Below are 72,089 nucleotides of genomic sequence, written 5' to 3'. Positions count from 1 at the left end.
CAGGCATCTAATACAAATGTCTCTTTCTGAACCTCCACCTTCAAAATAAAAAAAAAAGGAGCAAAATCTACTGCTCCAAACTGCCCCATTTGAAGTATTAAGTACATGACCATATTGCATATTGTGTTCCTTTTGGGGAAATTCCATACATCTGAAATCAACTCATCAAATGGTTCCTCCATCACAGTCTGTTCCATGCTTCTATATCTCTGGATCTATTTTGTTCACCAGTTTATTTTGTTCATTAGATTCCACATATGAGTGAGATCATGTGATGCTTATCTTTCTCTGACAGAAGACCCATGTTAAACCATCTGATTTGGATAGGAAGTGTTCTGTTTGCTAAAGCCACAATGAACAGAAAGTCTTCTGCTCTGTTAAAGGAACCCTGCAGGGACGGGCTTCTGACAAAAGCAGCCATTCAGGCCCCATTTGTGGCTCCTGATGGTTTTGGGAAAAATGAAACAGAACCTCTTCATCACTCTCCAATCCAACTCTCATCTTCTCCTCACTCTTCTCTGGCTGACATATCTCTGAATGTGCTTAGAAATGCTCCCAATCCAGATGAAAGCTGGAGGACATAACAGATTTACTGTTATTTAAGATAGGTATCTTCACCTATCCCAAAGGAAGCTTATTTCTATTTCAACTTATCCTTATCGATAAGATTAATACTTGCACAGTAAATAGAAATAAAACACACTATATCTTCAAAAAGATAATAAATGTTCCAATGAAATCAGAGCAAATATATCCTCTGAAAAGACTAGTACAAAGAAAATGACATTTTCAAATGTTTAATTTGTATTTTTAACAAGATGTTGTGATACTGCATCTAAGAAACCAGAAAAGCCTTGGGCAAAGGGGGGAAAAAAGGAAAGAGGTGGGGAAAATCAATCCTTCCACAAGTATTTATTGCTTAGAGGCCATGTTGCAGGCACTGAGCTGGGTCCTGAGGACATGGTTGTGAATGAGGAAGACACACTTTCTGCCCTTAACAACGTTTGCATTCAGATGGTAAGCTACTCACCTAATCCCACTTAATTAAAATGAGTTAAAATGAACTGCAAATGTGCTTGGTACTTTGGAGGTGAAGTAGTACAAGGAAGTAGCACAGGTAACAGGAGGCTACTGACCTAATTTGTGGGATCAGAGGAAGGCTTTCCTGAATAAGTGGCATCTAAATGCAACGGAACTATCTAAATGAGTTGGAATTAGCCAGGCAAAACATGGGGGGAATATGAAGCAGGTAGAGGAAAAATCAAATGGGCAGCAGTAAAAATGAAGACAAAAATAGTATGTTCAAAGAACAAAGAGGCAAAGAGGAAAGAGTGATGGGGAAAAGATATAAGACTAGGCTGGGGAGGAAAGCAAGATCTAGCTCATCCAGGTCTACAAGGATTTTTAATTTTATCCTAAGCATAATGACAAACAATTGAAGAATTATAAGCAAGACAATGACATTACCACATTTGTTATTAGAATATCATTCTGGCAATTCTGTGGGCAATAGGTGGCAGAGGTTAGGAAGGCATTCACATCTAGATAAATTGAAGTCATTGGAATACTGAAATAATTAATGGGAATTATTGCTGATTAAATTCTGCAAAGGAGGAAAATAATGGTTAACTAAAATAAGTTATTTCAGTTGTAAGTGAAGTCATGGCATTCATCTCAGAATTCAGAAGAAAAAACAAAAAGGATGAATATAATGAGAGAAATAGTAGGAGGATAAGCCTAGAAGATCACAATAGGACATTTAAGACAAGAGTGGCCAATGGAACAGAAAAAAAAAAAAAAACTGAGCAAAAAATAATATAAGATGGTACGGTCACACAAAAAGGATTATTCAGTGATTAATTCAATGAGCTATGAAAACACATAGAACCTTAAATCCTCATTACTAAGTAAAAGAAGCCAGTCTGAAAAAGGTACATATTGTGTGATTCCAACAATAGTGCATTGTAGAAAATACAAAACTGCAGAGAGAGTGGAGTATCAGTGTTTACCAGGACTTCAGTAAGGATAAATACATGGAGCATGGGGCAATTTTAAGGCAGCAAAACTATTCTCTATGATACTATAATGGTGGGTGCATGTCATTCTACGTTTGTCAAAACCCATAAAACTGCACAATTCGCCGAAACCGGTTTGGCTCAGTGGATAGAGCGTCGGCCTGCGGACTGAGGGGTCCCAGGTTCGATTCCGGTCAAGGGCATGTACCTTGGTTGTGGGCACATCCCCAGTAGGAGGTGTGCAGGAGGCAGCTGATCGATGTTTCTCTCTCATCGATGTTTCTAGCTCTCTATCCCTCTCCCTTCCTCTCTGTAAAATATCAATAAAATATATTAAAAAAAAAAAACTGCACAATTCAAAGAAAGGACCCTAATATAAACCATGGATTTTAGTAAATAATGTATCAGTATAAGTTCATTAATTGTAAAAAAAAGTACCTACCACATTAATGAAAGATGTTAAAAGGCAAAAGTGTGTGAGGAAGTGTGAGGGGTATATGGGAACTCTCTGTACTTTCTGTGCAATTTTTCTATAAACCTAAAACTTCTCTAAAAAAATAAAATATAATACAAGAGAAATAATATAAGACAGCAGTTCAAAGCCAAAGAAAGGCCATCATTTGAAGATAAAAGTGTTTACTAAGTATCTGGCAAAATGCTTGGCCCTGAGTTTATGACAAAAAAGAAAGAAAAGCCAGACTGAAAAATGAGGTATCGGTGGGAACATAGTCAGCTAAAGGAGAAACAGAAGAAGCGCATAGAAGAAAAGCAGGAAAAAAAATAAAGGTGGCTATGGATCATCTATATTACCCTTTAAAGTTGGCAAACCTCAAGGGTTTCGAAATATATCCAGAATATTTTAAGGGAGAAAGTGGAGCCCACTTTAGAAAGACAGCATTTCTTTGGGTCTGGTCTATGTGGTACAACCGGGTGGGGGTGGGGAAGGGGGAAGGGGCATGATAGCAGGCAATATAAACGGAGCTGAAGAACTAAAGACCAAATAGTAAATCAAATCTATTGGGTAAAAGCAGTTGGTTAGGCTAGACCAGTGGTCGGCAAACTGCGGCTCACGAGCCACATGCGGCTCTTTGGCCCCTTGAGTGTGGCTCTTCCACAAAATACCACATGCGGGTGCCCATGTACAGTGCGATTGAAACTTCGTGGCCCATGCGCAGAAGTCGGTTTTCGGCTCTCAAAAGAAATTTCAATCGTTGTACTGTTGATATTTGGCTCTGTTGACTAATGATTTTAGTCATTAGTCAACAGAGCCAAATATCAACAGTACAACGATTGAAATTTCGACCAGTGGTCGGCAAACTCATTAGTCAACAGAGCCAAATATCAACATTACAACGACTGAAATTTCTTTTGAGAGTCAAATTTTTTAAACTTAAACTTCTTCTAACACCACTTTTCAAAATAGACTTGCCCAGGCCATGGTATTTTGTGGAAGAGCCACACTCAAGGGGCCAAAGAGCCGCATGTGGCTCACGAGCCACAGTTTGCCGACCACAGGGCTAGACAAAAGTGAAATGAAAAAAAGATAATACTTGGACTCAAATATATATTCTAGAAATCAGGATTCCTACCATGGGTAGATGGATCTGTTGTATGGTCCAAGCAGAGTGGTTAGAATTATCTGCTTTCAGCCATGAACTAATGTGTTTGGGACTTAAAGTAAGACCAGCAAACCTATTCCTTCTTACCTTCTTTTAAAATAATACTGTCAGAATGGCTATCATCAGCAAATCAACAAACGACAAGTGCTGGCGAGGATGCGGAGAAAAAGGAACCCTCGTGCACTGCTGGTGGGAAGGCAGACTGGTGCAGCCACTGTGGAGAACAGTATGGAGTTTCCTCAAAAAACTGAAAATGGAACTCCCATTTGACCCAGTAATCCCACTCCTAGGAATATATCCTAAGAAACTAGAAACACCAATCAGAAAAGATATATGCACCCTTATGTTCATAGCAGCACAATTTACAATAGCTAAGATTTGGAAACAGCCTAGGTGCCCATCAGCAGATGACTGGATTAGAAAACTATGGTACATCTACACAATGGAATACTATGCTGCCATAAAAAAAGAAGGAATTCTTACCATTTGCAGCAACCTGGATGGAATTGGAGAACATTATGCTAAGTGAAATAAGCCAGTCAATGAAAGAAAAATACCACATGATCTCACTCATTTGTGGATAATAAAAAACATTATAAACTGATGAACAAAAAGATAGATACAGAGGCAGTAAAGCATCAAACAGACTGTCAAATTATAGCGGGAAGGTTAGGGAGAGGTGGGGGAAATAAGAGATCAACCGAAGGACTTATATGCATGCATAAAAGAATAACCAACAGATGCAAAACATTGGGGGGTGAGGGCATGTATGGGAATCAGGTGGGGTGGGGGCAATGATAAGATATGTACACATATAATACCTTAATAAAAAAATAAATTAAAAAAATAATCCTTTTTGCTGCATTATTTTTTACTGTTCCTCCTCTGTTTTATTCTGGTTTAATTAGTTACCCCTGAGAGTTTGAGCTCTGACACTCATTCCTAGGAATAAGCCTTTCGTCTATTTCTTTATCTAAGACCAAATATTTCTCAGGCCTTGGAATACATTGCAAAGTATTTCTTCATGGTGCTGCTAGTGTTTTTCCACAATTAGAGGGACTGGAATATTTGAGGTTCTAGAATCTCTTTGCAATGTGTTGGCTGGGTCAAGAAAACTGGGCATTTTTTAACATCAAAACTTGAAAGAATTGAAATGTATGATGTGAGACATAGTATTCCATTGTGTAGATGTACCATAGTTTTCTGATCCAGTAATCTGCTGACGGGCACCTAGGCTCTTTCCAAATCTTAGCATTGGTGAGAAGAAAGAATCCCCATGAACAGAGGCAAAACAAACAAATTCATGTACCAGGATAGCAATTTTATTTCAGATATGGACTAAGACCTTAAACTTGTGTAGACCTAGTTTTTCTTGGATGAGTTGTCATTTTTCACTATGAGAAAGAAAGGAAACACTTCTTAGTATGACAGTTATCTTTTATTCCTAACAGGGATTCTGTATCAGTTAATAAAGGCAATTTTAAGGCAGAAAGAGGATCCAAATTTAATGAATGAATATACTTTACAATAAGACTAAAATAAGGTAGAGGTCAATAAATTCCCTAACAACTATTGCCTGCTTACATATTTTAGGCCAAGTTCAGTGGCCATAACATTGATTTTTATATAAATTCCAATTATTATTTCTGAGAGAGGAAAAAATGAGAAGGATACAAGGGCATCTATAACGCTGCACAAACTTCTCTTTGATGAAGCAACCCAAACAGAAGAATCATGAAGGTGGAGGAGAATAATTCTTGAGTCTGTTTTAGGTGAACAGCAAGTAAGAAAGGAAGATAAAGATCAAAGAAACCTTGGCATGGTGTTGAACCAACCATGTTTTTAATCTCTGATATTCACTGAACTTGGACAATTTGCTGAATCATAGCTCTGAAGTACTAAGGAGTATTACCTCTAGCCTCATATAATTGTTTCGGACATTATATGGAGTGATTAGAATATGTGACAGTTCTCATTCAATCCATTTGAGTGACACTGAAGGACAGCTAACCCAGTTTTAAAGAATAGATGGTTCATAAAGTGACCCTTATAAATATAATAATTAATCATATATTAAATAAGGCATACAATTTCAAGTCAACTGCCAATCCTTGGCTCAGTCAGGTTGGGACAAAGGAGTAAGTCTCAGGGCACAAAGCATGGCCATTAAAAAATTGGTCAGTCTAGCCAGGAATCTCTGAGGTATCTTGAAACTGAGCTGCCTCTACTGGCTTGTGACTGATTAATGCCAACAACTCTCTCTTTTGAGGAGATTCAATCTGAGATCTTCCTCTCACTGCTTATACTGCTCCTACTCTTCCTTCCACTACTGACCAAGGGGGTTTCCATAACAGTATCAAAGAAGAGGAATAATAGCACATCTGTTGAAAGATTGAAAGATTAGGTCACCATAGCATTGCTCTTATTCTGAAGGTCATTTGGACAATTATAAATCATAAATAACAAAACACTCCTCTGTGTGACCTTACTGTGAGGCTATTGAGAAGTATTCTTGCTTTTCTGCATATGTTTACAATAAGGTTCATTATAAATAATAAATAATATGAATATATCTGGCTTATGTTTCTTGAAACCACCTAATATATTAGTGTAGAATTTTCCAAACTCATTCCCTCAAAATTAAATAATATTAAACATGAAATATATTTAAATAAAATTAAACATTTTTACTGCAAGACTTATCAGAGTCTTTAATATAAGAAGGTGGATTGTGGGGGTGGTGACTTTATTAAATTAACATTTTTTTAGGTAGCACCCTGGCATGTCAAATAGTTCAATAAAAGACCACAGGGAAATGAAATAGAAGAGTCTATTATTCATAGGTATTGGAGGAAGTAACAATGTATACTGCAAAGATTTATATCTCAAGGAAGAGTGCAGACAGAGAGACAGGACCAGGGGCACATGCCTTTGTTAGGGTCTCTGAGTGAGTACTTTGGGGTTCCCAGGTTTAGGCCAGATTGATCAACTCAAACAAAAAAAAGAGTGAGATTTTGATAAGCTCCATGGGGAGCTTATCTAGGGGAGGCTTGCTCACATGGCTACTAGGGAAGTCCTATCAGGTGCTTACATTTGCCTGTGACTTTGGGGTGTCACCTAGGGCATTGCTTCCAGGAGCTAGTGTGGGTTCCAGGCCCCTGCAGGTAGGTTGGCCACAGAAACTGGATGTGGAGGTATCAGTACCTGGAGTAAAGTCTGAACAGTGACTTTTCTTTAGGTGAATGGCGCGTGCAGGGATTCATACTTGCTGATGATGGAGCCCTGCCATGTAGCATATTGTTATACTAATTTCTGGTATTTCCTATTTCAGGGAGCACTACTTGAACCCCGCCACAGCTACATTAAGTAATGTCAGTGAAACCAGAAGAAATTCTTCTAATTTTCTCTCTTATGATCAAAGAAGATAATGAAAATAGAGTCAGAAAAATCTTCAAACAACAAACTTCCTTTGGATTTTTCTGCTTTGGGTAAGTCTATCATTTTTTTAATGTCTTCATTTGGAGTGGTTATTTGGTACTAAGAATCATCAGGTAGCTTACCTGTTGTGGTGATTAAGGGATAAATGCACTGATCTAAACAAATGCAAAGTATGAACTCCTGTGCTATAGAATATGCCTGTTCTATAGAATATCCTTAAAAGATATTCAGTTTGATTCAGGAGAAGAGAAGGTGGCCACCTTCACTAATGTCCTTTGTGTTGTTTTGCTTTAATGAATAATTAATAATGGCCCTGATAAGTATATTGTTAAACATAAATTTTACCTTCCACGGCTGAAAGTCTTTTTAAATGAAAGGGCTTATTAGGCCATTGTGTTACCAAGCAAGGACTCTGCCTGACTTCCTAGAAGCCAATATGATGGCACCAGCTTTTGAGGAAAGAGAAGGTTTTTATTGCAAAGTTGACTTGCAAGGAGACAGAAAGTAAGAAGGCTCAAATCTGCATCCCCTACTGAGGGTTTTCAGTTGCATTTAAAGGGAAGGGGGGAAATGTGCATATTTTATGAGTACTTTGAATGGCACGTGCAGGGATGTTTGAATTTGGGGGTGTTTAGTATGTAGTCCCTCTATTCAGTTCTTCCTGATAACATTGAAAAGTTATTCCAAGGTGAATTATTTCTCTAGTGTGCTTGTCTGACTGCATGATTTGTGTCCTTGTTCTGTTATCTCTGAAAAACAATTCAGCATCTCATTAGAAATAGGACAAGGCAAGTGTGGATTGGTTCTGTGGTTACAATTGCTAGCATGACAAGACCAGGCATGAAGTCTAAACCAGCAGCAGGAGTGTGACAGGTGGAAAAGTCAACATTTCTGCTATACTGGCATTGGCAAGAGGTACGGGAAGGGGGTGGGGGTGATGTAAGCAGTTTTGAAAGAATTACATTGGCTATACACAAAGGGAGTGGGAGAAGGTAAAGTGAAGTGGGGGGCGGGGGGTGGGGGAAGGGGTCAGTTACTGGATAGGTGTGGAGCCTGCAAGGAAGCAGTGTCTGCTCCTGTGGATCGGCTGTGGGCAGCAGATTGGAAAGTTCATGTGTAAACAAGAAGTGGAGACTCCTGGGATTCTATCATGCCTGACTAGCCTCTTTTGTACAGTCAGAAGTATAGCCACGGTTAGGGTTTGGCCAGTGACAGGCTATGAAAAAATTCACAACTAAGAGGAGAGATGCAGAGAGGAAATTTATTTTACTTTACAAGGGAGGAAAGGGCCAATGCATTGCTAGTCAATACAGGGTGGGGAAGGAAGATTGGCCTGCACTTTTAAAGAGCTATTGCTAAGGGATAAGGAATGGAGGGGGTGTCTTGAAAAGTTACAGTTCCGTTAGCTTTCTTGGAGACAGCCAGGCAGATGTCCCAGGGAGGTGTCTTTATCAGCATCTTCCCAAGCCTGAAAAACTTGCTTAGAGCAAAGGTTACAAAGAGTTCAAAAGGGGGAGGCTTGAGTTTGAAGGGGAGGAGAAGGGGGGACTTTCTACTAACTAGAGACTCCTTGGCGTGAATTATCCCAGAGTTGTTAAAACCGCAGGGAGGAGGGGGATGCAAGAAATGCAACTTTGAAAGCTGTCTTATCTTGGCTCCTCTGTTCAAACCGGGGGACAACTATCTTGGGGTTTAATTACCAGGTGGTTCTTATAAATTGTGGAAAGTTCCACAACAAAGAAAAGGAGGGGCCTTTTTCTGTCCTTCTGCACCTGAAAACTAATCCTAAATTCCGACAGACATATAAGAATGTGAGTAGTCTTTTGTCAGTTGTCCCACTGCTATTAACAAGCTAAGTGTTCTGTGTCTCTCAATTTCTGCCCGCTATAATTTAATTTAGAACATCTCAGAAGTCTTTCTTGTCAATATCAAAACATCCAAATATATATTATATTGGTACATATATCCTTATTTTTCACATTGCAATTATATTGTATAAAAAAAGCCAGTTCATTTTCTTAAATAGGTAAATATGTCTCTTATAACTTGGCTTATTTGAGTCATTGGCCTTGATACGTTCTCCCTGCTTTGTGGACAAAAAGGAGAGCTATTTGAATTATTCTAAGTGAACAAGGTCTCCCGTAAATCCAGGATAGCCTGAGGCTCTGAGAGAAGCAGCAAGACTCTCTAAAAAAGGACTTTAAATTACTCAGTATGGATATACACTTTCCAGTTATATCTGAATAGTTTAAAATTGGTGTTACTAGAAACCGGACCTACCTCTTGGCGGGTATGCCTAGGACTGGCCAGCAGTGTGTGGGTACCTGACTTCCAGAACGAAAAATTTCACAAGTCCAGGTGAATTTTAGAGAATGTTTGTTAAAACTGGGAACAGTGGGAAAAGGAAGGGCCTAGGAAAACAGGAGAACTGAGCCTAGCCTGGGCTGCTTTGGCTCACTAAGAAGTCAGAGAAAAGGGGGCCTTGGGGACAGGATCAGGGGTTTTGCCCCCCAACAAACAGCTGCTGCCCATGCTGCTGAGTCACTTGCAAGCCTGGTGGGGTGCCTCAGAGTTTAGGAGATGCACCCCTGCAGGGGAAGAAGAGAGCATGCTCTCTGGAGGGAGAGTATGGCTGGAAGGGACCTTTCTTTGTTTTGAGGGTTTTTAAAGGCTGGAAGTTTAGAGGGGGTTTTAGGGGAGGATCTCAACAGAGTATTCATTCCTTTTATGCTGGTGTGCCAAAATGAGATTTATTCCTTTAACTACATCTGTCCTTGGGTGTGGTAGGCAAATGGCCCTAATTGGATTTCTGCTCTCTCTCTCTCTCTCTCTCTCTCTCTCTCTCTCTCTCTCTCTCTCTCTCCCTGAGTAGGTTGATTTAAGCTATTTATCCTCTGGTTGGGGAGAAGTGTAAACCATTTACTCTTAAGTGTCCTTGGTTTAGAGAAGATAGGATTTACTGATGGCTGCACACTGCTATTTTACTATCTATCTCAGTTTCCCTATTCCATTTACCAAGGAATTTTCCTAGCTTCTTACTATCCTGGCCTCTGGTCCTTTGGCTTACAGGTTTTTTGTCTTTTAAAAACTGATCATTTGACTCAGATAAATGATCCATATCTGTAAGTGATAATTTTCAGAATATTTCAGTAGTGAAAATTGGATAGAATCCTTTAAAAGTACATGAAACAAACACTCTTCTGTTAAATGGAAACAAAGGCTGTCATTCCTTAGAGGATCACAACTCCCTAGTTCTCTACTTTTACCCACATTAGAGTCTAACAAAATATTTATGCACAGGTGCAGGCTCAGGTAAAGAAGATTAACTACCCTGTGGGTTGGAAGAACTCCCCAGGTCAAAAGTTTCATCTTAAAAAACCAAGATTATCTTTTATGAAACTTAAAGGACTTTCACAATCGTTGGTTAAATATATAATAAATAAAATTTTGCTACCAGTCAGAACATATTTCTTATAAAAGCAAATGTGAAAAAATTTCAAAGAGCAAATCTATCCTCATTTGTGTGCATTTTCTGTAAGACTAAAAGATATGTCTATTGCTCTAACTTTGCCAGCAATTTTTTTTTTTTTAAGGAAAAGTATCATGTATCCTTTTTTTTCTAGTTGTTGGGGAGGAAAAATGTCCTGTACCCTCTGGGTTCTTCTGGCTGGTCTATTAATCAAATTGACATGAGAAATATTAGGAGGAAAAAGACAAATTAAAGCTGAATAATATGTATACCTCTTATATGCATGGAAGAGACCCAGGAATTGAGTAACTCATCAAAATGGTGGAAACCACCACCTAAAATACCATCCACAGCTAAAGGCCAAAGAAGAAGATGGGGATGAAGAGTCAGTTAGAGGAAGTTTCTAAGAAAAGCACAGTAAACAAGAGTGAGATTGTTACAAACTGCCTCTGCCCATTGCTGCCCCGTGGGAAGAGGGCAGAGGAACCTTGAAGGTAGAGGAAAGTTTTTACTTCCCTTTTTTCTGAAAAGGTTTTTTAAATGCAAATATATTTCTCAATTACAGTTGACATACAACACTGTATTAGGTTCACATGTACAACCTAGTGATTAGACATGTATACAAAGTGATCACCTCAAAAAGTCTAGTACCCACCTGACACCATACATAATTGTTACAATATTATTGACTATATTTCCTATGTTGCATTTGACATCCCTGTGATGATTTTTATAACAGTAGTAGTTATTAATCCCTTTCATTTTTTTTTTACCCATCCACTAATCTCCCCTCCCATCTGTCAACCATCAGTTTGTACTTGCTATCTATGTTTATTTCTGTTTTGTTGTTGTTGTTGTTTTGTTTTAGATTATACATAAAAGTGGAACTGTAGGGTATTTGTCTTTCTCAGTATGACTCAGTATTTCACTTGGCATAATATCCTCTAGGTTCATCCCTGTTATCTCAAATGGCAAGATGTCATTCTTGTATGGCTGAGTAATATTCCATTGTGTATATGTCCCACATTTTTCTATCCATTCATCTATCCATGGACACATAGGTTGATTCCATATTTTGGTTATCTATACTAATAAAAGGGTAATATGCTAATTTGACCGGATGTCTTCCGGACATCCGTCCTGACAAAGCCGGGCCCAGGAGAAGCCACCCGTGGTCCTGGGAGAAGCTGTCCATGGTTCCAGGTGCCTGCGGCTGGCCCAGGCAAAGTCGCCCATGGTCCCGGGTGCCTGTGGCCGGCCCCAGCTGAGCTGCCGGGGTTCCCAGAGCTGCCTGGGGTCCTGGGTGCCTGCGGCCAGCTTAGGCCAAACCGCCAGTGTCCTGGGTGCCTGTGACTGGCCAGAGGAAGGGAAGCCCAGGTCCCGGGTGCCTGTGGCCGGTCAGAGGGAGAGAATCGGGGGTCCCAGGTGCAGGGGCCAAGGTAGAGGTGGTTAGGGGCTATCAGGCAGGCAGGGGAGCAGTTAGGGGTGATCAGGCCAGCAGGCAGAGGAGTTAGGTGCAATCAGACAGGCAGGCAGGCAAGCAGTTAGGAGCCAGCAGTCCCGGATTGTGAGAGGGATGTCCGACTGCCAGTTTTAGGCCCAATCACAGGATCAGGCCTAAACTGGAAGTTGGACATCCCATGAGGGTTCCTGGATTGGAGAGGGTACAGGCAGGGCTGAAAGGACTCTCCTCCGACCCCCGTGCATGAATTTCATACACTGGGCCTTAGTCTATATATATAAAAGCCTAAGCAACCAGCTGACTGGCTAATAGCTATGATGCTCACTGATCACCAGGGGGCAAATGCTCAATGCAGGAGTGGAAACCATAAGCATAAGACATGGAACAGACTGATGAATCTCAGAGGGAAAGGGGGAGAGGGGAGGGCGGGAAGAGATTAACCAAAGATCTTATATGCCTACTAGAGGCCAGGTGCACAAATCCTCGGCCTGGCCTGTGTCCTCTCACAATCCGGGACCCCTCAGGGGATATCGGAAAGCCAGTTTTGTCCCGATTCCCACAGACCAGGCTGAGGGAATCCCACCACTGCACGAATCCAGGCACCGGGCTTCTAGTTGTAAATAATGCTGCAGTGAACATAGGTTGATACATCTTTTCATATTAGTGGTGTGGGTGTTTTTTATGCTGATAAAGTATATGCTTTTTTTTTTTTACTGGTTTTTAGAGAGAAGGAGAGGGAGAGAGAGAAATATGGATGTATGAGAGAAATGGCAACAGTTGCCACCTGTATGTGCCCCACCAGGTATTAAACCCAAAACCTGGGCATGTGCCCTGACTGGGAATTGAACCTGGAAACTTTTGGTGCATGGATTGGTGCTCCAACTGAGTTACACTGGCCAGGGCTCAAATTAGTGTTTTGAATTTCTTCAGACAAATAACCAGAAGTAAAACTGCTAAATCACATAGTAGTTCTATTATTCATTTTTTGAAGACCTCTATATGTTTTCTACAGTGGCTGCATCAATTACAGTTCTGACAATGCACAAGAGTTCCCTTTCTCTACATCCTCACCCACACATGTTGTTTGTTGATTTATTGATGATAGCTATACAGACAGGTGTGAGGTAATATCTCATTGTGGTTTTAATTTGCATTTCCCTGGTGATTAGTGATGTTGAGCATCTTTTCATATGTTTATTGGCCCTTTTTAATTCCTCTTTGGAGAAATGACTATTCATGTCTCTGCCCATTTTTTTAAGGTGGATTATTTGTTGTTTTTTTGTTTGTGTTAAGTTCTATGAGTTCCTTATATATATTTTTTGTATTAACCTCTTATTGGATATATCATTGGTGAGTTTCTTCTTTCATTCAGTAGGATCTATTTTCTTTTTGTTGATGCTTTCCTTTGCTGTGCAAAAAGTTTTTATTTTTTATTTTGTTTTCCTTGCATGGGGAGACAGATCCAAAAATAATATTACTAAGAGTGATATCAAAGAGTTTACTGTATATGTTTTCTGCTCAGTGTTTTATAGTTCCAGGTCTTACATTTAAGTCCCTAATCCATTTTGAGTTTATTTTTATATAACAAGTGGTCTTAGTTTCCTTTTTTGCACATATCTGTTTCCCCAATACCATTTATTAAATAGACTGTCTTTACCCCATTGTATACTGTATACGTGACTCCTCTGTTGTAGATTAATTGACCATATAGGTGTGAGTTAATTACTGAGATCTCTCATCTGTTCCATTAACTTCTTTGTGTTTATGCTGTGGTTCCATGCTCTCTGAAAAGTTGTTAACTTAATGGCAACAACTGGGATACCATAGCCACAAGGCCAATCTGTTACAGCCTGCATATCTCCTAGAAAGGTGAATAGTAAGTAAACTCCAAAGTTTAAAGAAACCATGTATAGGGAACTATACTTATACAGTCTGTGAGATTGGGAATAGAACTAGGTCTGCCTACACTATGGCTCCAGCATATATCTGAGCCCATGCAGCACTGTCTTTCCTAGAGAGCTCTTCATACAACCCTGCTCTAAGACCCTACTTGACACCACTAGATTCCTCTCTTTTTCTCTCTTCTCCCCCTCCCCCTCTCTCCCTCCCTCCTTCCTTATAAGCTAGTTCAATCATTATATTTATAGGAAAATGCTGTATATTCTGAATGATTATGGTGGTACCATTAGGCAGGGATAGTAAGCTATCTACCTGCATGCACAAGTTCATTTACTTATACAATTCTTTGCCCTCCACCTCTTTCATTAGATAGAAATTCTTAACCTATTTTTATTTACTGTCAATTCCTGGACACTGAGAAGAGCTGAAATACAGTAGGCCATTAACTATTACTTGAGGGAAATAAGTGACATAAATTGAAGAGTCATGCTACTGGCCCAACATGATAGTCATTATGCAAACTCTCCCCTCTCATGTCAAACCACATTCTGCTATTTAGTCCTTATCAAAAAGTTGAGTGAAGAAAGTGCTATTTGTGGAAGATAAAACTATATATTCCACCGAACACCACATACTCTAATATCTTAGTACTTCAATGTTTTATATTTTTCTTTTATATGCTTAAATTTCCTCAATGAATGTTATAAAAAACAAGTAAAAAATCCAATATTGTTTTTCTTAAGAACATGTTCATTATATATTTTGGAGTCATCTCTAAAAAGTCTCAGATGAAAAATATATCTGGAAAATTAAAAATACAAAAGGTTGACTTCCTCTAAGAAACCAATGGGCTTTCCCTTATCTGAATGTGGTAATTATTTCTAAGTTAATTGATGCACAAGTGCTATCATTTATTGCATACCTACCTTTTACCAGGCATGGTGCTAAACAATTTACCAAATCAACTCATTAAATTGTTTTGTATTCTAAATGAAAAGTTTCATGCCGAATAAAAGTAAGATTATTCTTATTATAGATGAGAAAGAGAATTTTCATGGCTTTCTCATATATGCATACCTAGTAAATAAGGAAGCTATGATTCAAACTCAGATCTGGATAATCATATACTGTGTTTAGCCAATGTACACTTCTTCCATAACCTATCTTCTTTTTTGCTCATCTTCTTTTTACTTATATTTTGCATTTTCTAGCTCTATTTATATTTCTCTTTAATTTCAATTTTATTTTATGTTTTTGTTTACTCTGCCACCAATCCTCTGGAAAATGAAATAGGGAATAAACAAATAGGTATATAAATATTAAAATAGCAATATAAAGCCATCATGTACTAAATGCCTCATGAACAGCTAAGAACTCTGTGCACTTTGTCCATCAGAAGACTTGTTCTCTGTTATGGCTTGAATTGCGTCCTTCTAAAATGGTATGTTGAAGTCCTAACTCTAGTACCTGACTACGCTGTAGTTGGAAATAAGGTCATTACAGAAGTGATTAGTTAAGATAAGGTCATACTGTCATAGAATGGGCCCCTAATTCAATGTGCTTGGTATCCTTAGAAGATGAGAAGCAATACAGAGACAGACATGCAGGGAAGAGACACAGGGAGAATGCCATCCATAGATGGAGGCAGAGATTGGGGAAGTGCATCTACAAGCCAAGGATTGCCACAACACCAGAAGTTAAGGGAAAGGCGTGCAACAGGTTCTTCCCTAAAGCCTTCAGAGAGAGAATGGCCCTGCTAAAATCTTAATTTTGGACGTCTAGGCTCCAGAACTATGAGAGAGGAAATATCTGTTGTTTAAAGCCACCCAGTTGGTGGTACTTTATCATGGCAGTCCTAGGAAACTAATACACTCCCCAAAATTGCTGCTGGAAGGCAGATCAAATTCCCATCTAACAAGAAGAAGCCCAGCTAAAGTCACTTGGGTAGCAGTGTTTATATATAATAGTTACATTTGGAGTTAGAAGTGGATAACTACCTCATTAAGCCATAGCTGTTGAGAGAAGCTGAGTGGTGCCAGTATTGGTTATTATGCAGATGGGGTGCAAATAACATAGCACAGTTCTCATGAATATCACTTTAGCTCATTACAGAATCTCACTCTTTGCAGTTTATTGAGTTTTAAAGCACATTTTTTGACTACTCAATTAAGTGACAATTGAACAGGGCAATAGAATTGATCACCTCAATGTATCACCTAAAAATATATCCACGGACCTTTATTTTCCCCAACATATTCTGTGAATCCCAGTTTTGTTTTTTAGCCTTTATCTTCATTCAGCCTCCTTCAAGCTACAGTGTTCTATATCACAAAAATACCATGTTAAATGTCTAAAAACATGTTTATGGAGTGATTCAGGTGAATTTAGGGGAGTTGATGAATCTACTCAGTAGCATCTGACTTTATTACACAGGAGTTTTCTGTAAATGCAGAAGGCAAAAGAAAATGCTGCAGTTAGGCCCTCATCAGCAAAACAGTCTGAAGGCAAAGATAACAAATAACAATGAGCTTATTTCTATCCAAATGAACCTTTTATTACTTATCCTTAATGTCTAAATATTTCATCAGTGCTTTGCCAAGACAGAATGTCACTGCATTATTATTATTTTTTAAATAAGGTATCAGTGAATAAGTGGTAATGGTTATTGAATCAGAAAATTCGTTCTAAGGAGGGTGTAAATAAAGGTTATGGTAAGGAAGCTGCAGCACCTTTATGCACCACGCTTTCATTCCAAAGAACCAGAAGTTTGATAAATGTGCAGTCGTGTCATTTTAATAAGATTGAAAATGCAGTGGATGTTAGATCACATCTCTTTAGAGTGGCTCATTAAATTCTCCTATTGGTGCTTGTCCATTATTGAACAGTCGCCAGCCTTCACAGAAGAAAAAGGGGAAAAAAGTGTATCAGGTTTTTATGTAAAGATATTATTACTGCATTTCGTGCTGCATCCATAACTTTTCCTACTTCTTCAGTAACAAGTCTGTTTCAGGCATTCTTTTTCTTTTTAAGGCACGGGTTAAATTTTCCAAAATTATCGAGTTTACCAAAATTTACTAAGCGTACATTAGTTATTTTTAAGATTGACAAACAGTTATGTTCTGGGGTTTGTTTGTTTGTTAACTAGGAGGAGCTGCATAGTACTTTTATTTGCATTTAGTCCACCGGGAGTTGATACCATTCTTGTAGCCAGTTCCATAGGTGCTTGCAGTTGCCTCCTTCATTAGTGTTTCTAGATGAAATGATATAGTTTTTGGTATATTGATTTGTAGCTTCTAGTTTTCTGAGCAGGTCTTCCTTTTGAAGACCCCATTATCTTCCAAGCTATATTTAAGTATTTCTCACAGACTTAAAGAAGTGTTTAGTTCTCAGTCACCCAAAGAGTGAGAACAAAATAAGCTATTCTTATATTTAAGGGACAGGAATAACAGTAACATCCCCCCCCCCCCCCACACACACCCAAGAAAAAGAAGGGATAAATTAAAACATTTCCTTTTTACTCCCTTTTCAAAACCCATCTCCTCCCAGGAGCCTTTAAAAGATAGAAACCCTCTAATTCTCAATTATCTAAGGATTTGCCATGGCCTATCACGAAAAAATTATATAACTATAAAATAACTAATGATTATAGCATAAATAGCATAATTTTGGCTGTTTGTTGTTGAATATCAAACTCTTACAAGAAAGGGATATTTTCACTGTTTATTAGTATCTTTCCACAATGTCAACTATTAATTCATAGCAAGTCATTAATGTGTATTATCAATATTATTTTCCTTATGTTTATGATATTGTGTTTTTCTTAACATTTTCAATGTAATGTCAATGAATAGTATTAGGCTTATATAGCCAAAATGATAATGACAACCAAATAACTTTCCAATTTCATCTCCTACTATTCCTTTCACAAACTCCCTTTCTCTAAGACTAGTCAAGGCATTACCTGCCAGGTTGCCCACTTAAAATAATGCTCACAGTGGCTCTTTTGTCTGGCATAATTGAGTTCTTTCTACTGAAATATGTATTTTTTAAATGTTACTCATTTTCTCTTGCTCAGCTCTATTTTCAAATCTCCTGAGAAAGTCTTCACTTACTATCTAGCTAACAATGATATCTCTTTGGAAATATTGAAACATTTTATGACCTGCCTCCTTCACTTAATAGCTCCAGATTACATAATAATGTTCCTTTTTTGTATATTCATTTGTAGTTCCAATTAACTGTCAATTTTCTGAAAAATTTACTTCTGCATTCTTCTCTTAAACCAGTGGTCGGCAAACTCATTAGTCAACAGAGCCAAATATCAACAGTACAACGATTGAAATTTCTTTTGAGAGCCAAATTTTTTAAACTTCTTCTAACGCCACTTCTTCAAAATAGACTCCCCCAGGCCGTGGTATTTTGTGGAAGAGCCACACTCAAGGGGTCAAAGAGCCGCATGTGGCTCGCGAGCCGCAGTTTGCCGACCACGGTCTTAAACCAATAACTATTTTTTGAAAGACTGCAGTAATAAGAATTTATTTTAAAAACAAATATACTTCTGATTTTAATTTTTATTTGAATAACTTGTTTAAAAACTTAATGATCACAAATAATTTGAATTCATATCCAAAGGTGGTAGTCCATAGATATTTTGTGAAACCCACTAAAATATGTTTTAAAAACAAAATTTGAATGAATCCCTTTTCTCCATTTAAAATGTTTTCTTTATACTCTGCCTATAAAAGCTTCTATAATCTATATTCTATAACATTTACAGGAAAGTGATACAATATAAACTATGTCTCAGGATTATTTTTACAAGTACTAATATTATAACTATAATAATATACATTACTAAATATATATAACAATATACATTATTAACTAGAATTTAGGAAAAATATGTATAATTAATAGGAATTCAGGTTACATATTAAGCACAAATAAGAACTGAATTTTTCACATTTTATGAATTTAATTAAGTATATATATTCTACATATTTCCATCCAAAATTTACTTGTTGTCAACCTTGTGCCAGGCACTATGCAGCTACTGAGGCTATAAAATAAGTAAGACAATACACTCTGCCCTGGACATGGCAATTGATGAGAGAAACTTAGCTTCCTTTAAAGGAAGTATTTAAAAGTTTTCTAGCATATAAACCTTTGCTAGAAAACAAATCAAATAACTGTGGCTTGATAGACACACACATACAGTCTCCTTTTTACTCCTCAGATTTGTTTCTGTAACAATTGATGGTTTCTGATGACTGGGAATAGAAAACAAATATCTTTTTTAAATGTTATTTTAAACTATTTATGCATAAACACACTGTCAATATAATTAATTAGGGAGATGGGGAGGAAGGAGCACTACAAGAGGAAAATACCATTGTTAAATTCTCTATTCCATGAAGTATATATAATTTATAAATTCTTATCAAGAAGTCCTCCAAAATAACAGTTATTACCTTGTTTTACTCCTGAGAAACTTACAACATTTAGAGATTAACTTTACCAAAGCCATTCAGCTAATATATGGAAAAACAAAGATTTGAGCCTATGTCCCAAAGCCCACCCTCTTGGCACTATACTATGTTCTCTTCTACAACACATATACCTGAAAAATGTAAGTAATCAACAAACCCACCAGATCTGTTACTAACAGGATACCAAGCAGTTTAACTTTTTCTATTGAAACCAGGTTTCATCCTTATATTCACAACAGCACAAAATTTAAAACTTATAAATTGTTTATTTCTGAAATTTTCCATTTAATATTTTCAGATTGGGTAACTAAAACTAGGGAAGGTGAAACCACAAAAAAGGGCCAACTACTGTATTTGATTTTTACTAATGAGTGTTCATTTTCTGAGATTACATAGCTGGCTAAAAGGCCATTTGTAGTTTTGACATATAGCTCAATGGGAAGGTATTGGCATTCTTAGTTCTTTCATAATATTAGCAGGAAAATATAAAACCAGATGCATTTAAGAATTAGCTTTATTATGATGACTAGAGGCCTGGTGCATGAAATTCATGCATGGGGGTGTATGTCCGTCAGCCCAGCCTGCACCCTCTCTAATCTGGGACCCCTTGAGGGATGTCCAGGTAGTCGGACATCCCTCTCACAATCCAGGACTTCTGGCTCCCAACTGCTTACCTGCCTGCCTGCCTGATTGCCCGTAACCGCTTCTGCCTGCCAGACTGATCACCCCTTAACCACTCCCCTGCCAGCCTGATTGATGCCTAACTGCTCCCCTGCCAGCCTGTTTGCCTCTAACTGCCCTTCTCTGCAGGCCTGGTCACCCCCAACTGCCCTTCCCTGCAGGCCCGGTCACCCCCAACTTCCCTCCTCTGCCAGCCTGGTCACCCCTAACTGGCCTCCCCTGCATGCTTGATCGCCCCCAACTGCCCTTCCCTGCAGGCCCGGTCACCCCCAACTTCCCTCCTCTGCCAGCCTGGTCACCCCTAACTGGCCTCCCCTGCATGCTTGATCGCCCCCAACTGCCCTCCCTTGCTGGCCTGATCACTCACAACTGCCCTCCCTTGCAGGCCTGGTCCCTCCCAATTGCCCTCCCCTGCTGGCTATCTTGTGGTGGCCATCTTGTATCCACATGGGGGCAAGATTTTTGACGACATGGGGGCAGCCATCTTGTGTATTGGAGTGATGGTCAATTTGCATATTACTCTTTTATTAGATAGGATAGAGGCCTGGTGCACGGGTGGGGGCCGGTGGGTTTGCCCTAAAGGGTGTCCCGGATCAGGGTGGGGGTTCCCTTGGGGCTAGTGATGCAGCCTGGGCGAGGGTCCTGTGGTGGTTTGCAGGCCGGCCATGCCCCCCAGCAACCCAAATGGAGGCCCTGGTATCTGGGATTTATTTATCTTCTATAATTGAAACTTTGTAGCCTTGAGTGGAGCCACGCCTCCTGCTTGCTCCATGGCCACAGCCATTTTTGTTGGGATTTATTTACCTTCTATAATTGAAACTTTGTAGCCTTGAGTGGAGGCCTAGGCTAGCCAGGGTGTGTGGAAAGCTTGGCTTCCTCCATTACCGGGGAAACCCAACCCTCCTGCTCACTCTGTGGCTGCATCCATCTTGGTTGGGTTAATTTGCATACTCGCTCCTGATTGGCTGGTGGGTGTGGCTTATGTGTGGCAGAGTGATGGTTAATTTGCATATTACTCTTTTATTAGATAGGATTTCCTCTCCATTTATTTTATTTTTTGTTCAAATCTATACTTAGAGTGTAAAGTTATGAATCAGGTAGAGAATGTTGAACAGGATGTATCTTTCTGATATCCTAGAAGAGTCTGGTATTCAACTTTAAATGTCCTTTCTCTAAAATATGAGAAATATTTCCAACAAACTTTCTAGGTGGGAAGCAGTAAAGCATGAGAAAACACCCAAAAGTATAAAGAAAGTAACAATTTATTTTATTCCTGGGGTTTGAAATCTTATTAAGATTCATTTTCCATGTAAATGGCCTTTTGAAAGATTAATTAAGCTCTGTACAATATTCATTCAACATCATAAGAATGTTATTCTTTGAATTCCCTAATCTTACTGTCCCAAAAAGAGTTATTACTTTTTTTGTCTTTTTGAAATAACTCAAACTTTCTTCTATTAAAAGTAGATTATTGGCCTCATTACAAATAGAATTCTGTACCCTGAGATCAAGAGGGTCACTTATATTTCTTCCTGGCTTAGGACATAGTACTTTGATATTGCTTTGAATGGACAGGATTAGGAATTAAAGAAATATGTTACGGCTTTCATCAAGAACACTTTTAAAAAAAAATAATAGACTTCATTATTTACAGTAATTTTAGGATTACAGAAAAATTGATTGGAAAGTAGAGTTCACACACCCCTCCCAACCTCCATACAATTTCCCCTATTATTTATACCCTGTAATAGGGTGGTACATTTGATGAACTGAAGTAGATGTATTATTTATTACCTAAAGTTTATGGTTAGTATCAGGATTCACTCATTGTATTATGGAGCCATATGGGTTTTAACAAATGTATAATGTGTCCATCATTACTATATCATACAGAATAGTTTTGCTTTCCTAAAAATCCTCGTTCCTCCATGATATTGCAAAACTTTTCATATGCTTATTTGCCATCTGTATATCTTTGTTGTTGAAGAACACATTTTTATTGAATATTCACTCTTTACTAGGCACTACATTACATGCCAGGAACATTTGTTAATCTTTCACAGAGGAAAATATGTACTGAATTTACTATATAATTGTTACTTAAAAAAATCAGTTTACTTTCTAAGGAATGTGACAGTTTAGCCATTGACAAAAGCCGTCTTGTTTTTCAGGAAATTCACCATGGAACCATGGTTCTCAAATTATATGAGCCGGATGCTATATAAAACATCTTTTCCCATCTAAAATGGCTGTCATACTCAGAAAACTGTGCATACTCAAGTCCACATGTATATATCATATGGTACAGCAATTTCACTCCTGGTATATACCCAACAAAACATGCATTCATATGTTGATTGAAAGGTATATAAATTAATATTCATAACAGCATTAGTAATTGCCAAAAACTGGAAACACTGAACATCCTTTACCTGAAGATTGACTAATTTATGATATATACATTCATATAGTAAGATATAAAATATGCAAAGAGAATGAACAAATTATTGCTAAATCAATAACCTGTTGTCTGTATCTACAAGTTTGATGTTTTACTCATTTGTTGCTATCTCTTTTATATCCCATATACGAATGCAAATGATTTTATCCTTTTCTCTCTGACTTATTTCACTTAGCATGATACTCTCCAGATCCATCCATATTATCTGTTGTCACAAATGGCAATATTTGATCTTTTAACGGCTAAGTAGTGTTCCATTGTATACATGTACCACTTTTTTCTTTTTTTATTCTAACATCTTTTTATTGTCTCTCAACCTTCATATTTTTTTAAAAAAACTTTATTGTTGAAAGTATTACAAATGTCCTCATTTCCCCCTCCTCCCCCCCACTCCCACCCCCTCCCCAGGCCTTCCCCACACTATTGTTTCTCCATGGGCTATGCATATATGCATATAAGTTCTTTGTTTAATCTCTTCCTATTTCCTCCTTCTGAAATGCATCATCAGTCTGTTGCATGTTTTAATGTTTCTAAATCTGTTTTGTTCATCAGTTTATTTTCTTTATTAGGTTCCACATATAAGTGAGATCATATGATACTTGTCTTTACTCTGACTGGCTTATTTTAATTAGCATAATACTTTCCAGGTCCCTCCATGCTGTCTCAAAGGGTAAGAGATCCTTTTCAATAGCTGCATAGTATTCCACAGTATCAATGTACCACAGTTTTTTAATCAAAATATAAAGTACTCATACAACTCAACAAAAGGAAGACAAACAACCCAATTAAAAAATAGGCATAAATAGAAATTTCTCCAGAGAGGACATGCAAAAGGCCAAGAGACATATGAAAAAATGCTCAATGCTACTTTTTCTTTATCCAGTGATCTGTAGAAGGACACTTAGGTGGTTTCAGTCTCTTGGCTATTTTGGATAATGCTGCAATAAATATAAAGGTACATATATCTTTATCTATAAGTGTTTTCAATTATTGGGGGTAGATATCCAGAAGAGGAATTGCTGAGACATAATCTTAATATTTTGAAGAACCTCCATATTGTTTTCCATAGTGGCTGCAGCAATTTACATTTTGATTTGCATTTCCCTTATAACTGGTGATGTTGAGCATCTTTTTACATATCTGTTAGCCATCTGTATGTTTTACTTAGAAAAATGTCCATTCAGGTCCTCTGCCCATTTTTTAATCATATGGTTTTACTTTTATTATGTTTTTACCTTTAAGTATAGTTGGTATGCAGTATTATATTAATTTCAAGTGGTTATTGAGCATTTATAGACCTTACAATGTGATCACCACACTAAGTCTAGTAAACATCCGTCACCAAATAAACTTATCACAATTTCAATCGACTATATTCACCTTCACATTTTTCACCTATTCCCACCCCTTTGACAACCACCAGTTTGACCTCTAAGAGTCTGTTTTGTTTGTTGTTGTTCTTTTTTTTTTTAGATTTCACATATAAGTGAAACTATATAGTATTTTTCCTTCTCTGACTTATTTCACTTAGGATAATACTTTCTAGGTCCATCTATGTTGTTGCAAATGACAAATTTTCTTATTTTTTAATTGCTGAGTAATTTTCCATTGTATATGTGTGTGCCACATCTTCTTTATTCATTCAAGTATCAATCGAGACTTTGGTTGCTTCCAAATCTTGGCTATTGTAAATAATACTGCAATAAACATCGGAGTGCATATATCTTTTCAAAATAGTGTTTTTGTTTTCTTCAGATACATACCCAGAAGGGGGACTACTGGATCATATGATAGTTCTATTTTTAGTTTTTTGAGGTCTGCACATAGTGGCTGCATCAATTTGCGGTCCCACCAACAGTGTACAAGCATTCCCTTTTCTCCAACACTTGATATTTCTTGTCTTATTGATAATAGCCATTCTAACAGGTGTAAGGTGGTACACCATTGTGTTTTTATTCCATTTCTCTGATGATTAATGATGCTGAGCATCTTTCCATGTGTCTGTTGGCCATCGGTGTGTCCTCTGCTCATTTTTGATTGAATGATTTATTTTTTAGTTATTGAGTTGTATGAGTTTCTTATATATTTTAAATATTAACCCCTTATAGGATATATCATTTGCAAATATATTCTCCCATTTAGTAGGTTGTTTTTTGTTTACTTGATGGTATCTTTTGCTGTGCAGAAGCTTTTTAGTTTAATGTAGTCCCATTTGTTTTTTGGTTTTTTTTTTGCTTTTGTTTCCTTTGCAAGAGGGGCTATATCCATAAAGATATTATTAAGACTCTTGTCAAATAGTTTACTACCTATGTGTTTTTCCTAGTAGTTTTATGGTTTCAGGTTTTACGTGTAAGTCTTTAATCCACTTTGTTGTTGTTTTTTTAATATGGTGTAAAGGAGTGGTCCAGTTTCATTGTTTGCATGTATCTGTCCATATAAGTGAGGGTTTATTTCTGGGTTCTCTTATTCTGTTTCATTGATCTACATGTCTGTTTTAGTTCCAATACATAGTATTTTGATTATTATAGTTTTGTAGTATAGTTTGAAATCAGAGAGCCTGCTATTTCCAATTTGTTCTTTCTCAGGATTGCTTTGGCTATTTGTAGTATTTTGTGATTCCATATAAATTTTAGGATTATTTGCTCAGTTCTTAGAAGAATGCCATTGGTATTTTTATATGGATTGCATTGAATGTGTACTTTTCTTTGGTTAGTATAGTCATTTTAACAATATTAATTCTTCTAAATCATGAGTGTGTTGTTATATTCTTCCATTTTTGGTGTCCTCTTCAATGTCTTTCCTCAGTGTCTTATACTTTTCAGAGTACAGGTCATTCACCTTCTTGGTTAAATATATCCTTAGGTATTTTATATTTTAAATGCAATTAAAAATAAAATCTGTTGCCTTAATTTCTCCTTCTGGTTATTTGGGTTATTAGTGTATAGAAACATGACAGATTTCTGTATATTAATTTTTATCCTGCTAATTTATTGAAGTCATTTATTCTATTAATTAAAAAACATTTGCAACTACAGTTGACATACAAAGTAATTAACTATATTCTCTATGCTATAATTTACATCCCCATGAGTATTTTTATATCTGCCAATTTATACCACTTATTCCCTTCACTTTTTACCCAGCCTCCCATACCCCTTTATACAGGGCAACCATTAGATTGTTCTACATATCTATGAATTTGTTTCTGCTTTGTGAGTTTTTCTAGTCTGTTTTTTTTTTTTTTAGATTACACTTATAAGTGAAGTTATATGGTATTTCTGTTTTTGCATCTGACTTGTTTCACTTAGATAATACCCTCTAGGTTTATCCATGTTTTCACAAATGGCAAGATTTCATTGTTTATTTTTATGGCTGAATAATATTCCATTGCATATATGTACCGCATCTTCTTTATCCATTCATCGGCACTTAGGTTGCTTCAATATCTTGGCTATTGTAAATAATGCTACAATGAACATAAAGGTGTATATATATATATATATATTTTTAAATTAGTGTTTTAGATTTCTTCTGATAAATGCCAAGGAGTGGAACTGCTTTATCATATAGTAGTTCTATTTTTTGAGGCTCCTCCATTCTGTTTTCTATATGGTTGCACCCATTTATAATCCAACCAATACTTCATTAAGGTACTCTTTTCTCCACAACCTTGCCAACACTTCTTATATAATAAAAGGTTAATATGCAAATTGTTCCCCCACCTGCGCACAAATTCGTGCACCAGGCCTCTAGTGTTAATATAATGATGATAGCCATTCTGACAAGAGGTGATATCTGATTGTGCTTTTAATTTTCATTTCCCTGATGATTAGTGATGTTGAGAATTTTTTTCATCTGTTTATTGGCCATTTGTATGTCCTCTTGGGAAAAATGTCTATTCAGGTCATCTGCCCATTTTTAATTGGACTTTTTTTGGATAAATTTATATGAGTTCCTTATGTATATCACATAATAACCCCATATTGGATGTATCATTGGGGGATTTCTTCTCCCATTCAGTAGGTTGTCTTTTCATTTTATTGATAATTTCTTTCGCTGTGTAAAATCTTTTTAGTTTTATAGAGTCCCAATTGTTTATTTTTTCTTTTGTTTTACTTGCCAAGGAATCATACCCAAAAATATTACTAAGAGTTATGTGAAAGATTTATTCTAGGAGTTTTATGGTTCAGGTCTTATGTTTAAGTCTTTAATCCAATTTTGAGTTTATTCTTGTATATGGTATACAAAAGAGGTCTATTTTCTTTTTTAATGTGTAAATCTGTCCAGTTATCTCAACATCATTTATTGAAGAGACTATGTCTATCACATTGTATAGTTTTGCCTCCTTTATCATAGATTAATTAACTGTGTAGGCATGGGTTTATTTCTGGGATTTATCTGTCTGTTTCTATGCCAGAACCATATTTTGATTACTATCACCTTGTAGTCAGCATAGTTTGATATTAGAGAGTATAATATTTCAAACTATTCCAGGTCTTTTGTGGCTCCATATCAATTTTAGCATTATTTGTTCTAGTTCTGTGGAAAATGCCTTTGGTATTTTGATAGGAATAATATTTAGATATGTAGATTGCTTTGGGTAGTATACTAGTAAACATTTTTTAACATTGTAAATTTATCTTATCTATGAGCATGGATACTTTCCATTTAGTTGTGTCTTTAATGTCTTATGACTTTCTGAGGTCATTTGCCTAAATGGTTGGTTCAGATTTTAGGTTTCTTCCTGCTTCAGATTGGAAGATTATATGTTTTTAGCAATTTATCCATTCATTCTATCCTGTCCAATTGGTTGGCAAATCATTTTTTGTAGTATATTCTTATAATCTTTAGTATTTCTGTGGTGTCAGTTGTCACTTCTCCTCTTTCTTCTCTGATTTTTTTTTTTTTATTTAGGCCCTCTCTCTTTTATCTTGATGAGTCTAATGGTATAACAATTTTGTTTATCTTTTCAAGGAACCAGCTCTTGGTTTAATTGATATTTTTTATTTATTTTAGAATCTATTTCATTTGTTTTTGCTCTGATTGTTATTTTCTTCTACTTACTTTGGGGTATGTTTGTTGTTCTTTTTCTGGGTCCTTGAGCTGTAAGGTTAGATTGTTTATTGGAGATTGTTCTTGTTTTGGAGGAAGGCCTGTATTGTTATGAATACTGTCTTAGAACTACGTTGACTGCATCCCATAGATTTTGAGATATGTTTTCAGTTCCACTTGTCTCAAGGTATCTTTTGATTTCCACATTCATGCCTGAATTAAAATAGCGATCTGGGTCCTTGTGGAAGTTACACACAATAAGCTTCTGCAAGATGTTGGGCCAGAAGATGTGGGGTAGAGCTCCATACAGAACCCAGATTTGGGGGGTGAGAAGACATTAACACTGGTCTGGGGCTGGAGACTGAGACTGCTGATAGAACACCAGAGAAGAGTCCATAAAGTGAAGGAAGGTGCTAAGCCATCTTTTCAATTATGCCAAAAGTCTGAATATTAGGAAAGGGGGCATATATTAGAAGATACACATCAGGTAAATCATTAAAAATTATGACAAAGTATCCTTGGGGAAAGGCAAATAAATGGGAGCAGGTGAACTAAATCCATTAACTCTGCCTGTAAAGAATATAAGGTAAGCCCTTTCTCATGGCATTCTCACCACTTTTTGTCCTTGCAGGGACAGCTGTGATGTTCATCAGCCCTCTAATGAAGGACTGGCATTCTAATTTTCCTCCTCCTACAGCACGCAGGCAGCAAGGCCTTCATATTAGGTGTTCACAGAGTGTATGGCAGCAGAGCTACTAGATTCACTGACACAATATATTTCCTTTGTGCATTGTCATCAGAAGAGCATGTCATCTCTGACCTTCTAACTAATCCCTTTTATCATTTTATATTCTTTTTATTGGCATAAAAGACTTTAAATCCATTATTCATTCATCTTGTTTTATATTGTCAGCTTATATAGGCTCCTGCTAATTCTGTCATCTTTCTTACCCTTGCAGTTTGCACTATTACTAAGCATTGCTCTTTGGAGCCACAGGTCCAGCATCCTGGCTGTCTGTTATATGATGGTGAATCTTTTCAGGCCAAAAAGAAAACACCCCCTTTAAAATGTGCTTATGCCATTTTGATTCCTGGTAGTGACACACTGTAGTTACATTTTGGAAAGGTAACAAGTGTGTTGTATTACCCATCCTGGCAGCCCCAGCCTAATTTAATTCTCAAGAAAAATGTAGCAAAGTGTTTTATCCTCCCCTTTTTGTTCCTAGAAGACAAATGAACCATTTTGATTGCATTTCTTTCATCCCTCACCTTCAACTCTTACTTTAAGTTCACAAAGTATTTCTATAATTTGGAAAAAATATAATAGTATGTATAGACATAAATTCCAAATTAGTTGTTGGTAAAGCATATCCCTCCATCCCATATATATTTTATTCAGCAAATAAGAAGTCTGAATTTATAAATTGAGTTTATTCAAGCTTAAACCTGATTTGAGCTTGAAGAGTTCATAGCATTTGGTTTTCCTAATAAATTGTGCCTGACATTTCCAAATTCAATTAGCTTCAATTCTTGCAAACTCAAATTATAAGCCAAACTTGAATCTAAATGCCTGCTTTTATATGGCTTAAGTATGTGTTAGTGTCTGAGATTTTAAATTTGCATCATTTTTTTGAATTGTTACTGCAATTTAGGGAATAGATTAGTTAATTTTTAAAATCATGAATACTGCATTATTGGAAATGTGGGAGACTGAATGGTTTTGTTTGACCCTTTCCAATGTTTGCATTCTTTAATGACTTCATTTCAGTGCTCAGGGAAACTATGATTCAGTTTTTCTTGCCTTATATAATCTAGGAATCCCTAGATTATATAAGGCAAGAAAAACTGAATCATAGTTTTTCCAAAGTAAGCTGTGTCTGGCAGAAACTTCTGTGGAGAGATTTTCTCATTTACATTTTTCTCTTAAAGACTCACAACAGGTGTGTAGAATAAGTACATTATGTCAACCTCATATTAACTACAAGCCAGGATTAGAGCTATCTATTGTTTGTGAAATGTTATTATTTTTTTTTAAATATATTTTATTGATATTTCACAGAGAGGAAGGGAGAGGGATAGAGAGCTAGAAACATCGATGAGAGAGAGACATCGATCAGCTGCCTCCTGCACACCCCCCACTGGGGATGTGCCTGCAACCAAGGTACATGCCCTTGACCGGAATCGAACCCGGGACCCTTCAGTCCACAGGCCAACGCTCTATCCACTGAGCCAAACCGGTTTTGGCTGTGAAATGTTATTTTTAAATGTATCTTTTATTGCTAAATCAAGCTTGGTCTCTGTGAAAGAGCCTGATTGTAAGAAGAAAAAAAAAGGAGAGCAAAAAGGGGAACTAAAATATTTTTATATAATAATAAGGTAGGTTTACAGTAGAACATTTAAAAAGGAAAGATACACAGGAAAAAACACACACCAAATAACAATTTTCTATACTCTACACACTCAAAGATAATGTTTATTAACAATTTTATGCATGCCCTTGCTTACTGACTCCTTTTCTCTCTGTGCATGAGATTTAAAAAATATCTATATCTATATATCTATATATCTATATATCTATATATCTATATATCTATATATCTATATAGCTATATAGCTATATAGCTATATAGCTATATAGCTATATATAAAAGCCTGAGCAACCATTAGGACCAGATGACTGGTCAACCAGTCACTATGATGCACACTGACCACCAGGAGGCATATGCTCAATGCAGGAGCTACCCCCTGGTGGTCAGTGTGCTCCCACAGCCAACCTCCCCTGGCCGGCCAGCCCCGATCGGCCGAGGGACCCCACCCATGCATGAATTCGTGCACTGGGCCTCTAGTATATATGTAAATATTAGTTGAAAAGTGTGCATCAGTGGTAGTAGATTGCTGTTACAACTCTGTTAAATCCACTCCATGCTGAGTTAGACCAGACATGCATACATTCATTTAGCACATATCTTTTGAGTATTTACTATGCTTTATGCACTATTCTCAGAGATGAGAAAAAAGCAGATAATAATCTCTATCCTACTGGAGTTTATAATCCAATGGAAGTAGACAGAGCAGGGTATGTGGATGTATGTATAGAAGAGAGGGGGCATTGATTGATAGATAATAGTTAAATAGATAGCACTTCATGTAGCATGTAGCACTTGCCTGCCTAAATGCTGGAAGAATATAAAGCAATATAGGAGATCAGAGAGGCTGTAGATGATGGGGAGGGCTTGCAACTTAAAACAAGGCAGTCAGGGAAGTCTTACTATCAACAGCATGCTTGGAAAGGCATAAAGAAAGTAAGGGAGACAGTTATAGTCCACAGAAATTTGGGGGAAGGCTATACTAGAAGAGCAAGAAAGCCAGTGTGGCAGGAACAGAATGGGCATGGAAGGAAAGGGCAGGAGATGGGCTGTGCTAAGGTAGGGTTTCATAGATCACTGAAGGACTTGGACTTTTACAACTGATTGAAATGATTGGCCCTTACAGGGTTTTGAGCAGAGAGTGGCATGCTCTGACTTATAATGTCCAATGATCATTTTGTATGTTCTGGTGAGAATATTTTATGTATGTGAGCATAGGGAGATTGCTCAAGGAAATCAGTAAGGAAGTTGTTTCAATAATCCAGGTGAGAGAAGACCATGGCATGAACGAGGCGATAGCAGTAAAGATGGTACAAATGCCTTAGGGCAAATACAAGACAAAGTATAATCATGAATGACCCCAACTATTTGAGAAGAAAAATGACCAGTTATGTTAAATTGAAGAGGTCTAATATACAAATGTAGATGACCAATAGGCAGTCAGATAGATGAGTTTGGAGTTCAGTGGGGCCTTCAGAGTAGAAATGTACAGTTGATAACCAACTGGGTGAATATAGTAGAGAAGAACAGAAGAGAAAAAAGACTTTACGGCTGAGCCTAGCAAGCCCCATAATATAGAGGATATGTAAATGAGGAAAAGCTGCAAAGGAGACTGAAAAGGATCAGTAAGTAAAGTAAGAGGGGGGAAATCAAGGTTTTGGTGACTTAGAAACCAAGAGAATAAAGGAAATGTTACAAAAACATCAAGCAAGATGAGACCCAAGTTTAGACCAGTTATTGGTATGGTAATCATATATCCAAGTTGCCTGAGACTTTTCTGCTTTCACTCTCACAGATACCCAGGCTTGGAAATATGTTATTTAATCAACCAAACTACTGATGACTTTGTAATAGTTATATTGTACAGTGATATGGCAAAATCCTAGTTAGAATGTAATCAAATGATGATGGAAGGTGTGACTTGGAGAGTGAAGCGACTTCCTTTCTTTACTGTCAAGTAAAGAAACAGGCTACCAGAGGGGACTATTGGTTAACAGATGATTCTTTTAAGGCAGGAGAAATAGTAGCAGTTTTTGCTAAGTTAATAGAAAGAAAATATGATGCAATAGAGAGAGGAGAAATGCTGGAGAAACTAGAGGGGCTGTGGATGGGTTGGCCTCAGATAAGAACACAGAAAATCAATCATACATATTTGTGCATAAATAGATGCAGGCAGGTGGGTTTCACATGGGATCATACTAGTGAAAGATCTCATTTTATTCTGATTTTTCCAGTTTTCTCCTCATGAGTCATGGGATGAGAGGAAGGGGCTGGCAGTATTAAACCATCTAGGAGAATAGAGAGTGACTAGGGAAATTTAGAAAGGTTGCTACACAATAATAAAGGCTCATTTAAGATTAGTAACCATGAATTTACAATGAAACAATACCAGCATTATTTCATAGGTTTTGTTTTCCCAGCTTGCTGCAGTTGTATTTACCTAGAATTGAATGTTTGCTAGACAAATATAATGAAAAGAAAATGAGTAAGAAATTTGAGTTGTGTACAAGAAAGTAGAATTAGTTATGGAATTTAAACTATATAAAGAAAGAATTCAATGAATAAACTTCAATTGTACTTCTTGGTTTGATCAAAGAATTGATGTAATGAGATAAAAAAAATGAGTGTGATAGTAAAATTAAAGGTATCAGGCAGTGAATGGGGCAGTTAAAACTGAGGATGTAAAAAAGTGCATTAAGGGTCATATATATAAATTATGACTAAGGAAAAGGAAGAGTTAAGAGATATCACCTTCAGTGTCTTAGGGAGTGTTTTCAAGGGTTGGTAGATTATTCAGGGCTATTGGATTATATAGTTTGGTGACATGATATTCAAAGCTGAAAGCTTTTTGGAAGAATGAAGGAAAGATAATCTGGAAATGGTAATGAGGAAAAAGGAGGATATCCTTCTTTTTGTTGTTAAATTTACTGTGGTGACATCGGTAAATAAGATTATATAGGTTTTGCCCTGACTTGTTTGGCTCAGTGGATAGAGCGTCGGCCTGTGGACTGAAGGGTCTGGGTTCGGTTCCAGTCAAGGGCACATGCCTGGGGTTGTGGGCTCAGTCCCCAGTGGGGGGGTGTGCAGGAGGCAGCCGATCAATGGTTCTCTCTCATCATTGATGTTTCTATCTCTCTCTCCCTCTCACTTCCTCTCTGAAATCAATAATCCTATATAATAAAAGGGTAATATGCAAATGACCCTAACAGCAAATGACTGGTCGCTATGACAAACACTGACCACCAGAGGGCAGATGCTCAAATGCAGGAGCTGCCCCCTGGGGGTCAGTGCGCTCCCACAGCGCGAGCTCCACTCAGCTATAAGCCGAGCTCAGTGGCAGTGGTGGGAGCCTCTCATGCCTCCACAGCAGCACTAAGGATGTTCAACTGCCACTTAGGCCCGCTCCCCTCAAGGGGTCCTGGACTGTGAGAGGGTGAGGCCGGGCTGAGGGATCCCCCTGAGTGCATAAATTTTTGTGCACTGGGCCTTTAGTGTGTGTGTGTGTTTGTATACACACACACACACACACACACACACACACACATATATATGCATATATATACATATATATTTTTTAAAAAAAAGATTATATAGGTTTCAAGTGTACAATTCCATGATACATGGGCATTGCATGCCCACCACCCAAAGTTAAATCACCTTCTGTCACCAGATATTTGACCTCCCTTTTATCCTTTACTATTTTATGCTGGGGATATTCCCCAGAAAATGGCTGTGATACATTATAGCTAAATGTAATCTAAGTTATAGTTAAGGTAAGTGATTCTGAAAGGAGATAAAATGAAAATTCATAGAGGCTTTCACAAAAGCATCAAATTGGTAAATGTGGTTATTAGTTCATATCCAAATGTTCTATGTGGACTTCTGCAGCTATATTCTATCTGCATATTTGAAAGTACAATGGCCCTTATTTCCATATTGTAGCCTTCATTTACATGTTGTTCCAAGTTTTCTTAGAGTCTAGAAGTGAATACTTTGGAGCAACATATGAATAAACTGGATTCAAACAATAATAAAAATTCTGCATCTCATCTCAATGATCAATAAAAGTTGGAACCTATGAAAAAAAGGTGCTGTACCTTATTAAATATTGTCATTAATATTTTAGTAATAGAAACTTTGGAATGTCCTTGCTCTCCTTGAGTTCATTAAACCCCCAGAGAAACTTTACAGACTCATTATCTTATTTCATGTTGGGTTTTTCATCTATGAATCTCAAAAAGTAAAAATGAAATTTAATGACTTTTGAGGTCATGGTCCTTTTCACATGTACAGTATTATACAAAAGATCTATTTCATCAACTTGATTTTGACCAGAAATTTGATCCCTGAACTTACAAAATTTAAATTCCACACAGTTCCTTTTTTATTGAAGCATAGTACAAAAAAAGTCCATAAATCATAATATCTCAGTGTACTATCACATATTGCACATACCTGTGAAAGTCCACCCAATTCAAGAAATAGAGCTTACCAGAAACTCAGAACATCACTTTCTTTTAACATAAAAAATAAATAATATTTTCTTCCTCCTTCCTAGTTTTCATCTAAACTGAACTATAATCTTCATATTCATTGACTCTGGCCACACACTCATAAACCTCAGAGTAAAGCTTCCTGAAATCTTTGAGCTGGGGGAAACTAATTATTTACACTTTCTGTAAAATCATAGCCCCTAGTTTTAAATATTTTGAAGCAGAATTGATCTTTTTTATTATTTAACTTATTGGGATGACATTGGTTAATAACATTATATAGGATTCAAGTGTACAAGTCTTTGCTACTGAATTGATCTTATAGAGGTATAAAATTCTCCATCACTGGATATGTTCAAATATATGTATTTCTAATCATTAGACAGTTTGCCCTTAAGCTTATAATTAATTCTCTATAATTTCTAATCAATAATTCTAGTATTGTATTTTATAGCAATAGAACAATATTCAATTTCAACAGAATATTTTTAAACATTTATTTCAAGCCTGATTTAAAAACCCTCATTCTTAGCTGAGGGTCATTTCCTGTGTTCTGCAACAGATCCAGGGTAAAATTTGTTTTCTTCCCATCTGACTTACCTGCCTCATTCATCTTCACAAATATCCTACTTCATAACTACCATTTATTTCTTTTTTATTAAAGTATAATTGACATACAATAATATATTAGTTTCAAGTGTACAATAGTTATTCAACATTTATAGTTTTTACAATGTGATCACCACAATAAGTCTAGTAACCATTGTTACCATACAGTTATGATATTGATTACTTACCACATCTCTATGAATTTATATGTATACATATATAAAAGTAGACATCTGTACCTCTTATTTCCCTTGAGCCATCCCCCCATCCTCAAAAATTAAAAATGGAGTTATCACATGACTAAGCAATTTCACTTCTGGGTATTTATAAAAAACTAGTGACATGGTGCACAGATTCGTGTACATTGAAAGGAAATTAATTAGAAGGTGGCCGGCGAGGTGAGACTGGGCGAGATGGGCCAGACACACCCTGGAGCCAACCTCCCACATTCCTTCCCTGGCATCTGCGGAGTGAGTGGGGTCCTCTGACATCCCCCGAGTGGTCCCACGGTGCGAGAGGGCACTCTGCAAAGTTGCTATTGTACAGGGTGTGGAACACAGATGCAAGTGTGCAGTAAACCAGATTTGGGGCTGACAGTGCCCCATCAACAACATAACCCACAGCTGAAGGTGGAATCATGCAGCCCCATGAGGAATTGGGCTCACTCCGCTCTGGTTTTGGGGTGCATCACCCAAGAACCACCGCTGCCAAGTCACTGCAGCTCGGCAGCTCCTGTGTTGAGTGTCTGCCCCCTGGTGGTCAGTGTGCATCATAGAGACCAGTCGGACAGAGGGAGGGACACTTAGCATATTAGCCTTTTATATATATAGATTAGACCAGCCCTAGTAAGTTTGGCTCAGTGGATAGAGCATCAGCTTGCGGACTGAAGGGTCCCAGGTTCGATTCCAGTTAGGGGCACATGCCCAGGTTGTGGGCTTGATCCCCAGTGGGAGGTGTGCAGGAGGCATCCAATCAATGATTCCCTCTCATCATTGCTTTTTCTCTCTCTCCCTCTCCTTTCCTCTCTGAAATCAATAAAAAAAAAAAAATAGGCCAATTACCAACTTAGGTTTCTCTTTTTGTATTTATAACACAGAACACTAATTTAAGTGCTCTGGAAATGCTAATGAATATGAATATATATTTATTCTTATGAGTTTTAATATTTGTAAGTACAAATTTATTTGTAGCCTTAACAATTAGTGAGAAAAACAGTCCTTTTTCTATCTTTCATTTCCTCCCTTACATACCATATATAACAAAATCAACAAGTTTATTATTTAATTCCTTCATCTATATTCTGCATTCCAGTTACTAGTATTTCCTTCCTTTTCTCAAAGAACTTTACTTTGTCCATCATATGGCCTCTCCCCTATATCATTACCCTTCTCCTGTTTTGTGGGTGTTTCCACTGGCATGTGTCTAGGCTCAAATCTCACCTTTATTGTTAGCCCATCTTTTCCCCATTACCATAGCATGCTTTATCTCCACTGCTGAGTTACTGTAAAGAACACAGTGTCCATTTAATACTCATGCACTGCTCAGCCTGCCTACTGATATGGAATGTGTGCCAGCTGGCTCCAGTGCAGGTCTCACGAGGCCTTCTCTTTATTAAATTCTAGTGATAAAGTCAACCCCTAACTAACTAAAGTGTTTGCAGCATTTGACACTATTGATATTGTTAAACCACTCTCTTAAATAAAATATCACTTATTGGTTGTATTTCTGATAACATGCGTTACACAGTTAATTTAAAATGTTTTATATAGGAAGTTATTTTTAACCACTAATAATAACCATGCAGAGATAACTACACTTAATGTTGTTGTTTTTCTTTAATTTACATTTACTATAATTACCAACAGATATATTGATCTATATACTGCCTTTTCACTTAATATTTTGAACATGCCATTATGTAGATTTTGAATATTTTAAAAGGTAACATAATTTAATATTATATAAGCATGTGACTGAATTTGACAACTCTCATTTTTTCAACACAATTATATTACTAGTTATAAATAATCCTTTATAATAAAAGCCTTATATGATAACTGTCTGGTCAGCCATTCAACCAATCAAAGAGTAATATGCTAATGATATGCTAAGGCCGCTCAACTACTCACTATGATGTGCACTGACCACTAGGGGGCAGATGCTTCAACCGGTAGGTTAGCTTGCTGCTGGGTTCTGGCTGATCAGACTGAGCGAGACAGGCCGGACATGCCCTGGATCCCTCCCGCATTCCTCTCCAGCCCCAGTCGTGCACCGGTGGGCCCCCTGGCCTGCACCCTCTCGCAATCTGAGCTGAGGGACCCCCTCCCGAATGCACAAATTTCATGCACCAGGTCTCTAGTATACATATAAATAAGTCCTTGTGAACATCTTTCATTATTAATATAAAAAAATCATGAGGTAAAAAATTTGAGGTCTCCCTATTTACTTAAAACATTGCTTTTTTATTTCTCTGTATAGAATTTATAGAATATAAAAACGTACAAACTAAAAAATAGTTTATGGTTATTTTTAAATGCGCATGTAATTTCTAAAGATAGTTAAACTAAAATAATACCCACTAGTTTCTAACCAAACATTGTATACTAGAAGGAATGTAAAAATATTGATAATTTAATAGTATATTAAATATTTTTCAATTTTTTTTTACTTGGCAAATACTATTATCTCATATGTACACAATTGGACTAGTCTTGCCTCAATCATACACTATTTTAACTAGTATGTTCCAACTTTCATATTGTATTTCCCACTAAAAGCTTTTCTTTTTCAAAATAATGTTAATTCTACTAAATGAACTATGTAAACATAAAGAATTATTGATCAAAATTTAATTTTTTTAAAAAATTTAACTTGCAAAAATGATTTAGAATTTAGTGAGGAAGGATCTTTTGTATTGCAATATTGAGTTTTCAACTTTAATATGTATTTCATTTTCTTCTCTTTTACTGTTAAGTTTTTAGTTTTTGTCATCTTTGTTGTGGTATCATATTTGTTTTTTTAATTCATTTTGAAATCTATATAATTTAGTTTTGCTATTGTGAATGGAATATTTCTTTTCAATAAGTATCTAGTGGGTTATTTATATTTTAACCAAGTCTGCAAAATGTCTGTGTTTATATTAGTCTCTACTACACTAGATAGTTATAGTTATTAAGTAGTTAATACTTAAGCTATACTTAAATATTATTTGTAATAATGTATTTTTTCTCATTTTTTTCAACTTTTATATATCTGTTCCTTGCTTATTACTTTTTGGATAACTTCAGAATGAAATGGGGGGAGGAGGATCAAGATAGCAAACTAGGTAAACTCTGAGCTCAAATTCTCCCTTGATCACATCAAACTTACAACTGAATAATAGAAAATCATTCACTGAGAAGCATCTGAAGGCCACTTAAGCAGATTTCCTGTGACTGCAGATATAAAGCAGTAGCTATTTTAAGACAAGAAGGAAGGGTGAAGATACCAACCAGGCAGGTCTATATCCACAGCATGGTTATTAAGAAATAGAGGGACATCTTTGCTACGGAGGTGCCCTGAGGAGCAAGGGGTCCCAGCCCCACACCAGGCTCCCCGTTCCAGGGTACCAGTACCCAGAAGAGGAGTCCCTAAAACATCTGGCTTTAAAAACCCAGAGAGAGTGCTTCCCGGAGAGACAAAGGGCTGCGGGAGACTGAGATATGATGCTCTTAAAGGACAGTGCACAGATTCACTCTAAGCTCCAGCTCAGGGCAGCAGCTCAAAGTGCCAGGGATATGTAGAGAGGAACTAAATATACTAACTTCAGGGCAAAGGATAGAGGGGCAGGGATCAGAGTTGGAAGTGCTGGCAGGCACCACTGCTCCTTTGTGGAGCTCTCCTCTCACTAAGCTAGCCCGATGCAAAATGGGATAGAAGAAACATATGTCAATGTAAAAAAAAGGCCATCTATGATAAACCCACAGCTAATATTATATGCAACAATGGAAAGCTGAAAGCTTACTCTTTAAGATCAGGAACAGGTCAGGGATTTCCACTTTAGCCACTTTTATTTAACACTAGAGGCCTGGCGCAGTTATGGTCCCTAGGCCTGGCCTATGATCAGGGCCATCTTCCCCAGCTGCCCGCAGCCAGACCCATCCCCCACCATTACCCACCCCTGATTCCCCATTCGCCATCAGGTGATTGGTGCCTGACAGCCAGGGGAAGGGACCAAGAGGTTGGCTGTTCCTGCCCGCTGGCCAGCCCTCCCACCACAGGTGGCCATCAGGTGATCAGAGTCCGTCAGCTGGGGAAAGGGACCAAGAGGTGATCAGTGCACCTCATAGTGACTGGTCCAGCGGTCGTTCTGCCGTTAGGGTCAATTTGCATATTACCCTTTTATTATATAGGATAGAGGCCTGGTGCATGGCTGGGGGCTGTCTGGCCTGCCCTGAAGGGGGCCCCAGATCAGGGTGGGGGGTTCCCTGCTGGGGGTAGGGCTGGTCGGGGCAAGGGGTCGCAGGGTTTGCAGGCCAGCCCCGCCCCCAATCATGGTGGGGGTCCCCACTGGGGGCGGGGCCAGCTTGGGCGAGGGTCCACCGGCGGTTTTCAGGCTGACCACGCCCCCAATTGGGGTGGGGGTACCGGCTGCGGGGAGGAGCTGGCCTGAGCAAGGGGCCGCAGGTTGTTGGCAGGCCGGCCACATCCTCAATTGGCGTAGGGGTCCCTGCTGGGGGGTGGGGCTGGCCTGGGCGAGGGTCCGCAGGCAGTTTGTATGCCGACCACAGGAAATTGTACCATGGTCTCCTGGTTCATAGGTTGACACTCAAACACACTGGCCAGGCCATTTTCTTTTATTTTTAAAATAAAAGTTCATCTTATTCATCTAATCTGTTTATGGTAATAAACTTAATTGTATGTCAGTTTGTCCTTAAATTTATTACTAGTATCTATTTTAATTTGTGTTTCCCTGGAGGCAAAGCCATATTGTTAAACTGATCCATCTACTACTCAGCACAACAGATAATTTAATGAATTTTGAATTAATGATAATGGTTTAAAAACACTACTAAATTGGAAATTTACAGTTTTATGTCCTCTTCTGATGGTCATTGTGCTGATTGTGACAAACAGATGGTATATGGAGAATTGTAAGCTATTTCACACAGAAATGATACCTTAGCCTCAAATCTTGTATAATAAAAGTGTAATATGCTAAGTGTCCAACCAATCAGTCGACCACTTGACCAGTTGCTATGACACACACTGATCACCAGGGGGCAGATGCTCCAATCAGTAGGTTAGCTTGCTGCTGGGGTCTGGCCTATCAGGACTGGGTGAGAGGTCCAGACATGCCCTCGAGCCCTCCTGCAGTTCCTTCCCAGGTAGATGGCCCCAATCACCAGCCGGGCCAAGGGACTCCACTGGTGCACAGATTTGTGCACCAGGCCTCTAGTATCATACAACTTTGTTGTTGTTGTTGTTTTTTCCTAATGCTACACACTACCAAGCATTCCATTAGTTAAATTCTGCAAGCTTTTAATTATCTTATTAACAATATATACTAGTGTTCAAGAAAAAATGTTAAAAGCATAATTATCACACAAATTTAGAGTGAGCATATGTCAAAGTTTTATTTGACTCATTAACAATGGACCAACAGAATGACAAAAATGGTTCAAGACAGACGCAAAAATACATAAATAATAAGTGGAAAAAAATCTCGGAAAAAGATAGCTTAGATTTTTTTTGAAATGACTAATAGAATCATAACCTTGGGGATTTTCTTTTCCACAAGACAGAAATCTATTGCCTCACTATTATACAAAAATAACTTGCATAATATGTAATTTCTTCAAGTTAATCTCTAACTATACAGAATCCAAATCCTGATAAATGGTAAACAGTTAGTCAAATAAGCCACATTCCCTTAGAACAGTGGTTCTCAACCTTTCTAATGCCGCGACCCTTTAATACAGTTCCTCATGTTGTGGTGACCCCCAACCATAAAATTATTTTCGTTGCTACTTCATAACTGTAATTTTGCTACTGTTAATGAATCGTAATGTAAATATCTGTGTTTTCCGATGGTCTTAGGCTCTATAGCAGCGGTTCTCAACCTGTGGGTCACAACCCACAGGTTGAGAATGGCTAGCAGGGTCGCCTCATTGGAAAATACAGATATTTACATTACGATTCATAACAGTAGCAAAATTACAGTTATGAAGTAGCAACGAAAATAATTTTATGGTTGGGGGTCACCACAACATGAGGAACTGTATTAAAGGGTTGCGGCATTAGGAAGGTTGAGAACCACTGCCTTAGAAGGTCAGATGAACTAGTTGGATAAATAGCACTCTAGTATGACACTGAAAGAACACAAAGCCCTTTTATGCCTTATCTTCAGATTTTATAAGTTTCTTTAACAAAAGTTAAATTTATCTTTAGTATTAAGCACAACATATAAATTAATAAGTTGTGTAGTACCCACCAAACTGCTTCTTTATATTCACGTAAAGATAAATTACTTTCCTATAGTTTAATTCAAAAACATATATATCTAATTTTTATACTCATAAATTCAAGCCAAATGAAGTATAGGGTTAAAAAGGCACAATTTTATGTTTCAAATTAAATCTATATAAATGTGTGTATGTATATATATACATGTATATGTATATTCACATAGATACCTACACATAGTGATATGAATCTAGGTCCCAGTCTTAATCTAGTCAAAGAATATCAGATTACTCTCAGTTTTACTTATCAATGTTCATTTGTCAGTGTAATCTATACTAATAAAAGGGTAATATGTTAATTAGACCAGACATCTTCCAGACATCCATCCGGATGTCATTCCGGACAAGGCCATGGTGGTGGGGGCTGAGGCAGAGATGGTTAGGGGTGATCAGGCCAGCAGGGGAAGGCAGTTAGGGGCAACCAGGCCGGCAGGCAGGTGAGCAGTTAGGAGCCAGCGGTCCCAAGGGGTCCTGGACTGGAGAGGGTGCAGGCCAGGCTGAGGGACCCCCCCCCCCACCATGCACGAATTTTGTGCACCAGGCCTCTAGAATATGATAATTCCAAGATGAATATGAAGGTACCTCTAGGTGGTTTCCAGTTTCTTATCCTCAGATGACTTATACTTGGTCCACACTTTTAGAAAATACTTTTAGCCATGGTGCTTTTGCAGTTACTTAATTGTATATAATTATTTTTTAATCTTAAAATAATTAATGTTTAAGTTGCTTTTGATGTTTTTGAAGTATTACCCCAGTCCTCCTAGTTTTATTATGTTCTTTGTAGCTATGCTCTGTTTTGTTTTGTTTTGACCACATTTGAATGTACATGTTTTTCCTCAATGATGTAAATTCATTTGTTATGATAGTAGCACCATGTACGGGTCACTGCCATAATTTGGTTCATTTATTTCCTTGATAGCTTAAATTCATGTTTGCATTTATTTGGAAAGAGAATACAGAATTCTGAAAGTGTTACAAGGAGGGATATGTTACATGTCCAGTCTAGGATACTAATCTTGAGAGAGTCCCTGTGAATTACTGCCATAATAAATCACTGCTGCTCTCTGAAACTAATCAAAACTGAACAATACAGCCATTGAGCCATTTCCAGTTTTGGGCACTTCAGGATATTTGAAATGGTGCACTGTTTCTCTGTTTATTATGAAAATGCATTAACATCCATAAGATATATTTAATAAATGAATAAAGAATATGTTTAAAGCCTTAAATTATTTTTCACTAGCTCTCAGAAAACTAGGAAGCTTTAAGTCATGCTGTTATCTACTAGCCTAACATTTTAGGGAAAAAGACTTCTATCTTAGTTTTTGCTTTTAGCTAGGTACCATCTGATTCTTTTGGAGGGACCTACCTACCAAAACTATTTTCAATGAAATATTCTTAAATGCACGGTGTCTGTATAGACTTTAGCCAGGAATCCTGCAAAGTCTTTGAAGTCACCTGGACTCTGTTTTCAGCATTTGAACTATTGTTGACTGACATTACAAAACCTTATCTATAGTTAGCTACATGCATCCAAAACTGGAATTTACTTTACGCTACAAATAAAGCATCCAATGTTTTAAAAGTTGAAAAAAAAATAAACAACACTTCTGAATCCACCTTGCTGTGAAACTTGAAATCAGTGATAGATGGAGAAAATTTAAAAATTCAACCACTTCAGACATAAACATGTAAAATGCCGGAGGGGTTATCCAATGCAGTAGCCACAGCCTGCATGTGACTATTTAAATCTGTTAAATTAAAATTTCAGTTCCTCAGACACACTAGCCATGTTTGAAGTACTCAGCCACATGTGTCTAGTAGCTCTAGTATTACACAGTGCAGACACAGACCATTTCATCATTGCAGACCATTCTATTTGACAGTGCTTAGCCAGAGCAGCCAGTATCAGCTTCTCTATCCGACTGGCTCTGAAAATGTGTTGACTAAGTTTTATTACAATTTTATCTATATTGGGTGAATGTTGAACTCAGCCATAATCTATGTGTACCAGGTACATATATTCACTTTTATCTACTTAGAAACCTTATAATACTACTTTTTGCATATTTTTTCCTGGCAAGCACTGAAAGCAATGCATTAAAATTTACTACTAAATGGCTTCCTGTTAATTTTCACTTGCGTGTTTAACAGTCTTCCCTTAAATGTTATATTGCTAATTTATTCAGTGCATAGAGGCTGGGTGCTATAATATCTTATGGTGGATTTGTAACTTTCATTAACCCCAAACTTCACCTTTATCCCCTCTCTCTTTAAAAGAAAAAAAAATTCAAAATGAGTATGATGCTCATTCTTGGTTGAGAACAATGATATACAGTAAAAATGTTAGAAAACAGTCTTTTATTTCCTATAGTGATCTGGAAGTTAAAATTCAGTTTTTAATCATACTACTATATAGGAAAAATTGTGTGCTTACTGCTCTAAGCAACCATGTCAGTTTAATTTCTCCCTATTTCCACACCTATGACTAATGTTTAAACTAAATTGTATGATTCATTATTTTCCAGCATACACTGAATTTCTTGCCTATTTGCTTTTGTTCAGCTTGTATCCTCTCCACAGTTCCCATCTCACCCCAACTTCACCTTTAAAATTACTCCAGATTTTAACATTCCTAATATACAGCGTGTTATTTTTATTTATGTAATTCACCTATTTATTCTCTTTCTATTCCATAATCTTCTTGAGAATAGAAGTTTATAGATTACTGATCCATGTTATTATCAAGGAACTAAGTATATATTAGGCAGATTTAATTGACTATTATCAAATTGTCAATTAATAATGAATATGACTATCTTTGAAAATAGGAAATTTAAAGAAAAGTAACATGCCAATAACTTTCTTATTTAACAAAATTTCAAACAGATAGAATAATATAATAATACCCATATCTGGTAGTTAACCCAAAATTAAAAAATGTTTTGTTGTTGTTGTTGTTGTTTTAATTTAATAAATCTTTAATGTTCAGATTATTACAATTGTTTCTCCTTTTTCCCCCCATAGCTCCCCTCCACCCGGTTCCCACCCCACCCTCTGCCCTTACCTCCCCCCCACTGTCCTCATCCATAGGTGTACGATTTTTGTCCAGTCTCTTCCTGCACCCCCCATACCCCTAAAGTAAAGATAAAAATTATGAACAACAAATACATATCTATCAACAAGTGAACCTAAAAATCAAGTGAATTAAAAATCTGAGGAACAGAATAAACTGGTGAATATAATAGAATCAGGGGCATAGAAAGGGAGTGGACTGATAATTCAAAATTAAAGAATGTTATTCTTTGCCTATTTGCTCCACATTTCCTCTTTTTAAATAAATCATACAGATAAAGTGAGATTACCCTTTATTACCTTCTCTAATCTCATTCCCCTCCTGCCTTCCCCTCAGAAAACTGTATACTATCCTGAAGTTGGTATGTCTCCTCATTTGTATTTTTCAACTTTTGTAGTAGCATATTTAATATCAACTACTATGCCAAAAACTCCCATCAGAGGTGGTTTGTCCACATTTACCCACAATCATTAATGTTAATACTTGCCAAGATTTAGTTCTAAATTAATGTCTTTGCTTATGTTTTTAATGCTGAAACATCAAATAATATTTTTAAGTAGATAATTATTTTGCCAAATTTGTTTCTTAACTCTTTTAAGCTTAAGTTAAAGAGGGAAACTATATTCCTTCGTGAGAGGTTTTTTAGTGTGTTTTTATTATTATTATTATTATTAGTAGTAGTAGTAGTAGTAGTAGTATTCCTTTTCACTGACTTCACAGATAGATAAGCAGTGGCTGCCAATTTTACTTTAGGATAATTAATCTAAATTATCTAGGCTAAAGCTCTTTGAAAAATGCAAACTGCAGTCAATCCTTAGAAATATAATTGATCAAAGGTCTACAAGGTTATATGATGATTTAAAAGCTATATATTTAAACCAGATCTGGGCTGTGCCTTTTAAAGATGCATGGAGTATTCCTTTAGAAACCTCATGACTGAATCATTGTATGAGGAGGGCAACTATGGAAAATATTTTAGTGGCAGAACACCATGCTTGGTGTTGGTTGATAGAATAATAATTGAAACACTGATGAACGATACTTGACCTTGTGTAATTAAATCTAAAAGAGTCTTATGAAAATTATAAATCCTATTGCATTTGTGGGTATAGAAAGATCAATGAGACCTGCAGGAGCCAAAGAATATGTAATGAGAGAGCGTGATTTGAAGAGTGAGTAGGACTTGCATAAGTTATAGCAAGGGCATTCCTGACAATGGAACACCCTAACTGGAATGGCTGGTGGGTATTGGAAAATAGTGGAAATAAGTTTGGATTAAAACAAAAAGGGGAAGATAATGGAATCCACTGGGAACTCTGTTTGGTTTCTTTGAAAGTGCTTGACTTTTGTCCTGGCTGGTGTGTCCAGTGGTTAGAGTGTCAGCCTACAGGTTCAATTCCAGATCAAGGGCATGTTCCTGGATTTCATGTTCAATCCTGGCCCTGGTCCAGGCATGTGTGGGAGGCAACTAATAAATGTGTTTCTCTCCCACACTCTCTCTTCCACAATCTCTTAAAAAAAATCAATGGAAAAAAATATCCTTGGGTAAGGATTCACAAAAAAAGTGCTTGACTTTTTTTCTTCGTGGTCATGGCCTTGATAAGTAATAATAATGAGCTCTTTAATCATTTGTATCCTTGTCTTTTGCTTTTTCGAGAAGGAGGCTTGAAAAAGTATAGGGTGGTTTAATGCCAAGTTGACAAAACTTTCTTGAATCAAAACTGTCGGTGAAAATAATCTGTAGGGCTGGGTTTCCTTACAACCATTCCACCGGATGTTTAAGAAGAACATTCACAAATTTATCAGGAAGAGAAATGAGGCGTAGAGAAATAAAGTGGTTCAGCCATTAGCAAACAGTGCTTCTGGGACAGAGTTGAAGAGAATCCTTAGGTCAGAAGAAACATTCAGAGGTCCTCAATTGCCACTCTCAGTTGTCTTGCTGTTATTCAGTGCCCTCCAAAGAAAAAGTGTACATGTCCTCTCTCATTAACTTCTCAAAAGTATGAAAGTTTGTATTAGTAATCTTTACCTAAAACTTCTGCTTCCCTACTTCGCCCACTTAAGCAGAGTGCACATCACTCAACAAACAAGTTTTCCAGCCTTTTCAATTGTCTTGCAAATAATGGCACAGAACTGTTGATTTTATTCATTTCTGTGTAAATTTTAAAACCATGTCCACTACAGAGTAAGAAGGTTTTAATAATAGCTATTTTTTAGACTTTTTACAATACAAAATAAGTTATTGCAAAGTTACCAGACATATAATTTGAATTTAAGTGGTTTATATTACACTAGAGGCCTGGTGCACGAAATTCGTGCAAGTGGGGGGGTGTCCCTCAGCCTGGCCTGCAACCTCTCCAATCTGGGATCCCTTTCACATTCCTGGACCGCTGGCTCCTAACCACTCACCTGCCTGCCTGCCTGATTGCCCCTAACTGCTTCTGCCTGCCAGCCTGATCACCCCCTAACCACTCCCCTACTAGCCTCATTGACACCTAACTGCTCCCCTGCCAGCCTGATCGCCCACAACTGCCCTCCCCTGCTGACGTGATCGCCCACAACTGCCCTCCCCTGCCATGACCCACCTCCTCCGCCAGGCCCCACCTCCACTGTGTGTGTGGCCATCTTGTGATGGCCATCTTGTGACAGCCATCTTATGATGACGTTAGGGCATGATGCATGAGGATGTGATGACCATCTAGGCTATTATTAGTATAGATACTTTGTTTATGTTCAGTTTTAGTGTAGTCACATATCTAGCATGCTCTGTGCTAAAAAGCAGTTGAATTGTCAGGGAAGTACATGTCATCCCAGTAGGAGTCATTGACCTTTACCCTAATGCTCTCCTCCAGATTTCTGCATCATCTCCTAAAGCATGCATTTTGAGCCCTATTGTGGGGGCAAGTGTGGTGCCACTATCACAGATGCCAAGAAACTTACAGAGCAAAATTTCAGCATTTTTTAACATGATGTACTTTTCTGTTCACGCAAATTTGAAGTGTAAGGGCAGCATTACATTCTTATATATTACTGAAGTCAATTCAATGAAAGAATTTGTGAGTGAAAACATTTCTAGAATTACCTATCAGAGAGGGGACTTTTTTAATTGAGTAGGAAAAAATTTCATAAGATTTCCTTTCATGAATTTTCCTCTAATAAGCATAAATTTAATGTCACTAAAGATATTTAATTAGAAAAAGAAAGAAGTTGACTTATAATTATATGCATACACTTTGATAACCACTAGTTAATATTGCTTTGTCCAAAATCAGCTGGATGTCATTTTGTTCCACTTCAAAGAGACATCATTACACAATTCCTTCCACTTGTGTTTGTATATTCCCTAGCTACTGGATCATTGCACAAAATAGACTTCAGCTCCCTAATACTTCAGGTTTTGCCTCAGTTGCAGAGAGCTGCCTTACCCAAGCTCATGCCCCTCTTGGTGGGCACACATCCAATGACTGATTGTGCCAGGTTATAAATACCTGATTTAAGTTCAATGCCACCGAACACTCTTTTTTTATTTTATTGATTTTTTACAGAGAGGAAGGGAGAGGGATAGAGAGTTAGAAACATCATTGAGAGAGAAACATAGATCAGCTACCTCCTGCACACTGTATCCACTGAGCTAAACCAGTTAGGGCCCACCGAACACTCTTTTTTTTTTTTCTGCCTCCTGCACACCCCCCACTGGGGATGTGCCCACAACCAAGGTACATGCCCTTGACCGGGATCGAACTTGGGACCCTTGAGTCCGCAGGCCGATGCTCTATCCACTGAGCCAAACCGGTTAGGGCCCACCAAACACTCTTGACACTCCATTTATGTTCACAGCATTCCATAGGATTGCCTAAGGCTTTTTGAGGCTGCATCACAGTTTAAATTTATCCTCTACTTTATCTTGGTTTCCTCATCTCCCTCCACAGGTGCTGATCTCTAATAAATGTCCAGTGTAATAAATTCCATCTTAGTGTCTGCTTATGTAAAATGCTATGTGATGGTATTCTTGACAATGTCACAATATGATCTTCATGTTGCTAAATCCAGTGGCCATATTTAAGTTCTTATCTTTTTTGGACTATTAATTGGCCTCTCTGACTCTTCTCATGCCCTATTTTCTTCAGTATATTCTCACAGATCATCAGGAGCAATCCTTCTAAAATATGAGATAACTTGTCTCCTCTCTGATCAAGATTTTCCAATATTTGCCAGCTCAATCTAAGTAGAAGCCAGAGTCTTTATAATTTTTTGTTGGCATATCCTAACTGTGATAGCCCCTCATTTCCTTCTACACTCCAACATTGCCTTTGTGTAGAGATCATATCCAACTACATTAATTATACCATTCTCTCCTGCCCTCCATTCATTCCTAGTTCTTCTACCCTTGTCTTACTTTTTACCATTGCATTTTTCACCATCTGACACACAATGTGTTGATTTTGTCTCTTTCCACTAAAGAATAAGTTCCATAAGGAAAGAGAACTTGTTCATTAATTACATGATCTAAAATAATTCAATAAATTCAACAACTTTAAAATAAATAATCTTTGAATGAGTGATTTAATTAATGAGTCAATTTCTAAGACTACAATACATATTAAAAATAATAATAGAACTACTATGGGTGTAAACATATAGTAGCCTAATATTTTACAATATGCTGGAAATCCACAGCAATGTCAGGCAGCTCCAAAATGAGTATCTCTAGAATACTGGCCTGTTTTACTGACTGGTAATATCACTCTTGGGAAAATACCTTTTCAAAGCTGTGATAATTATTAGGAGTATCAAACATCCTTTAGCTTGGAAACTTCTTTAAATTGCAAGGCTGTTCTGAATGCTGTCATCATATATGGAAATGAAAGTAAAGTTTTAAAACTAGAATTCTATTTTAAGAAAAGGTTAGGCAGTTCAGTCACTAAGATGATGATTCTGACACATATTTGCAAGAAAGATAGAGTAGGATGGGATGTTCTCAAAATACAATGTAGTTTTAAAGAAATTCTTGTTACTAAACAAAGACCTTATGCCAACATTAGCATAAATGCCACTAAATCAAGAATCCCGAGTAGGAATTAATCTTCCAGACTCTGACTAACGGAATGACCTGGTCAAGGCCTCCAAGGACCCAGACCTGCTGGCCAATCTGCATCACCTTGTCTAAACGGAGGGTGTGTACAAGGTAACAATTAAAAGACATTGACACCATATTGACTTTCATGTAGCAAGTTGGTTCAATTACAACTGCCTCTGAGGAGAAAATGAAAAGAAAAAACAAGGAACATGTTTAGGATTCCTAGTTAAATGCTGATCACGCTGGTAGAAAAAATGAACATCTGGCTATTTCTACCTCTTCTTCATCAGAGAATAACTTAAGCTTGGGATATGCACCTGCATTAGGAACACATGATTCCTTATCTACTTAAGTGTGGGAGGGAGATAGAAAAGTCTTATGAAGAATGAATAAAGCATGAAGAACAAGTTAGTTGAAAAAAAATTATATGAAGTTATAGTTGGAACAACCTCTTTTCAAACATGAAGGCGGGCCCAATTTTGTTGATTTTCAGTAAATACAGAAGTATTTACTACTAGCAAATGTAAAAGTCATTATGTATTAAATTAAAAAACATGTGGAGAAATAAACAGTTTAGTGCTCTCAAATTTTAGAGTTAAATACTAACTAGCTAAGTACATTTGTAAAAATATATTTAATTTTATCTTTAAAATTAAAGCCTTCAACTTTGATCAGAGCTATAGTCTCTCAAAAGGGCTCAATGTCCTAATTATGAAAGTAAAATACAAGTGGAATTAAAACATGATTGCTTAGAAAAAGGATTTTTCACTGGAACCTATAAATTCAGAGCTATTAATAATATTAATAATAAAAATATTCATAGTTAATATTTATTAAGTGCTATGGACCAACCAGAATTTAAAAAGTTTACCTTCACTATCCTCTCCTCCTGTAAATGATACCCATTTACCAGTGAGGAAACTGAGGAGGAGAATTCAAATACTCGGGGCAAGGACACAGAATTAGTAGGTGATGGGGCCACAGTCTGGACCCCAGTACTCTGACCTCAGTATCTCTACACTGTGAACACAGACAATTAGCTTAGGGGATAAAACGTTGAAACACAGAGCTTCAGCAGGAAGTCTGTCTTCACAGTGCCAGGAGAGGCCGTTGTAAATTGCAAAATCCAGGCAATCTTCAGGTCATTTTCTCTCCCCAATGGCAAATAAACAGCTTGACTAGTAGTTTTGACAGAGCACATCAGTTGATTTGGCATCGGCAGGCCAAGTCGTTGTCTAGCTACCACATACTACAGGGAGGTTCTTGGCCACAGTCCTTGTCAGCGTTGTTTCCCAACACAGTTAATCACGCACTCCCAGCAGAGGTTCAAGCCACAGCAGAGTACATTAGATTCAGTCTTCACAGCTCAGTGGGTTTAAGGAAAATTTAGAGGATAGCACTATGCCCTCTATATCATCTTATTGCCTTATCAACAGATTTACACTTAAGCAATCACTTTAGGGGAGTTTGGCTACTCTAAAAAAAAATTCTTTAATATCCTAAGAAAGTGAATAGCTTTACAAAAAATACAGTGTCTCACCCCCCCTCCCCCACCAGCACTGCCACACATATACTACATTACACTTTTGGGCGGGAGGCGGGGGGTGGGGGGTGGGGGGCGGGCTCTACATCCTCACATTTGGAAAGTTCATCTCCTCTTTTGGGTTTAATCACCTCTATGTAAATAACCCTCAAATATTTTCTAATCCTATAAACTCAGCTAATCTGAGCAACCCAGCCTTTTGAAAGGAGATTCTGATGTTAGCATATTTCAAAGGTCCCTTGGGATATAGTTAAATTAAGACGTTTGATGTTGAATTTTAATTGTGTTCAGAAATGAGGTAAAGAACAGCAAGTTGCACCAGCCTACCTGGGTATCAAAGCTGAGGCACCCCAGTGACTGTCCAGGCAGACCCACTCTAGGAACTGACCTGATTGCAACTGCAGATTTGAGTTGAAGATCACTAGATGGTGAGGAAATTAGGTCATAGGGACACTGAAGAGAACATACGTGGAGAAGCTAGAGAAATACAATCTAAAGAGAGGACTATAAAGAGGGCTGGGATCATCAAAATGCTAGTGGACAGTCCTGTGGATCTTATGTCTTCAACTTAAAGGAACATTAGTTTTGCAGTAGATATCAAGTTACCCCAAAACTTAGCAGCTAAACCAACATGTATTTATTATATCACAGTTTCTCTGAGTCAAGAATGTGGGCACCATGCAACTGGGAGCCTCTGCCTTAAGGTCTTCAAAATGAGGTGGCAGCCAAGTTGCCAGCAGGGGTTACAGTCATCTCAGGGCTCACCTGGAGCCAAAGGATCTGATTCCAAATTCACTCTCTTGGGCCTCTGACTAGGTCTGCTCCTCAGGGGGTGAGAGATGTGAAGAAAAGGGAGAGAGCCCAGTACACCCAGCACCTGAGCTACAGTCTGATCTCAGAAGTGACATTCCATCACTTTGTCACATTCTGTTCAGGACAAGCAAGTCACTAAGTTCAGCTGATACCGAAGGAGGGGAGAAGGCACAACAGGACCAGTGGGGAGCTACGTTAGCAGCTGCCTGATGGAAAAGATGACAGAAAAGCTGGGGAAGTGTTGTCCAGACAGGAGGAACCTAGCTTCACTTAGATTTCATCTACAGAGTGATCTTCATATTCTAGCATCCACTAAAGTCACCCAGGTAACATGTTAAACCTCTAGCTTTCTAGGCCTCACCACTAGAATCTCAATTTGAGATGCCTGGGGCAGTGGTCGGCAAACTGCGGCTCGCGAGCCACATGCGGCTCCTGAGCCGCGGTCTGCCGCTCTGTTGACAAATGAGTTTGCCGACCACTGACCTAGACTCTCGATTCCAATAATTACAGGCTGTTGTTGTTCCTTGTGATTAAGCCCCTATCCCAGTGGTCGGCAAACTCATTAGTCAACAGAGCGGCAAACCACGGCTCGCGAGCCGCATATGGCTCGCAAGCCGCAGTTTGCCGACCACTGGCCTAGGGGGTGGGGATGGAGAGCTAGGCGCACCTGTATTTTGATCACCCTCTCTCAAAGAATACTCAAGGATTAGAACACAAATGGTTGGCTGACAGCACCTCAGGGAAACACTCTTCTGGGTAAACACTTTTTTTTAATGCCCTAAGCACAGAAATCATTACAGATTCCACTCCCAAAGCATACACTCATTGATGTTTTCAAAAATAAAAAATTAGATTATAAAATAAATGTAAACAAATCTAACAAAATTCCAATTTTTCTTACAAAGGCAATGTCAAAGCTCTTTTTGAAATGTCACTCAAAAACATTTAAGCACACCTCCCCCCTCAGTTAGGATGGAGTCCTCTATTTGTTGGTCTGAGTTTACCTATTGAACCATCCCTAGCGAACTAGAGATTGTCACCTAGTGGGAAGGGTAGGCTGATGTTTCTGGGGATTGAATTCTCATCTCCAGTCTAAGTGGGAGGATTGTTTCAAATTACCCAAATTCTCTTTATTCAATTTAAAAGTGAGTATAATAATATCTACCTCATATGACTATGCTGTGAAGCAAATGGGTCAGCCTACAGAAGTAGACAAATCAAAACACAGAGGCATCCAGTTTGCAGCCTCCAATAATATATATTGAACTCAATAAATGGTAACTATCATTGCAGCATCATAGGTAATGATACTTCTCTTTTGGCAACTTTCTGTTCTCATTTGGTGTCAGGCAAAATCATTACTACTACATTGTTATGTGTTGTCTTGTTTTCTTACTATTTTGTAAATGCTATTCAGCTTTAAGTTTTTCAAAAGCATCCTTTAACCTGAAGTTATCTAATTATCAAAGTCATGAACTGATATCTGTCGAATCTCTTCTTTTTATATAGGAAAAATAACATGTTTTCACTGTCTGCTGATGGCACGTCTATTTTTTAACCTTTGTTAGTGTAGGATTTGGAGTTTGAGGTATTGTTTTCAGTTTTTTTAGATTATTTTGACATTATTATTTAGTGTCATGACCACATGTGCAATAATTATTTAGGCAATTCTATATTTAGTTTGCTTCAGACCTCACCACCATCCCATTAAACAAAATATTTACATTCTTGAGCTCTACCTGACTGTAAAATCTGTGTATACATATACTAGAAGCCGGGGGGGGGAGGGGGGGAGGTGGTCCCTCAGCCCGGCCTGCACCCTCTTGCAAATGCAATCTAGGACCCCTTGGGGGATGCCCACTACCAGTTTAGGCCCAATCCTGCAGGATCAGGCCTAAACTGGCAGTGGGACATCCTTCTCACAATCTGGGATGCTGGCTCCTAACTGCTCGCCTATCTGCCTGCCTGATCTCCCCTAACCACTCGCCTACCTGCCTGATCACCCTTAACCCCTCTGCCTGCCAACCTGATCGCCCCTAACCACTCGCCTGCCTGCCTGATTGCCCCTAACCGCCTCTGCTTCAGCCCCCACCGCTGTGGCTTCATCAGGAAAGTTGTTCGACTGTCTGGTCTAATTAGCATATTATGCTTTTATTATTATTGATATTTCTCAATAATATGTTGGTAATGTGTTCTTAAGGGCTGTCCCCCTTAGAGAATGTTGCATTCAGAAAAACAATTTAAGTATAAACATTATAAATTATAAAAATTTCTCCTGAAATTTTGTAGTTATTTCTCCAATATTTATTGTTTAAGAGTAAAACTCTAAATTCATTCTGACTTCTCTTATTTGGTAGATAAGCCATATTTTTAGTATAGATGCTTGCAAAAATTTATTCTTGATCTTTGTAATTAATTGTTTCCCTGAATGTCTCTAGATGCATTGACCTCCCTTTATATAAACTTGTATTGTTATAAGCAATTTCAACATGCTTTTGCTGATTCTTTTCCTTTGTGGTTAAGCAGGACTCATAAACTCCAGTAACTCCAGTGTCTAGACAAGTAATGTAAACAGTGAAGTGGTCCTGGGAGGAAACAAAGGTCCTACCTAATGGGAGCAGCTGCTACTCAAACTTAGGAAATAGCTGCCTTTTGGAAATTAGGTCCAAGTGTGCCCAAGAGAAGGTGTGAAATCACATTATTTAAATGTTGGCTTAACTTTTTTTTCTTAAAGTGACAAATAGATTGTAAAATAAATGTAAACAAATCTAACAAAATTCCAGGTCTGCTCCTCACAGAGTGAGAGATGTACAGAAAAGGCAGAGGGCCCAGCAAACCCCGCACCTGAGCTATAGTCTGTCCACCGACCGAATACATTCTTTTTGCCAGCCCTATTTGGTTATAAATTATCATGTGACAACATTCCATTAAAATTATCAAGTTGCCTTTTCTTAATTCATCCATTCAGAAAATATTTATTGAGTGACTAGGATGTGACAGTCATTATCTAGGAACTAGGTTGATAATGATCACTCTTTTACTAATACTATTGATTTGAATTTTTGGCCCTGTTTTTGCTTTTCTGATCTTGTCAGAAAGTGGTCAGATGGGCCGGATGTCATTATCTGCACTTTGCATTTCCATTTCCTTTTTTAGTTATGAGTCTTTTATTTCTATTTTAAAGTTTACCATTCACATCCTGGATCCATTTTCTGTAATGTCAGTTTTGTTCATTACCCATTATGATAAGGACTTTATTATTTTAGTCTCCTTGTAGTTCTTCTTTGTTTTGTACAACCCCTTTAAACATGTGTTTTTGCTTCCTTTTTTTTTTATTGTTTAAAGTATTACAAATAGTAGTACATATGTCTCCATTTTTTCCCCCCATTGACCTTCCCTACCCCCCCGGCACATGCCCTCAACACCCCCACCTCCAGTGTCTTGTGTCCATTGGTTATGCTTATATGCATGCATACAAATCCTTTGGTTGATCTCTTACCTCCCCCCTCCGCCCCCAGCCTTCCCGCTGTAATTTGACAGTCTGTTTGATGCTTCTCTGCCTCTATCTATTTTTTATTCATCAGGTTATAATTTATTATCCATAAATGAGTGAGATCATGTGGTATTTTTCTTTCACTGACTGGCTTATTTCCCTTAGCATAATGCTCTCCAGTTCCATCTCTGCTGCTGCAAATGGAGGCCATATCCTCTCATGCATTTACTGAAAATCAGTTTTGAAATGCTCTTCCTCAGAATATTCGTGATTATATTCCCTAACTCTGGTGCCTTAATATTCGTTTGCAGGTCCTATGTTGTTTAGTTTTTGTTTGTTATTTTCATTTAAAATTCTTGATTGTTATTTGAATAAAAAAGCTCTGTGTTGAGCCCATGTTTGCCCATAGGGAGATGGACTTTAGAGCCATACTTAGATCTTAGATATATACTCTGATTCTGGTGAAACATTACTCTTAGATTTCAAAAGTAGAGCAGGTTTATATGCAAGGTTCCCTGCTTAATGCTCGGTGTCCAATATGAATTCTGTAATGTGGCCATGCTCACTGAGAGCAGGAAGAGAAAATGAAGAGCAATCTGGAGCTCACATTGCTGGGATAATTTCTCTGGGTTCCAATCTGCCTGTAGCACTGCCTTTGTAGGTACTATAGTGCTATAATCCCTGTGATAAACATGCTCTCAGTAGCCTCCTTGCTCCCTCACCCTTTTCAGATATGGCATGCTCAATGTCCTGTCCTGATTATTTTATCTGATCACAATAGGAAAGGTGAAGCAAGTACACAGATAAGGAATGTCTTCTGAATGCTGGCTGCTAATATGCAGGCAACATATTAACCCTCAGTATGCCATCAGAATCCATCAGATCAAATGTTAATGTTGAGTTTATTTTTTGAGTAGTTCTATTTGTAGGAAGTAAAATTTAGTAATTTTTATTCTTACTCAAGGTTTTCCCAGTGTCATAAAGTATACTTATTTTGAAAAATCCCATAAAACATATTATATCTTATCATTACCATATTGATCCATTGAGCCCTTTATATTTATGCTACAATATAGAGCTTTATTGCTTAATCTTTCTATATCTTGAAATATTTTATTCATTATTCTGGAGATTATTTTATCACTAATCTTCATGACTTATCTATTATTAGCAATGATGTTTACAGTAACTAAAATAGGAAAATAGGAATGATGGAATAGCCAGAAGGATGGTATAAATTTCTCTACCTTAAAATATAGAACTTTAGCCCTAACCGGTTTGGCTCAGTGGATAGAGCGTCGGCCTGCAAACTCAAGGGTCCCAGGTTCGATTCCGGTCAAGGGCATGTACCTTGGTTGCGGGCACATCTCCAGTGGGAGGTGTGCAGGAGGCAGCTTATCGATGTTTCTCTCTCATCGATGTTTCTGGCTCTCTATTCCTCTCCCTTCCTCTCTGTAAAAAATCAATAAAATATATTAAAAAAAATATATAGAACTTTAGACCATACCTTCTCATTGTATGGTCTAAAGTTCTATACCATCTTTCAAGAAGGCATAGAAGAAAACTGAAGATACTATCTTTATATTTTGATTTTTGCTTTTATGGAACACAATTGAGAATTCAGAATTATTGAATTCCCACCCAAAATATCAAGAGAAGAAAATTGACAAAGGAAAATGTTTCACAAGTCAGAAATCAACACTCTAGACAAAATAACACGAGGGAATTTAATCATATAACTGAAATCTTAGATTAATTTTCTTAAATTAAGAACTTCTAAGTGAACAATGTAATCTCAGGAAATTATATATATATATATATCCAACTAAATAGTCATAAAACAAGAAGGAACTAACTATGCAATATTTTACAGCAAGAACCTTGATCAGCCCGTTTTGTTAAAAGTACAATACATGTGACAGTCCTGACTGGGTGGCTCAGTTGGTTGGAGTGTTGTCCATACACCATAAGGTTGCGGGTTGAGTCCCCAGTCAAGGCACATACCTAGGTTGTGGGTTCAATCCATTGTCCGGACAAGTGTGGGAGGCAGCTAATCAATGTGTCTTTCTCTTTCTCTCTTGCTCTCTCTCAACACAATAAAAAACATATCCTGAGGTGAGGATTAAAAAAAAAAGGTATATGTAACAGTATTCTTTCACCTTATATCATATTTGTACACTATGATTCTCTTTTTAGAAAAAGTGTTGCTATGTTTAGTTTATTAACAATTCTAGTTATTTTTACTATCTTTTTTATTTTTTCTTTAAAATTTTTTTCATCAAATGTCTAAAAAGTATGAAAAACAAAAAGGTTTTATTGTACCCAGAAGGTAAATGTAATGCCCATATTCCTGGTTATTAGGGCTTAGCAAACATAATGTGATATTTGGTGGTGTTTGATTATGGCTGGCACAGTGCTTATCATCATCATCATCATCAAATCATTTAAAACATGAATGGTCACTGGTAACATTTCTCTATTAATTGTTATACCTTCACCATAATAGCAATAGATAGTTTGTTTACCTTTATTTGTGATTGTGATGTGGAATTTCCTCTTCATCTCCCACATTGGTGAAAAAATGGGAGAAAGGAAAGTCTACATCATAGACTGCTGTCATTTTAAATCAGAAATCTATATATTTATTTGCTTTGAAATAGGAAAATAATCAGAGGAAAGGAAATAAAAATTCTATGTATAAACAAAGACAAAGGACAGAAGAACAAGTAATGGAGAAAATGAGAAAGGAGGATCAGAGAAAAATACAGAGCTTAAGAATTGCAGGGACCTTTAAAAAGAATAAGTTATTTTCCAGTTTAGATATTTATCACTTATGCATGTATCAATCACATATTCACTCAGCATTGCATCTAGATGTTCCAAGAACTGGAAACTGTCTTCCAAGTGTTCATGGGACAGAGGGCAAGATTAAGAAATAATCAACCTTCCTCCTACCCCTTATCTCACAGTAAGTCTTCAGTTTCCTACACAACTGCATCTCAACTGACATATTAAGAAGGACTAAAAGTTAGCTGCCAACATGAACAGTGGAGGCAGATGGGATGAGTAGAGAAGTAAAAGTACGATGGAAAGTCAAAGGTGGAAAAGTAGAATTCTATGATTTATCAGAAAAATAGTATACTACCTAATTTTTCCTTTTCTACCTAAACATGACTCCACCAAACAATGTATAGTACTATTTAGAATTAAGTGTGGAATGTTATAGCAGAGAAGGAAGCAATTAATCATGCTTGGTGGAGGTCTTAAGGGAGTTAGTCAGAGTAGGCTTCAGATAAGAAGTGACATATGAATTGTCTTCTTTTTTTTTTTTTTTTTTTTAGAGTGTAAGACCCCTAGATGTATCAGGAGGAAAAGGACATTCTAAAGACAGAAAATAAACATATAGAACATGGGAGGAGAGAAAGCTGTGTATTTAGGAAACATAAAATCACCTTATTTGAATAAAACCTAAAGCTCATAGAGTTCAAAATTTTGGTGGCACATAACACAGCCAAGAAACTAGGATGTGTCCCCACAGAGATTTATACATGACGCAGAAGGCAATGGGCAACTATTTAAGCACGAAGTGACATCAGTGCTCACCAAACCTCAATTTTCTCATTTATAAAAAGGAGGTGAAGTGCAAGTTGTTTTTTGTTTTAAACTGATCTTACTATGTTCTGGATTCACTGTTTTTGATAATGGGAAGAGGGGTGAGGGTTCAAGGTAGGTTAACTTCACCTACCAATTAAAGGAAACTTGGTTTCTTCGGGTTTAAGACAGGCTTTGTCAAGTTGACGCAGTCAGTTCAAAGCTCAAATTCAAAACCAAGGCAGTTTCCCCTCTCAAAGCATTTTTCCTTCCTTTCCTCTTTCTCAAGATACTTTATAGGTACAGATAGAAGAGAGAGCTCATCTCCTCCTAAAGAACTGGACACTGGGCTCTTGGGTCCACACGAAGTCTATTTGTGGGGATTAATGAAGTCATTGTGTTATAGAATAGTAAGAAGCTAGCAAAACTCCAGCACAAGTGGAATTGGGAAACTAAGACAGATAGTTACACAGCAGTTTGCAGCCACCTAGTAAATCCTATCTTCCCTAAGCCCAGGATACTTAAGAGTAAATGTTTGCACTTCTCCCAACCAGAGAGTAAATAGCTTAAACCACCCTACTCAGGGAGACAGATAAAAGAAATCATTTGCAAACCACATGCAAGAACAGACAAAGAGAATAAATCTCATTTTGGTACATCAACATAAAGCTGATGAATATTCTATTGATTCTCCCCTAAATGCTCAACCTTTAAAACCCCTGTAAACAAAGGAAGCACCCCATCTAGGGAGCATACCTGTGCCATTCCCTTCCCTTATCACCTTCCCCAACAGGCATGTATCCTCTAACCTCTAAGGGACCCCATGAGACTTGCAACCAGAGGAGCAATGGGCAGCAGCAGTTCATCCCAGGCTGACCCCCTGAACCTGTCCCTAAGGCCTCCCTTTCTCTGACTTCCTAGTGAGCCAAAGCAGCTCATTCTAGGTTCTCCTGTTGCTTCTTCTATGCCCTTCCTTGTCTCACTGTCCTAAGTATATTTTTGCTGCCGTCAATAAATTCTTGCTTGCTTTTCTACACTTTGTCTCTTGATTGAACTCTTTCCTTCAAGAAGATAAGAACTGGTCTCCCTGGTAACACTTGGTTCTCAAGTGTCTTGATCTCAGGATTTGAATTTTTTTAAAAAAAGCAATATAACCCATCTCATCTATTAACATTTACCATATTAGAAATCAAAGAGAAAAAATGTAAAATACGTATTAATTTTAAAATAACAAAAACTCCATTATATATTAATACCACATTTTCCAAACAAAAAATTAGTGATAAGAGTGGCACTGCTTTATATTTTGTAAATCTCTTTAATTTCTGGATGTCTGGCTTAATAGAAGGTTAGATTCTCATAAATAATTCTGCATTCAACCTGCTGAAATATGTTTAGCTGTAATATTTGAAGGAAATCCAACCTCATATACATATTTGTTGGAAACATAAGGTGTGTTCTAATAGTCTTTTCATATAATTTTGTATATTCTTTTTTGATACTGTTAACAAAACTCAACTCAACAAGTGAGATCTTCTTAAATTAAGTATTAGTACCTGAGTAATCTGAAAACAGATTAATGAACTTTTTGTACTTTTTATGGACTCAAGTTTTGGACTCTTGCAATTTGAATAGTTCTACTCATGCATGAGTTTGTAACATCTCTTGGAAAATATTAGTTGAATGAGTTATACAGATCTCCCATATGTTGACACATTTCATTGTACAACGTCAAAAACATATTCATTAATATCATCACTGATCTCATGAGTAATACCTGTCCAGCTTAAGGAAGTAAATAATAGCTTTTCAAATGTATTTGTTTTCCATTATTGCCATAATAAATCACCACTAGTTCATGATCTCACAATTGTGTAGTTCAAAAGTCCAGTTGGACTTGGCTGGTTCCTCTGCTCTGGGTCTCACAGGGGTAAAATCAAGGTATTGGCCAGCATTGCTCTTATTTGGAGGCTCTGGGGGAGAATCTGTTTCCAGATCTTTTGGGCTGTTGGCAGAACTCAGCTCCATGTGGCTGTAGGTCTGTGTTCCCTGGTTCCCTATAACCCGTCAGCTGGGAATGCTCTCAGCTTTTAAAAGACAACTGCATGGCTAGCCATCTTGCGCTTTTCGTTTTCAAACATGAGACAGCATGTTGCATATTCACATCTTTGCATATCTCTGGCCTCCTCTTATGCCACATCTCTTTTGCTTCCAGGTAGACAAATTCCCCTGCTTAAAAAGGCTTATGTGATTAGATTGGCTCCTCAGGGAAAATCCAGGATGATCTCCCTATTTTAAGGTTTGGTTACCTTAATTGTATTTGCAAAGTCCCTTTTGTCATGTAACATAAAATATTCATGGAGTTTAGGGCAGGGACCTCACAGGGTGAAGGAGCATTATTTGGCCTAAGATGCCAAATTTCTAATGTTTCCTTGAAAACATTTATTTTACTATCAATAACAAATACAAGCAGTGGTTTTTTTGAAAAATGATAGGCTTACTTTGTTTATTTTCAAGAAATTATCTGCCTGATACCCAAATCTCCATAAGCATTGTTTCTCTGTCAGTTGTTCTTTAAGTTAAAAAAGTGACCCATGGGGGAGGGTGGGGGTGGGGTGGGGAAGCAGCTAATTTAGCTCACAACTCAAAAAAAAAAAAAGCACTCAAATGGTTTTCCTTGTTACAAATATACTTTGCTATATAGAATTTTGTGGATGAAAAAGGGGCCACATATTAAAGCTGACAAGCTCAAGGGAGGCCTGCATGCTGACATCACAAACTTAGTGAGCAAAATAACCACATAGGATGGTCTGAAATTAATACATCTTCACTAAAAGGGAGTCATGGTGGATAGTCATGTCCTAGGCTGGTACCTTCTCGATAAGATAAAGATCAATCTTTACCTTAACAGAGCCTGTCTGTTGTCTTTTTGCATCTAAGATAATGTTTGTATAATCCCTTTTTCCAGACCACTCATGGTCCAATCTCCCACCAAGAGCATAAGACTTCCACCCCTCATTGTTATCTTATTGAACAAATTCCATCTCCATGTGCTGTAAATATTATTAACTATCATATAGCCACCAATGTAAAAGAAGTATGTGTCTGTTTTACTTTTTATCCAGTCTCAGAGGTTTCCCTACTTTCCTTATTCCCACCTCCCTAGTGTACCACCAGCTCATTTCATGTAACCCTCCTCATGCTTCCTCCTTTGATTCCAGTATATAAAATAAAGTGCAGATTTCCATTCTCCAGAGCATTGTCTCAATCCCTTGAGATTTTTCTTCCCAGCAATTGTCATCAGTTTGGCTCGAAAAAAACTCGTAAGAATTCTTACAGGTTTCAAAATTTCTTACGTTAACAATTTTATGCATATTTCCATTTTGTCACACACAATAATAGAAAAATGTATACTCAAGGGTCAAAATTTATAAAATTACCAACTTTTTTTACTTTACTTTTTTTTACATTCTTAAGTGAAATTGTAAGTGTTTAATCCAAGTGCATGCTAATAAAAAATACAATGACCTCTATCTAGTATGGTTTGGTGCCACTTCCTTGATTCAGCACCAGCAGTGTCAGACATTGTTGCTTTTGCACCATCAATGCAAATATTAAAACAAAAATCTTAAAATTAGGTAAAAATAGTTCTGACTTTGCAGATTACCTAACAGGATCTCAGGAACTTCTGGGTCTGCAGACCATACTGTGATAACCACTGAGTTCCAAAACCCATACTTTTTGAGAAACCATATATGTGGCTGTGGTAAAAATTAACTCTGAAATCCAAGTCACTTTATTATTAAACTAGAGGCCCGGTTCACAAAATTCGTGCATGAGGGTGTGTGTCGCTCAGCCCAGCCTGCACCCTCTCCAATATGGGACCCCTCGAGGGATGTCCAACTGCCCGTTTAGGCCTGAAACGGGCAGTCGGACATCCCTCTCACAACCCAGGACTGCTGGCTCCCAACTGCTTGCCTGCCTGCCTTCCTGATTGCCCCTAACCGCTTCTGCCTGCCAGCCTGATCACCCCCTAACCACTCCCCTGCCAGCCTGATTGATGCCTAACCGATCCCCTGCCAGCCTGTTTGCCCCTAACTGCCCTCCCCTGCAGGCCTGGTCACCCCTAACTGCCCTTCCCTGCAGGCCTGGTCCTCCCCAACTGCTCTCCCCTGCAGGCCTGATCCCTCCCAACTGCCCTCCCCTGCTGGCCTGATCACCCACAACCGCCCTCCCTTGCAGGCTGGGCCCTCCCAACTGCCTTCCCCTGCTGGCCATCTTGTGGCAGCCATCTTGTGTGTTGGAGTGATGGTCAATTTGCATATTACTCTTTCATTAGATAGGAAGCTACTTCTCACTCATGAAAAATCCACTCCTGGTGTGAGTGCTTCACTTGGAGAACTCTTCTTCCTGGAATGATGAAGTGCTCTTGGCCTGTCTTTCAATGATCTATTGCTGCTGTTCTGTCTGTATGGCTCTGTGTGCTAACGAGGTTCTTCTATTGCAGAGTAAACACTTGAGGTGTCCTGTATAGAAGCAGTCAGAAATCAGCTGAGATTACAGACATCCCTAAGGGATCAGTTAGGCTAGCCATCCAACGTGGTTCTCTCATATTGCTGGCAGCTCAGCTTGGAGGGTGGACCTGAATGCTTGCTTTTAGCCTCCTCTTGTGGCTTGGGCTTTGCAAAACATTGAGTTTGGAGATTTCCATAGGGAGTGTCCCAAGAGTGAGTGTTGCAAAAGACAGGAAGAAGAATTTGCCTGCCCTTTAAGGCCTGGCATAATGTTTATTCCCACCACATTAGGTTAGTCAAAGCAGCCATAGAATCTGACCTGATTCAAGGGGAGGAAGGTATAATACCCATCTCATGATAGGAGCATCAGAACATTTGTGGCCATCTATGTTCCATCACTGTTGGATTGAATCTTGAGAAATAGTCATGCCCACCACACTGTTCTTTAGATACCCACTGGGAGACAGTCACTCTGGCTGGGTTTCTGAATACCCTATTGCTAAATTTGTCTACCTAGGCATTAGAATTGCATCTGTTTTTAAAATTTATAGTCCTATACAGATTCCACTATTATGAAGCTTTGAAGCTCCCTTGTCTTTTCAAAGATCAGGCCTCTTATCCACCAGTTCTTTCAGTACCTTAGCTTCCTGCTTCCAGGACATTAGGTACTTAAATCTTCTGCAAGCCTGACAGCAGCTAAGTATGTCAGAAGGGATCTCTCAGGCCATGTCTACCACCACCCTCTGCCAAAGCTGCTCTACCACATTTAAATCTTTTGGATAAGGTGCCTCACTAAAGAGCTATAATTTTCTTGGGCTATACATTAGGAGAAGGGAACATTTCCCCCTCTTCTGAAATCCTTCCTTCCAAATCTTATTAGATATTTCTGTCACCTCTACCCTTGTGATTTGACCTGACAGTGCAGAGAAGTGCGTAAGTCCTGGCCTTTCTCTTACTTTCTTTTTTCTTTGGCTTCACCTCTCAGCTCTAGAAGGACTTTTTACTTCCCTTTCTTGTCTTTTAGGGATGTACTTTAAATCCATTTCTCTATGTGATAGCTAATAGTAAAAATAACCCAGTTTCACCAGAACCAGTTCCTGATAGATGAAAGGAAAGATTTATAATTTAGAAGGGAGAAAACACTTTTTCTTTCTCAACATATTTTATCACAATGACAGAGTTCAGCAATGTCCTATTTGTTCTACTTGACAAACTACAGTGTGCAAACCAACCAGTCTGTGGGCCAAATTGAGTCTGGTTTTGAATGGTTTATAAACCTAAGTTTATAGACCTAAGAATATATTTTACATTTTAAAAATGATAAACCAAAAAACCAAAGCAGAATATGAGACAGGGATTACATTTGACTCACAATGTTTAAAATATTTACTATGGTCTTTTACAGAAAAATTGTTAGCCAATCCCTATTTTATATGGCATCTTCTTTCTTTAGAAGTTATAAATGCCTTTGCTTAAATGCTTGGAGAGACACAGTTTAAAGAAATCAGTTTAATATTTTTCAAAAATCCCTATTTGATGTATAAGAAAAGCTCTATTTCAGTATTTGACATATATTATGTTCATGTTCATTTCCTTTCCAGGCTTCTCCTCTGCAGGCCTGGCCCCTCCCAACTGCCCTCCCCTGTTGTCCTGATCGCCCACAACTGCCCTCCCTTGCAAGCCTGGTCCCTCCCAACTGCCCTCCCCTGCTGGCCATCTTGTGGTGGCCATCTTGTGTCCACACAGGGGCAGGATCTTTGACCACATGGGGCAGCCATCTTGTGTGTTGGAGTGATGGTCAATTTGCATATTACTCTTTTATTAGGATAGAGGCCTGGTGCATGGGTGGAGGCCAGCTGGTTTGCGCTGAAGGGTGTCCCAGATCAGGGTGAGGGTTCCCTTGGGGCATGGGGCAGCCTGGGATAGGGGCCTGTGGTGGTTTGCAGGCTGGCCACGCCCCCCAGTGACCCAAGCGGAGGCCCTGGTATCTGGGATTTATTTATCTTCTATAATTGAAACTTTGTAGCCTTGAGTGGAGGCCTGGGCCCGCCAGGGTGTGCGGAAAGCTTGGCTTCTCCATTGCCAGGTAAACCCAAGCCTCCTGCTCGCTCTTTGGCTGCAGCCATCTTGGTTGGGTAAATTTGCATACTCTCTCCTGATTGGCTGGTGGGTGTGGCTTGTGGGTGTAGCAGAGTGATGGTTAATTTGCATATTACTCTTTTATTAGATAGGATTTCACAGTAGTTCAGAAAAATTAAGCTAAGTAAAGTGATGTCAAGTTTATATATAAAATACCTACCATAATAGCTACCATGAGACAGACAACCTGTAAATGAAGTACTTTATTGCATAAAACACATTACATAAATACATAGTCTATCCTAATTGAGTTATAACAGCATACCATTACTGAGAAGCACTCTGAATAGTCACAGTCATAATACAATTCAGAGCAACTTTCAAATAATCACTAATAAAATAAATTATATTAAATAGCATTGAAAGGCATTTTAAAAACTGTGTTATTTAGCACGGTATCTGACAAAAGCATTCTATAAAGTCTGCCACTGAAATTTGCAAGAATAGTACCTTCATCAACTGTCCCAGCTCCATATATTCTCACATGCACTTAGATGTTGCCCATAATAATGTTTGCTTAGCTCATATAAGACCTAACTGAGGCACAAAAAAGCTATAGCTAATTAAAGGATAAATAATGTACCTAAAGCTATAAATCATCCTATATAATAAAAGCATAATATGCAAATCAACCGAATGACCAGTCGGTGGGGGGTGGGGCCAGTGAGCAGGCTGCGCCAGGCCAGCCAAGGTGCTTGCCAGCAGGCAGAGGGAGGGAACGGCAATGAGTGGGGTTGTGGCAGCAACCAGCCATGGCAGAGGGGCAATTGGGGGGCCTGCCTATTTACCTCCCACAGAGGGAGGCCACCAGCTCAGCAACGGTGGGGTGATGGAGACTGGGGGCAGTGCCATCCCCTGATCCTGATCAGCCCTCCAGGTCGTCTCCTGCAGAGGGAGGCCAGACTGTGGCTTAAATGCTTGGAGAGACACAGGCCACGGGGAGCGGGCCTAAGCCATCACTAGGACATCCCCTGATGACTTCTGGACTCTGAAAGGGTGCAGGTCAGGCTGAGGAGACACCCCCGTCCAGTGCATGAATTTTCATGCACCAGGCCTCTAGGATATTATAATTTTGTTTCACAATTACTTATATGTAATTACCAACTAAAGAAGTTTTATATAAAACAAATAAATGTATCAAATATATATATATATTTATATATATATATATATACACACACACACACACACATATATTTATGTAATTATGTAAGAAAGCATAATATATCTGGATACTATATAATGGATCAGCTATGATAAGAGAAAAAATGGGTTTTCTTATATTGAATTTAAGATGGAGATGATAGAGGAATAATAAATTAGGCTATGGGAATTAGTGATATTTCTATAAAACATAATTTGTACAAGTAACTTTGCATGTTGAAGAATCATTGAGGAGCATTTAACTGAGGGGCAGAGTCAAGATGGCAAGAGTAGGTAAATGCTAAGTTCACCTCCTTCCATGATCACATCAAAATGAATAGAAATGGATAGGAATCATAAACAAAATAAGCAAAGAAACAAACACAATACAAGGATAATATATGAATGAATATCCCTATGAACTTAACTTTTCAATGAACTTAACTTACAAAATAAAGTTTATTGATAAATCTGACAAAAGACAATTTGCATAACAAAACCATTAGCCATGCAATTGTCTACATGGCTAATCTTTTTACTATGTAAAGAGTTTATATAAATCAGAAAGAAAAAAAAATCCTATTAGACAACATTAGAAATCATCTCAACTATTTTCTTTATCTGTGAAATGGAGTTATAGGAATATACTGTTATTTATAGGTTTGTTGTGAGAATCAGCTCACTACATTTAAAACATTCAGAATAGTGCCTGGTAGTCAATAAATGTTAGGAAAAAAACTTGTCAAGAGATTCACAAAAGGAATATTGCTGATAAATGAAAACTGTTTAGCTATGCTACTAAAAAAAATTAAATTCAAATTAACAGATATTCTTAGTCATTTTTGCTTTGAGTATGAATTTAATACAATCATTCTGAAAAGCAATTTCCTAATATGTATTTGTCAAAAACTTTTAAATAAAAATACATACACATTAGTCTAAAGAAACCATTAAAAATGTAGACAGGATATATAGCCAAAGTATTTTATATTTGCATTTATTTATAAGAAGGAGGTATTTGGATGCCTAATAGTAGGGAACTTGTTGCATATAGTGAAATGATTGCTTATGTAATGGACAGTATACTTTTGTTAGTATATTAAAAAACTACTTTAAGATATGAGAAAGTACTATTATTTTCATTTATACACATTTCTCTATTCAACAACTCTTTAGTTTACTGAGTGCATATAATGTAGCAGCAATTGTGTATAGTAAAAGACAGTCCTGTAGAGTCAACAGCCACTGTGGAAAACAGTATGGTGTTTCCTCAAAAAATTAAAAATGGAACTTCCATTTGACCCAGTGATCCCACTTCTAGGAATATATCCCAAGAAACTAGAAACACCAATCAGAAAGAATATATGTACCCCTAAGTTCACAGTAGCACAATTTACTACAATAGCTAAGATTTGGAAACAGTCTAAGTGCCCATCAGCAGATGAGTAGATTAGAAAACTGTGGTACATCTACACAATGGAATACTATGCTGCTGTAAAAACTAAGGAATTCTTACCATTTGCAACAGCATGGATGGAACTGGAGAGCATTATGCTAAGCGAAATAACCCAGTCAGAGAAAGAGAAATATCACATGATCTCACTCATTTGTGGAATATAATGAACAACATAAACTGATGAACAAAAATAGAACCAGAGTCATAGAAGCATCCAACCTATGAGGGAAGATGGGGGCGGGGGGTGGGGGGAAGGTTGAGGGGGTAAGAGACCAACCAAAGGACTTGTATGCATGTATATAAGCATAACCAATGGACACAGACTGGGGCTTGGGGGTGAGAGCATGTGCTGGGGGTTGGGGGAGGCCTGGGAGTGGTCAATGGGGGAAAAAGGAGACATATGTAGTACTTTAAACAACAAAGAATTTAAATTAAAAAAAGGACGTCAACAGACCTTATTCATTATATGTAAGGACTTATGTAAACTTAATTTTCTCTCACATTTTTTTGTATTTTCTATAGTGAAGAAGAATGACTTTTAAACATTTTCTTTTTAACTTTCCTAACTAGCAAAGTATTACTATATGTAGCTATTAAAAGCAAAAGTCAAAGCTTGAGGTCTCAGAATCAGACTATGGCTCTATTCATTGTTTATAAGATCAGCAACTCAATTTGTAAATCAATAAGTGTAAGCTGAGTTGTTTTGAGCTTTTCCCTGGGCTTTGCTGTTGCACTGAAGTGTAACTAGACTTGTTTAAAAACGATGACTTAAAACCCTGAGTTTTAAGAGTAAACAAAAAAATCAGCCTTACAATATATATTTTAACTTGCCACCACACAATCTAAACTGGAATTATATAAATCTAGAAAAAATAAACATACAGATTTGTGTTTTAAGTAAGAATGCACACATTCCTACTTGAAGATAATGGAGAATGATAGAGGGAATGAATTCAGACCACAGGGTCCTAGTATGTACTGTCAACAGACAGGTAAACTCCAGCAACAGACTGGCTTTAGTTTGGAAAGAGAAACAAGGAAAAGAAAAATTTCATGTGACACATACTGCCATCCTTCAGCAAAAGGCAGTCAGGAGCTGTCTCACAGTGAATAACAGACGTAGGTTCAAAAGGGACATTTAATCAAAATAAATGGCACTCTATAAAGTTAGCAGGTAGAACTCTTAAAAGATATTTTGTCAAAGTTCAAATGATTTTGGTCTCATTTGAAACATGGTGCAGCCTGAAGTTTGCCCAGCATGTCACAGAAAAGGAGTCTATAAAGAAAGGTGATCTAGCCCTCTGCCATTTATCACAGCAACTTTAGCTATGAGCTGGTGTTTTCCAATGATGGTTTAGAAAAGGAATTTGAATGTCATCTGTGCAAAGTTCACAACCATTGAAAGGTGGGCAGGGGGAGAAGAGCTCTGGGAAGCATAAAATATAAAAGACCCATGTCCCAATAGGGTATAGGTGTCCTTTAAGATCTTTACATAGGGGAATGACATGTTCAGACTTACATTTTAGAAAGATTATATGAACTGGAATGTAATAAAATGGGTTGGAGTGGTCAATATAGGAGGCAGCGGGACAGGGTTGAAAAAGTGCAATTGGAAATAAGTGGACAGACTTGAGTGAGTTTAATGAAGAAAAGAAATCCTTGGTGTTTGAATTGGGGAGTTGTGAGAAACACAGAGAACAGAAACAAACTTGACTCCTATTTTTCATTTTTTGGACAACTTGATGCCATTCACTGAGATTGGAAACAATATATGGGAAAACTTGGTCAAAACTAGATAAGAGGAAAATGACAGTTTCCATAAAGAAAATGTGAAGATATCAAATAGGCAGTTAGATATAAAGGTTTGGAACTCAACTCTGAGGTCTGGCCTGAAGAGCAATTTTGCCATGAGTATGAAGGGGATCATCTATAAAGAGAAAAGGAAAGATCTGATGGAAAGAAAAAGAGGCTTAAGTAGGAGCAATCACAGAGAAAGGAAAATACACATGAAGATGACAGTGCCACATGGTAAAATATTATTTTAAGAATGAATAAATAGTTATTAATGTTGCATGCTATGCAGAGGATGACATTAGGTCTAAAACAAAATTTTAGGTTCAGAAAATAAGGGGGTCATTGATTACCTCATTGAATATTCATGGATAGTGGGTGAAATAAGGGAGGCAAATCAAGGGTAGACCTCTCTTGAAGAAATGTTGATAATTAAAAGGTACTATCTTGGAAGAATAGCTAGGCCGAGGGATAGATTTAATTTGTTTAAAATACGGTAAAGATTTGACCATGTCAGTAGACAGAGAGAAAGTGGGCATGGAGGAGAAAAAGTCATACTTCACAAAGAATCTATAAGACAAGATCCAAACTATTTCTATAATAGTATTACCACTGTTGTAATTTGTACATGTAACTGTGATTTGTGTGTGTGTGAGATGCATTGCATCTTATACAAACACACAAAGCTTGGCTACTTGAAGTAATAATAACATAGTAAAGGCTTCTAATTCTTGTAAAAATTACTTTTCCTAACCATTTCTTTGAGCTTCTTAGGGAAGGTGCTGTCAGCAGTCTTCTTTCTCCTGATGAGAATTTCAAAAAACCACAGAAAAGGATGTATAACTAGAGAGTGAACAGCATCAACCCCATTAGAGATCTGACAAGTTGGGAATAAAGATACAAAGCTACTGATGAGGGACAGTGACCTAGAGAAAAGAGCAGCTGAGTACTTTATTGGGGGAAATGTGTTTACAAAGCAAGAGAGACAACAGAAAATATCAGTGTGTTGATGTATTTGCTTAGCTATTGATGAGCATTCCCATTATGTATCATTGCCATAACAAACTGTCCCAAACCTAGTGGCCTAACCACATTCAATTATTTGGGTCAAATCTGCATTGTGGGCAGGACTCCATGGAGATAGTCCATCTGTGCTCCATGCAGAATCTGCGGGGGCAGCTGGACTAGGATAGAGGGTCATCTTCAAAGACAGCAGTTTAGTATTGGTTGCTAAATGTAAACACATCTAGAACTGTGATCTGGGGTCTCCCTTTCTCTTCACACCTCTCCATGGGCCTCTCCAATGAGAATGCTTGGGGTTCCTCACACCTGGTTCCAAAAGCCACTGTTCTGAGAGAGAGGAAATGGAAACTTTCTCTATGTCCTCAGTCTGGAAACTGACACAAGGTCACTGAACAATATTTCACTGGCTAATATAGTCACAGAGCCTACTCAGATGCAAGGAAAGGGAACTCAGATATGTCTCCCCTCCCTCCTATGCCTCATCTCTCAATGAGGGAAGTATCAGAAAAATTATGACCATCTTCAATCCATCCCTGTATATATATTTTTATAAATTTCTCTAACAGTAGAAGATAAAGAAGTTTCCATTAATTTGCATCACTATCATTTAGGAAGCTGTCATTTTGTCTGAGTGATACTTTTGGCAATAATGTGTTTATATGGAAAATAATACAATAATTAATAAATAATAACACAAGAATAAATTCTGTTTTGCATACTCACAACTGTAAACTTATTTTTACCCACCCCTGTATGCTAGTTTATTTAACACCATCATATGTATGTTTGCCTTTCAAGTGAGTAGGTTGTGGGGAGATTCTTTTCAACCAAATCTACCAAGAGATCACTTGGGAGGTGCAGATTTCTGAAAAAC

This window comes from Plecotus auritus (genome assembly GCF_963455305.1).
Source record: "Plecotus auritus genome assembly, chromosome: 7".
NCBI classification, from domain to species: domain Eukaryota; kingdom Metazoa; phylum Chordata; class Mammalia; order Chiroptera; family Vespertilionidae; genus Plecotus; species Plecotus auritus.
The sequence above is the reverse complement of the archived record's forward strand: the minus strand, read 5'-3'. Positions refer to the sequence as shown.